The 53,063-nt window shown below is 38.5% G+C and overlaps 3 protein-coding genes across 6 annotated transcripts in view; 2 read left to right on the top strand and 1 right to left on the bottom strand.

Moving 5' to 3' along the window:
* mapk1 (mitogen-activated protein kinase 1) overlaps positions 1–688 on the top strand; it is a 25,571-nt gene extending 24,883 nt beyond the window's left edge. The window contains exon 9 of the mRNA XM_034871531.1: positions 1–688. This exon is cut by the window's left edge and continues 3,577 nt beyond it. The gene's annotated coding sequence lies outside the window, so the exon portion shown is untranslated.
* Positions 689–3,142: 2,454 nt separating this feature from the next.
* LOC117944587 (protein yippee-like 1) lies at positions 3,143–34,078 on the top strand. Of its 4 annotated transcripts, XM_034871547.1 has the most exons (6): positions 6,209–6,543; positions 10,675–10,767; positions 11,274–11,558; positions 27,004–27,047; positions 29,389–29,497; positions 30,718–34,078. In XM_034871547.1, the coding sequence occupies exons 3-6, from the start codon at positions 11,442–11,444 to the stop codon at positions 30,805–30,807; spliced, it is 360 nt and encodes a 119-aa protein (XP_034727438.1). In that variant the 5' UTR covers positions 6,209–6,543; positions 10,675–10,767; positions 11,274–11,441; the 3' UTR covers positions 30,808–34,078. The 4 variants fall into 4 exon arrangements, with proteins under 4 accessions (XP_034727436.1, XP_034727439.1, XP_034727438.1 ...); XM_034871545.1 differs by lacking the exons at positions 6,209–6,543; positions 10,675–10,767 and adding an exon at positions 3,143–3,621; XM_034871548.1 differs by lacking the exons at positions 6,209–6,543; positions 10,675–10,767 and adding an exon at positions 4,550–4,614.
* A 16,746-nt stretch (positions 34,079–50,824) lies between these two features.
* The window catches only part of ppil2 (peptidylprolyl isomerase (cyclophilin)-like 2), a 27,641-nt gene continuing 25,402 nt past the window's right edge, over positions 50,825–53,063 (bottom strand). Inside the window, exons 19-20 of the mRNA XM_034872859.1 lie at positions 52,546–52,688; positions 50,825–51,078 (exon numbers count right to left, since the gene is read on the bottom strand). Of these exons, the coding sequence (XP_034728750.1) occupies positions 50,976–51,078; positions 52,546–52,688 (246 nt within the window). The 3' untranslated portion in view covers positions 50,825–50,975. The remainder of the gene's footprint in view (positions 51,079–52,545; positions 52,689–53,063) is intronic.

The raw sequence follows: 53,063 nt of genomic DNA on the forward strand, positions 1-53,063 counted from the left end.
GGTTGAACATGAAGGGCGCTGGAAACCTTAATGGGATTAGTTGTATTAAAAAGCTTCTGCTGAGTTCTTTGTGCAACCTGTCTGTCTGTGCCTTTTTTGATAGTCTTGATATCCAAGATTTGATGTGCAGCTTTTGTTCAGTCGGGAATCCGTTTGTAATCGCAGTATACGCTCTTAAAAATGAACACAATCAAGTCTGAGGGAAGGAGGGAAGGGGGGAGGGGTTGTGGGTGGGTATCCTTTTCTTTCAGTTATGTAAATTTTAAAGAAATTTGTTGCCACAGCTGTGATTTGTGACTGTATTGAAAAGTTGAATAGCAAACATTTCTATTTCTTGCGTTACCCGTTTTTTTTTGTTTTTTTTGTTTTTGGGATGTTTTTGTGCAGATATTTTTATTGTAAAATGAATGTTATGTTTCTATCAGACACTAATCTTGTTTGAGTTGTCTCCAGTGGAACTTCTTCACTCTGTGTGTTTTGATCAGTATAAACCTTCAATTGTGTAGTTAACATTTCTGAAAGCGAGAATAAAATAAGACCCTTGGTTGTATTTTAAAGCTTCCTGTTTGACCTGCCATAGCCATCGTTGGAATTTATTGGTCAGTTTTATTTTGCTGTCGTGTGAAGGATTTGCCTTGAACAAAGCATTTCTTTGCTATTATTAAAGACTGACTGCCACTTTGAAAAAGCTGTTTTTTAATGTTTGGTTTTCTTCTTTTGTTTCATTTTGCCATGACATTTAAGTAGACATTCATTAAAAACACTGTATCTTTAACATCTCTGTGAAGTCTCTTTGTACGATTTCAACTGGCAATAGACAACTTCTTTAACTCCTGTCAGCATCTGTTATCACAGAGTTCCCAAAAAATATTTCTTGGAGCAACAAAGAATACAATTTAAATATGTTTAATGAGAAGAGTGACAATTCTTTATAAAAATGTTGTGTGCGACTCCGAACACATCAAGTGTGGCAGTAAATGTTATATTTTGTGTTATTTAACAGAACCTGCAAAGTTAAGTTACTAGAGTTACAAAAGAAAAGTAGTGGAGTACAATGTACCATATTTGCCTTATAAAATGTAAAAGTTTAAAGTAAATACAAGTTGTACAAATACAAATTACAAATTGTACTGGAGTACAGTACATGGGTACGGTAAATTCACTTAGTTATTTGACACAACAGAAGAAGTTTTAAATAAAACAATTAAGAAGATGCAAGATAACAAAACCTGCAATAATGTCTATCCAAAATAAGGAAGAACTCTTATCTCTGTGGCCGGGTTGGTTCAGTGGGTAGAGCAGGCGCACATGTACTGAAAGGTTGATGCCTCGACGCAGAGGTCCAGGGTTGGAACCCGATCTGCGACTATTTCCTGCATGTCTTTCCCCTCTCTCAACTAGCTGTCCTGTCAGATGTGGCAGTCATGTATACTGTGAAATAGATACGTCAGACCACAGTGTCCTCAAGGGGGCGCTGTCGTACTGGATAATAACATTTACTGCAGTATGTCAATTGTCCAGTCAGCAGTGTGATTCACAAATTGATGTTGTCTTTTTGTAGTTTACAAGCCCTAAGAAAGAGCAATTTAAAAAAAGAAAAAACAATTAGATCATGTTGATGGATCCTCGTTTTTCTTTTTCTAAACCTGCTAAATCGACAAAACAATACAAATGGAAAGTTATTTGCATTACAACTGCTGTATACAAAAGACATGTGATGAAAGTGGATGAAAAGGAAACGAAACAAGATTTTAAAGTAAAATTTTAAGTAAACTTGTAAAATTATTTTACAGATTATAATAATATAAAAACAAACAAAACATTTTAACCCTGACACAAGCATATAAAAACTACTGTAAACACCAATATTAAACATCAATGAATTGTATTGATTTTGGTGCGGGGTTTGTTTACTTGCTATTCTTAACCACGTGCTTGCAATGCGGCCACGCATGCGCGCTGTGGGGTATTGTTTTTGGCACGCGTCTGTGTCGGTGGCGCGCACAGCCAAAAACAACCCTCAGACACGCGAGCGCGCTATACAGCGTCTGGCCTTGGGTTGATTGGCTGTGAGTATATAGCCCCGCCCTCCCTCACAGTGGATTGGTCAGACGGAGATTCTTCTTCTGGCAGATTGGACGCTATTTGTAGAACAGGCTGTGTAGCTAGGCTACTTTTGCCTTTACGTACCTCTTAAAAGTATCGAATTTAAGAGAGTTTAAAGATGAAGATGAGCTGTGTTTTTATATTTGTCCGGAATAAGAAGCTGTACAGCATCAAACTGACTCAGTTTAAAACTTTTTGGATGCTATAAAAATTACGTGACAAGTATAAGCTGAACAGTGAAAGGATAAACACAAAAGTGGTGATTATTTACTTAGTTAGCAGCTGATGCCATGGCGTCCATGATTTCTGCCTTTTATCACCGGGGAATACAAATAAATGATTAAAATCCACGTAAATCACGTTGTGTACAAGTAGCTTATGTTAAAAGTTTACAAACTCACTTTAAAGCCTACACAACTAACCCTGCAAGTAATAGGCTACCTTAAACTGTAGGCTACATTAGCTGTTAGTTCTCTGTTGAACATGTCGTGACTACAACTAAACCATCTCAATGACAACTGAGCAACTCCATCCACTGAAGAAGACGACAACCAGATGATTCACAAACAAGTAAGTTGTAGCCTACCTTATTTTTGTTGTCGTTTTTGATAAAATGTTGTTGATTTTTAACTTATTGGCTGGGCCCATAAATGTGCAATGTTAGCAGTGTATTCATGTGATGTATGTGTTAACTGGCTGGCAGCTAACCAAATTTCCTTTGGGATAATAATAATGTTGGAGTTGTTCGGACATGTTCTAGGCTACGTTGATGTTTTTGTGTGCTCAACTCTGTTATTTCCTGCAGTACTTGAAGGCAGCACCCCTGGATGTAATAATACACCGCTTTTCTGCACTTTTTTTTTATTTTTTACTTTTGTTTTAGACCGACAGCAGTTAGCACAATTTTATCCAATGAGAATGTAAACACTTCCAACAAATCGGAAGGGCTTACTGAACACATCCAGTCGTGTGTGTGTGTGTGTGCGCGCGCGTGTCCGTGTGCGTATGTGTGTGTGCGCGTGTGTGTGTGCGTGCGTGTGCGTGAATTAGTCAAAGCACGCTGCGCATCACGAAGGTAATCCGAGGGCTATAAATAAGGCCGTAGACGGGACAGCTCGGCCTGTCGCTGATGTCGGAGAGCTCGAGGTAGAGAGGTTAAAACCCTTCAGAGAGCTGCGAGCTGCTCCAACATGCACACACTCTGACCCGCCTCGTGTTGGGATTCTACTCAACCGGACCCACGGAGATACCCCGCACACCCCACGCTTTAACGCAGAAAGTGCTCGGTTTATTAACGCAGAGAAGATCCAACGAGGAGATTGATGTGTTTTTTTAGACTTTTTATTGGCACTCGGCCCGACCTAGACGGACTGCTGCTGAATTTATGGGACGGTGAATGTGTCTTTATCTTTTTATGCTTTTTACTAATACCCCGACTGCAGCTCCAGCAGAGAAAGAGATTTCCTCACCGGGTTGTTTTGGTTTCCGAGGAGGGAAAGGCGAAGTGTTTTTGGGGTAAGTGCAGCGCCAGTGACCTGCTGGAGGACACGCGTGTGTTTGTCAGAATAATCCCCAACAACTATTCTTCTACTGTAATATTCAGTGTGCGTATGTGTAGTGAGTTTATTATACTTTTTGCTATTTTATGTTTGTTTCCTCTTGCTCCAACGTTTCTAAAGGCTATTCATATTTTACATCTTAAAATAGGAGGCTTCTTGTGTTTTGTGATGCATGCAGAGCTAAACCATATAGTTTATTATGAATTACAAATAGCTACTTCACTATTCCGGTAACAATCTAATGAGTTCATAATACTCTGTGATATTCCCCCAGAAACTTTCAGAGTGGTATTGATTATGATTTGTTCATTCCCTACTCCTCTAGGATGACAATTACATAGGACTTATATAGCCTAATTGTAGGCCTATAATAACCCATTTTATAATAATTATAAGGTTACAGTGTCTCCTTTCTTTAATGAGACAAGTTTTCGCAATTTGATCCTCTATTACATTCAAGAGCAAAACCCTTGATGTCCTGCTACTTTCAGCTGATAATGTCTCCGTTATCATTATCATCACCACCATCCTCATCATCATCATCATCATCATCATCATCATACGTGCGCCTTTGTGGCTGCAGATCTCGGTCAGTTTTGGGGGGGCTTATGATACCACGTGAACAGGCGACAACAACACAGTGAAAAAGACGGATTTCATAATGCTCACGCGCTCACAGCCTGCACCTCCGAGGGCAGCTGCAGTGTTGTGTTTACGTGCATCCATACGGTGAAGCAACACATTTGAGGGTTATTGCAACATAACGCACCATAACCCCGGCTGTGATGTCAGCATGTAATGTTTTAATGAAAGACAGTAAGAAATACAAACGGTCCGTGAGTTGTTGTTGTTGTTGTTGTTGTCGTCGTCGTCTTTTAGTCTTGAAGCACACGCGCGTCCTTACATCAGGACAGCAAGGATAGGACAAAGGCAGGCATTTGTTTTGGAAGTAGGAACCAGACTACTGTTTAATTCGAGGCCTTTTTATATTTAATGTCATCATTGATGGCATTATATGTCAGATGTGGATCTGTCCAATGTCAGGATGATGCAGTACTGACACATAAACAGTGCAGCAGGAGGAGGAGGAGGGGGTGGTGGTGGTGTGTGTGTGTGTGGGGGGGGGACCGAGGTGGGGGTGGCGTGGGCAATCATGGCTACTGTTTTGTTTTTTAATCTACAAAATATAACACGAATTTCCGCTTTGTCCATGTCAAATTCTAAATAAATACTCGAGGAATGTATTGATCCGTTTCTAACATGAACTAATAGGGGCAGGCCTGTTTTGGCTCAGAGAGCTGTGGATGTTTTTAGGGAATAATCATTATATAATATCCCTAAATTGTCAGTTATGACTTTCTGGTGTTTCGTGTCCCACATGGTGTAGGGATAAAATCAAATTGTGTGTTTTGTTGGTTTTGACATCCTATTATACATGTCATGATCTCTTTTCGTTTAAACCCGCAGTGCTACTTAATCATTGCACAAATATGTATCATGCAATTGGTCATTTGAGTGGAAATGTGCCAAAAACGTGTAGAAACCAAAAGTGAGTGCTTGTAACTAATACAGAGAACTACAGGTGGAAAAGCGACAATAACAAACAAAAACATATTATTTTTCATATCAGAGAAAGAAGAGTCCGATTCATATTCTCATCTTGTATTTATTTACACATCCGGGTATCTGCTCGCTCCCTCCTCCTCGATGTGGTGCGTTCAAGCCACATGGGAAATAAGCCCTATTGCAATAACAGAACAACAACTGAGCTTTGAGCGCTGAAACAAAAACATATGATTGCTTGTTTATGATAAATAATAAAAGTTTGAGTTTCCAAAGTCCACAACCTCAAGCCTGAATTATTACACATTTGACACAGATGATATTTAATTTCTAGAAAGCATACAATATTATGTTTTACGAGGCCAAATCTGAGCAAAAACATGAATCTAAACTAAAAAAGAAAGCTATTGACAACTTTTTTTTAAATTTAACATATGGTAAAGTTTATTGATCCCATGCGTCAAAACAGACGTGCCGATGTGTAGATAAGTAACCTCAGAAACTAAAATACAATATATTTACTTACTTTAAACCATACAAATTGTCAAAAACAAAAAGGTACCAAATGAATATTATATACACCATACATTAATAGTAACTACAAAGTTCATTTATTTGTTGTTTTACAATTCAGGGTTGCAGAATGAAATGTAAGCTGTAGCTCATTCACACTACCCACACACAGAACATATTTACAAATATTCAAATTAGATATAAATTAAAACAATATACAGTTGCCTATACAGATACTTCTATATGTAAACTAAATCTACACATGTGTGCGCAAGTAGAGATGAGAGATAGCAATAGAATAAACAAATTGCAAAAATTGTAGAAACATAAAAAAGTTGAATTAAACTAAAGTAACTTAAAAAAAAACATGAATTCAATGGACCGCTAAAAAGTAAAGGAAAAAAACATTTCATTTTCACCTGATCCTACGCTCAACCTGGTTTCCATCTTTCCCATGGGAGCCTGAAAGCAGCGCGGCCACTCATTGGCCAGCCTTGGCTTTCAATCACTGCTCCATCTCCCTCCCACGTGGTGACGTTTCCGTACCGAAGTAACCATGCCAGTCCATTACGCACACAAAAGACACAACAAAAGCCTGTGTTGGGAAAAAATGAGATCCGTCAGCACCCAAAGGACACAACAATAAGTTCCTATCTGGCAGCTTCACACATGGACCAGAGCCTGGGACGACGACAATCATTTATTTAACTTAAAAAAAACAACAAACTGAAAAACATCTCTGTCTTTCTTCAGCAAGCATATTTCCATCAATGCTGCGTGTTGCTCAGATCTGATCCAGGTGGTGAGTACAGCAGCAGGGCAATCTTTACCTCCGAAAACCTGTCGTGCTGGATTCACAGACTGCATCAGGCTCGGGAAAAAAACAAACAAACAAAAACCAACCAGACACAGCGACACTGTTGCACTTGAGCGGTCGGCGTTGCTCTTTGTGGGGGATGAACACCTTTTAGGAGAGGAGAGGGGGTTGCAAAAGCCTGTCATGTCAAGATTAACTTATTTAGAATATACAAATGATGGTAAAAACGCATGCTGTGTTAAATGGGTTATTTTCTCGGGTTAGATTCAGTGGCGAGTGGAGCGAGTCTTTTGTCTGGACACTTCTTCCTGTTAGTGGTTACCACAGACGCACATTGTGCTGCCTCTTTGTTTTCACTTTGCTCAGTTTGAGTATCAGCTGTTCCTGCTGTGTTACTGTATCTCCTGTCTTGTTTTCTAATTTTCTTTTGTCGTTTAAATCCAAATTTGAGCTATCACCATGTGACGAGGAAGGCTGAAACAAAAGAGACATACATTCTAGTGTCAGGAAATTATTTTGTAGAATTCAAGGTATATTTTTAAGGATTTCCCAGCTGTTTTAGTTAAAGAAATATACAGAGAATGCTAAAGTAAGACCATAAAAAGGGACCACAAATAAGACCATGGGCTGTTAAATGCCCTTAAGTGAACAACTAGGTTTTACAAGGGACCAAAACAAACAAAGAAACAGCCCCACGGACGTTTACATGTCCTTATTTGGCATTTATGAAGGAAAAGGGAAGGTGTGTGTGTGTGTTTCCCAATGCAAATAACTGTGTGTGTGTGTGTGTTTACCTTTCTCCCTGCACATGCAGCCAGAGTTAAACTGGGCTAATTCAGAAAGGGGATTTTGTCCTATTCATGCAGGGATTATGCCTCTGGCACCTGTGCAGAGTATGTAAATTTGGCCCGTCTGGGGGCCACCGGGTTATGGCTGCCAGTTTCCCCATTTTTTTTTGTAATGTTACCTTCCCAGTTGTGTACATATGTGTGTGTGTTTTGCCAAGCAGCCATGCTTCACATCAGGTCACGGCGGCTTCATGTTGAGTTGCGGAAGCTCCTTTGTTTTCTTGTCTGGCTGCTGGCTCCTGTCTCGGCGCTGCTGCTCTTCCTGTTGCACCACATTGAGTTCAGCTGGAAACTTCTGAAGCTGCTGAAGCACATTGTCATTGTGTTTTTACTAATGCTGTGTTGTTGTTTGCATGTTTAGAGTGACTGTTGAGCCCGTTGGCTGCAGTCGACAATGTATTTTTAAGACAAAGAGTTGGACATTAGACAGTATTTTTCTTAATTTCAAAACTTGGATTATGTTTGACAATGTCTGTCCTTTGTTATACATTATAAATGCTTTTTAAAAAGAAGTATCAGGTATAAAAATATGGCTGGCAGAAGAAAGTGTAGTTTTGTTGAGAATCATACAGTTGTTTAAATATAGTATAAACAATACCCTCAACACTACCATAAAAGTAGATCTTTTTTTTTACGCTCAACACAGTCACCAGTGTCTGGTTGGTCTTTAACAGGTTAAAGTTTACTTCAGTGTGTTTTCCAAGAAGTGAAAGACAGTGTGGTTGATCAGATAAATGGCACCGCCCAGTCGCATTTTAATTAACCACAAACTGCTGGCACTGTAGTACCCACATCCTCAATTTAAGTAAAAATGCTAATTCTAATGTATGTCCGACTAAATTAAAACAGGTTGCACCACACACAAACTAGTTCTTTCATAGATATAAGTTGTTACTAAAAACTTACACACACTAACTGCCAGGTGTGTGTATCTAACTGAAATCTTCACTAACACCCCTAGAGAGGGCCACCCATAGACAGTATAAGAAATGGACAGTGTGATGCTGTTGTTTTCAACGGAAACCATTGAAGTCTATTAGAAGCACTTTTCCGGTATTAGCTGAGCGATAATGCGCAGCCTCAAACTGAGCTCGACGACATAGATGTGACGTGAGCAACCTGTCTGAAAGTTGTAAGTCTTCTGGTAGCTGTGCCAAGAGAAATCTCAATCATTCCGAATCTTTCAGAGACGGAGAGCGTAGGTATATGTCAGGAGATAACATAGGCACAGGCAAATTATTGCTAACTAAAAGGCTAGTTAAGATTAATAATTAAGCCTCAACAGCTAATGTAAGTCAAAACTTTCTGCGAGGTGATCCTGTACTGTTCGGTAATTTGTCTATTATGCGACAGTAAGTTGCGTGGTTATGACACAATAGTTGGCCAATTTTTGCAAAAACGTCTGCTACGGAGCTAAAACAAGGTTTCAAGGTAATGGAGCTTTTCATACATTGTCGTGTTTCTTTAGAAATAAACAACGGAGAAATAGAGTTTTTAAATGCTTCAGATGTAGAGTTATTTGCTGTCGAAGTGGCGCCAAAATGAATGGGAGTCAATGGGATGCTAACGGCGGGTGATGGCCTGTTAGCATCAAAATGGCTCCATAGGAGGTAAAAATTGTGGACATTCCCTTCTAAGAGGGTAGTGCAAGGTGTTTAACAGATGACTGATTTGAGACTAATTCATACAGGAAATAAAAATGTAATAATTGAACAAATAAAACCTTTTAAAACATGTTCATGATGTTCATGTACATGATTGGAGCTGAATGTGTTTAAAACCACATCAGATCAAATCAAATTCAGCTTTATTTCAATGGTGCTATTTGAGCAAGACTGCAACAGAAAAATATATTTAAAAAAAACAAGATTCAACATGACAGTAACAAACTATAGAAAAAGAGAAGTAAGAGGAGTATTCTATGAACGAACCTATCTGACCTCCAACTCAGTGTCCACTTAAAGATACCACCTGTTTACTGACTGTTTACTGGAACAACACTTCATATTTCCTTTGACAGCTGAGCCCATGGACAAAAACACATAAGGATTAATAACATTAGTAATGATAATTCAATAGATAAGTTTAATAAAAGAAAGTGACATAAAAGGCAGCATGGACACAGCAGTGTGTAAAAAAAAAAAAAATAAGAGGGGGAGGAAAGTTAAGCTAAAAACTTGGTTATTTGTTATATTAGTAACACATGTCTTTAGATCTTTTTTGAGGAAATGAACTGTTGGAGTCTTCATGTTAAAACAAATTAAATATGCATATTTGTTATGTCTGTGCAAGCATGAATGTCATATTTGATCAGCTGGAATCCAATTATTGCCTCACCAAAGTCCAGAAAGCAATAGTGTAAAGTAAATGGAGCAGGGCTGCATTCTGGTGTGTATGTTGGCGTTTTACATCTGCAGAGATGTTTTTGTTAACCATTGTGTCTTTGCTGCATTGTCTCATCGGCTGTTCTAGTCTTTCTAGTCTGTCCTGCATATGAACTGATATGGTATGCATGTGCGTGTAGAGCAGAATCTCCTGCAGGCTTTCTGAAGTCACCTCAGTCAATAAAAAACATACTTTTTTTTCTTTTTTTTTCCCCAGTCAAACCAGTATCCTCCATTGTGAGCTGAATTATTTGTTTTTTTCTTGCCTTATTTTTTTTTGTCTTGCTTGTTGGAACTTTTATCCATATTTCAGTTTATTACAAGTTGAATTATATTTTAGGAGTTTTTGCTTTTTGATTGGTTATGAAACAATGGTAATGAAGGGTTTATGATCATTGTACTCAACAAAATAATTGTTGTGATCCAGCTGTGTTTTTCTACAATTACTGTACTACAATTTTGAGGTACTTTACTCAAGCATTTCTACTTCACAAAATTTCAGAGGGAAATATTGTATTTTTTGCTTCATATGTGTAATTGACTGCTTTAGTTGTTTCACAGATTCCGATTATTAATACAAAATACAAATCAACTAAAAAGTGATGGTGAGATTAAACTACACAGCAGTATATGAAGTAATTAAAATGAGCGCCACCTTTTAGCAGCTGCAACATTACCATGATGAACGCAATAATGCATCAGTTGTTATTATTCGATTTTATTCTGAAATGGGCCCTTCTGATTAGTGTGTAGATTCACTTTTGATACTTTTGAGTATATGTTGATTATTTAAGTAACAATTTAAATGCATGCATTTTATTTGTAACAGAGTATTCTTTCACTGTAGTATGACTACTTAAGTAAAAGATCTGAGTACTGTGCAGAGAATGGGAACAAGGTCACTAAAAAAAGGTCCTGCAGGGAAGAAACAAACACGAGCAGTCAGATGATCTGACAGAATGTACACAAACTTTGAAGTTAGACAAACATATTTGAATATGAAGGCAAACTCAAAAAGTTATAACTCAAATAACTTTGTTGCAATCATCAGTTAGACTGACTTACTGAACTAACTGTAGATGTGTGCACACAGCTTTCCAGAAATGGGGTTGTCAAAATATTTTAGATGCTCTCACATTCCAAACTATGTGTTTTGTGCTTACAGTTGGCAGAAATTTGCCTTCCAATAGATACAGTGATGTATAATAATACATAAACTAGGAATAATCAAATTGTTTGTGATCAAGTCAAACATGTTATGTGGCTTGACATTGACAAGGGTTTGTTTGACTTGTCATAATATGAAGTCACATCACCGCATATTGGTAGTCAACAATGTGATTGTAATCGCATAATAGATTATGATAGCTCAAGCAAATGAGCTGTGTTTTTATGGGAAATGCAATCAAGATCATGAGCTCTAAAAATAGGAAGTATGGGACTTGTGTCTCATCATGTCTCCTCTTTTTCCTCTGGCCTGCAGGTTTGATTTTCTCCTGTGGTGTCTGTGTGGAGCGTGCCACACACCCACTCCACAACAACGACGGCTTTTGCTTGCATCTTCCAGTGTTTCTTCTGTCAGCAAGTTCAGCAGAGCTGCAACTCTTCCAGTGCCAGTCCTGACACCAGCGAGGAGCCCTGCCCCATTGACATGGTGAAGATGACCAAGTCAAAGACCTTCCAGGCTTACTTGCCGAGCTGCCACCGCACCTACAGCTGCATCCACTGCCGGGCACACCTGGCCAACCACGACGAGCTCATCTCAAAGGTACAGCAGCTTCAGTCCTCCCTGTCCTTCACTTAAGCCACCCTGCAGCATTTCACATGGCATTTAATGGATCTTTTTATATATATATATAAAAATGAAAAGCTTTAGGACGCTTTGCAGTTGTGTCACAAATCTCCCAGCAGCAATATTTGGTGCCTTCATGAATGTCAATTGGAGAAAAATAATATGTTACTATTATAAAATACCTGAAATACACTCATAAACTGTGAGTGTAGACACATTAAATAATGATATGTAGTTTATCCTAATTCTGTCCTAACAAATTGAATATTTAGGACCAAGGACTCACTAGTGCGAGTGCCATAGTGATACGATTTAAAGTTTAGCAAGCTTGTTAATTTTTTTAAGCAAGACTTTGTAGAAGAATAGAATGCAGTGTTGCTCCCTTCTCAGAGCCAAGGAAGTCCAGCCTACATTTTGATAAAGGAGACACTGGTGGGTACTAAATCCATCACCAGATACAAATCTTAGGGCAGAGTGATAAACTGCCTCAAGTCACATAATCCAACTTCTAACACTTGATTGACAAGGTCTCTTTACATATGCAGCAGACATGGAGCAACATTCATTTGAAGTATTCTTTAAGCTCTGTTTTTGGTCTCCACCAGCTGCTAAATGTTCCACTACGTTCACCAGCAAGTTGCTAACTTTGTCTTTGTCATTTGGTGCTGTGTGGCTGGAGTACAGTGGTTTTATTGAAGCTTGTTTCTTAGAAATAGTTGACTGGTGCAGCTCGAAATGAGTTTGATGAGGCTGAACCTAAAAACATTAGCTAAAACAGGCCAAAAAGCTTATTAGAGCTACACAGTTTGCAGATAAGTCCCTATGGGTCAGCTTATCCTTTTACATATAGGCATTTGATTCAATGTTAATATATAAATATATTGATCAATGCAGATTTAAAATAAGCGGTACCTATCAGGAGCAGACTGAGAAACATAAGCAACATTTAGCGCTTGAGTTTACACGTTACTACAAGTTCTGCTGCTCTGATATTTTTTGGGATAACCGTATCAAGTTTTTCATTATTCATAGCAAAAACTGATAAGTCCGCAGACTTGTTTGGATATCTGCTTGGATAATGGCTATCTCGGTTTTCTTAATCATCTTTTGGATGACATTATGAGCCATGATGATAAAGGTTGACAGAGTCAGCAATGATTGAGTGTTGTCCACTGGTATTAGTTGTGGCATATGTCACTTTGGGTTTGACAGCAATGTCATTCTATGTGATGCTCACCTACCTTCATGGATCTCCAAAGCTTGTGTACCTGTCTCCTCTTGCATCTGTATTTTATTTCTGCCAATAAATTCTCCGAGGCTTTTAGGACAGCCGCTGCTGGTGTTTGGTTTTTGTGGCCAATCTTTTAAAGTGTTACGGCCTCGGCTATTTACGTTTCTGTTGCTGAAACTGAAAGCGCTGCTGCTGTGGCTGACTGACACCTCAGAGGTTGGTTTTAAAAATATGAGATAAAAAATCCTTTGCAACACTGCCCACATGTTTTCTGTTTACAAAATAGACTGAACTGTTTTTATTTCTGTTTAATTGTCTCCTTGCAGTCATAAAGCTCAAAGTGGCAATCAGGGCCACAACTGATTATTTTTATTGTCTATTAAACTATGGATTATATTGAATTGATTAATTTGATTTAATCTGAAAATGTCAGGAAATGAGGACACATGCCTATTGCAGCTTCTCAGAGCCCAATGTGTTGTCTTGAAATTGCTTAATTTGTTGGAACCAGAGTTGGAAAACCCCAAAGGATTTATATTATAATGATATAAGATAGAGAAAAAACTGCTTGTACTCACATACGAGAGGTTAAGTCTTAGTATTTTATCCTGTTTTATCCAATCTTATTCTATCCTATATCTTTGTATTTTATTTGGCAAATCACCTAAAAATATAAAACCTTTTATTAAACTTCTTGATTCATTTGATGTAAATTGACCACATATTCTAAGTAAGTAGTCTTTTACTTTAAAAGGTCAAAAAAACGATTGTATGCAAATTAGCTGACAGTTTTGAGTCAAAACCCTATTTGTATTTCAGCTTGTAATGATGCATATACCAGTCGTCACTAGATGTGTACGATCTTGTGCGGCCTAATCTTAACGGTTGGGAAAAGGATTTTCATCCACAACCTCTGCTGAACATTTAAATTTAAACTTTTAAAACAAGTTTGTGCTGTTCTGCTTTTATAGAAATAAGATGTGCCAGTTGTATAATGCAGAGTTCCTGTCAGACTGTTGTTAGAGAAACTCATCTCGGTGAGATTGTCACCTAAAGTGAATCCAAATGACAGTTTTATTATTATAAGTGTCAGTAAGATGTCTGGTAGTACAGGTCTGAATTTCAAGGAGTTCTTCTCAAACTAATATTCAAGGAAAATGGCTTAAAGACGCACCAGAGCAGATATATTCAACATAATTGTGAACAAACCTTTACATTGAGCTCCGAGTTAAAAGGTATTTTTAAAAATAATGCTCCATGTCCTATCATTAAGAAAATCTGAAGTGCAATGTGATTGCGTGAAGACTTGTTTCAGTGTTTGAGAACACTGAAGTGCATTGGTTGATGGAAACAGATTGTTTTATCAGACCTCAAGTCACAGTACTTCTGTTTCTTCTGCTGTGGACAAACTACGTTCTGCTGCCACTCCAAAAGAAAGAAAGTTCAATTGATTTGAAAGGAGCCTTTTTTATCATCAGATTTTCTCAGTCCAATTAAATCCTCTTGAAGCTTTTGTCCTAGTTTACTGGACAGTAACTGTGCAATACAAATTAGCACCCTGATCACCTGATCACCATTATTAAGATGGCACCTTATTAAAGTTAATACATCTTCAGATGTTCCACCAAGTAAAAGCTCATTAGATCTACAGTAGTTGGACGTCAGTTTTCATTATTCTTGTTCAATCTCATCATTGACATTTGTCTAAAAATCACTGTAACACCCAACGGTCCCGCAATATATGTAAAGGATCTTTTATCATCACACACCTCCTCCAGTATGATGCTGCTGTGGAGCTCTTATCAAACATCCACACCACCAGTTTTGGTCCTGGAAAAAAATCATTTTTAACTTCCAGTCAAATTCCTCCATCATTTAAGACTGTTGATAGGTTTGTGCCCGCCTGCACATAATTTCACCCACATCCTGTCTTCAATAGTAATCAATCCTAGCAGAGACAAAACAAACAACAACAAAAAACTCATTTTCCAGTCAGACCACAGTAGGATGTTTGAGATACAGCCCATTTCCCAAAATGAAATTGTCCTGTTGGTTCTGGTCATTTGTCTGCCCATGGAGAGCGACAAATCTAAACCTGAGGGAAATGCAAAAGGCTGAGATTTGCAGCCTCTGATTTCTTTTGCTTTTAGGCATACAAGGATAAATTTGTTGCAGGACTTCGAGTATTGGAAGTCCACATTGTCCAAACAGCTGTTGACATTTTGAGCCACAAACAGACTCAGTGCTGGTGAGCAAAAAGTGAGTTGAGTTTACAAATGATCAGATGAACCGGATTTGCAGCGACTGAAGCAATGACCTTTATGTGTTATAATAGGATGGTGACAGTGTGCTCCCCGTGCGTTGCAATCTCACCATGCACTAAGCTGATTATTCAAATGGCAAAGATGATCAATCTACACACTCACTGTCTCCTGCAGCTCGCAGCTTGTGACTGGAAGAGGAAGATGAGCTTGGTATACAGCTCTATCACCAGACTGTCTTTTGGCAGAATCGGAGGCCTCAATATAGTAATTTTGGAGTTTATCACACTGTAAATCACACTGAGCTTTAGGCTAAAGAGAGTGACTATCCTCATTTACCTGCCCCTCACTTAACCTGTCTAGAGCCATGTCAGACATGTGGATTAAGTGTTACACAGCAAAGATTGTGTGCCGAGGCAGAATCATGTGTTTTACGATGTATCACTGACACTTTATAGGCACCTGTGGGGGAAGTGCTGCTAAAAGAAAAAAACTGAAAATGGATAAGGTTTAGCAAAGGAGGGTAATGCACATATCCTTCAGTTTAAACACAAGAATAATTCAGAAGAAAGATGTGAGATACACAAGAATCAGGTGTAGGAAATATCTGGGCAGAAGAGACAAGGGGGCTGCACTACAACCCCCTGCAACAGTCCTCTATTCCATTTAATTACAGCTGTAAATTAGGCTGTGACCAGACACCAGATCAACACTTGTAATATATTGAAGACAATCAAGGCCTTCTTTGTGAAGACCAGACACAAGATAGCATTAACAAGGAACCTTGCTGGTGGAAAGTGGTCCTGTTGAATCGACTCCTTCCAACAAGAGGTCTGCAGACCGCCATTTCAATCCCATGTTTCACAACCAAATAAAGGAAATATTTTCATACTTTCAAGATGAGATTAAAAGGTTGAAAAGTGGCCAACGCTTTTAGACCAACACTTGTATGTCTGAACTCCTGTACAGCCACTCACTTCATCCCCGGACTCTCCCCCCTGGGCAATCAAACCCCCTCCTTCTAAAGGGACTCCTCTGTTTCCTAGTAAACAAACACAGCCCCTTTAAAGAAACACACACTTTCTGAAATACTATAGTGGATTACTTCATTAATCCTCTAAACTGTTTTAACGTCAACATCTGTATTCTTAAATACATAAAAACGTTCGCTCTCATTTGTTACCAAATTCTACGAGCTGTAGGCTAAAATCTCACTTGAGTGGAATACGTCATGTTTGGACTTGTTCTTATCTTCTGTGCACCAGAACTTAAGGGTGGACCAGGGAAAGCTGATACTTAAAGGTATGTAAGCTAACCAAAGGTCTAAGTTTCTGCCAGTCCAGCAGTGTTCTAGAGCAATTTGTGAAGGTCTCAGTCTCATATTGGAATCTGTTGCTTTTTAACTTGGTCTCGTCTCGGATAAAGAGGACTCAGGATTTTAGTTCAAGACCGGTCAAGCCCACAACTGCAGTGATTTTGCTACATGCCTGTGCTTTGTCTGATTTAGGCCTATGTGTTAAAATTACCAATAACTTGACTCATATCTAATTTGACTTTTGTTACTGTAAACCCCCCTCTCTCTGCCCTCTCTACACACACTCCCTAGAAAGTGAATGCTGGAGACAGGAGAAGAAGCTCTGGCTGTCTAACACAAGTCTGGTCTTGGTCTTGACTCAGTCTCGCCCTGCCTTGGTTTTGGTCTCGACTCGTTCTCAAACCCACAAAGTTTCGGTCTCGATACACTCTGTTTTTGGTGATGTCTTGGTCATGGTTTAGGTGGTGTCGACTTACATTGAGGAGAAACAAGAAAAAGAGAAGACAAGAAAACAAATACAAAGTAATATCAGTTGTAAAATACTACAGAATTAGAATATATGCATAGAAAAAAGGAACTATACAAAATTACACACTAGAGTATCTTCACACCATCTTCAACGCAACATGCAACACACGCTGGACAATTACAACAGCAACAATATATATTTTTTAAATCCTGGGACAACTGAATACAAATATTTCCGTCACTATTGACGGTAGCTTGGCAGTTTAAAAATGTTTTTTGTGCAGGCTGTCCTGGACTTTTCTCTGTGACCAATCAGTGGTCTGCAGTGTTTTTAACTCCACCTTCCAGTAACGGCTCTGCTTGATTTGGAACATTGACCGAGGTGGTACCAAAAAAAGTACCAGGTACTTTCAACAACTTTTGCTCATGTAAAACCAAAAAAGGGCGAGTTGAGTAGCGCTGTGCCGTGCAGTACCATGCAGTGGAGACGTGATATTAGATGCTCCAAATGTCTGGTTGAAGCGCAGAAAAGTCATGTGGTTTTGCATAGAAATGAATGAAAGAAGCTTGTCGTAACCTTTGTTGGCCATTTCCTTCGCGAGTTCCTGAGAATTTAAATTCAAAAAGTCTCTCGTCTCCTCGTCTGTCCACTTACACGTGTCTTTGTTGACGTCCGCCATGTGTGCAAGCAGGGCGGAAATACTGGGCGGAAATGAACTAAAACTTCTTCTTCTTCGTTTTGTGGCAAGTTGCAAACATAAAATGACCTAAAACTTAATCACAATTCATTATTTATTCGGCAAATAATGTTTCCATCAGCGTTTATCGCAAATGTTGTGAATTGATCAAGATAAAATCCGATGAGACGGAACGTGTTTCCTTTAAGTCAATATTCATGAAATTCTATAGAATTTTACTGTTTCCATAAGCGATTTTTTTAAAAATTCAATATCACTTAATTTGGATAAAAACGTGTGGATGGAAACATGGCTATTGTTGGTCGGCAGAAAACCTACAAACGCATTGGTTCCAGCTTCTCAAACGTGAAGATTTGCTGTTTTTGTCAGCTTCTATGATAGAAAACTGAAAATATTCATCTCTTGGACTGTTGGTTGGACAAAACAATCAATATCAATACATCAATACATATAAAAAGCTTTATTTGAGCATTTTTTTGTATTTCCCTATAATTTATACACCAAACAATCAACTGAGGAAATAATTCAAAATTTGATTTTTGGGCTATTCAACTGCTGTTCTCTTTACCGGAATGGACATAACTAGACTTTATTTATATAGTTTATGGTGATAAACCGTTGATTGTAGATTTATATAGTTAAGCACTTTTAAAAATATGTGTAATTTTGCAAATTTTTCTTCACAGGCATATAAAGTCATAACCTTCACAACATAAAAAGTCCACATAGCTTACCTCCCCCACTTAACTTTTGATTAACTTGAATTCTTCAACTGCACATTTGGCCTCTTCAGTGTGACTTATTATGAGCCCTGACTGCTGCTTTCTAAGTGGCAAATAATTAGATAAGAGCAAGATATTTATGTGCTCAGGCGTCAGTGCTGCTGAGGTTACTGTGGGAGCGGCTGCCAATGGTTAAATGTTAAGTTTGTGTGTTTGTTTTCACTCCACATTGTCATCACAGATGACACTTGAGCAGGAATGCTGGAGAACCAGTAGCACCAAAGAGTTTTAACTGGATGCAAATAAATTAGATTTATTACAGCCCAGTAGTCATCATGTCTCGGGGAGTTGCCCCAAGTGCTGAAATAGCTACATTTAGTTTGTGGTTTCTATTTACATAAGAGGGAAGTGGTTCATTTTTAAGGCATTGTTATTAAAACTAGTTTTTACACCCCCGCTGTTTGTCTAGATTGGAGTTGCCTCAGCGCTACGTAGTACGGGGTCTGGCTAGTTCACACAACATTTCGGGATGGGAGAGAAACATGCTCTGCTTTATTGGCATGTCTTTAAACCAATCACAAATATCATGGGCGGCAATAACGGAAGTGGAACAAAGTGGATATAGTCCAAGATTGGTGAGGCACTGCCTTCGGTATTTTCATTAAGATGACACTCAGCTGCAAATAATGTAAAAAGAAGATGCCTAACTTTAAATATTTTTTAAAAACCCCAACACAAACCAGTCCTTAGCTAGAACCTTTTGTTTTACTAATAATTTATTTTTATTAAAGAAATTGTGCAAAATAAGAGCAAACGTAAGTGCAACAAATGACTTTCACAGTGATGGCGTTAAAACGAAGTGTCCATATTATGTAATCACTTGGTATTTGTCTTTAATACTATTTGAGATCCAGCCTTCAGTGTCACGCTATTATATAAATCCACAGCCAGTTTGGGAATGCCTGCTGTAGTGAAACCGTCTCTGCATGTTTTTAACTCATGTTTTGTTTGTAATCTGCTCTGTTGGCCTTCAAGGAAGTTTTGGCAAATGTCTCACCTCGGTGCAATGTTGGCTTTCCCCCTTAGTGCCTCAGTCATGCAGGTGTTTGACCTGTAAAAGGCTGAGTTTTTTTTTTTTAAATTGAGTTTACCAGACAGAAGCACATCAGTTTGGACAGATTTTTCACATACTGTTCATGTTTTGGAAACATGCATCAATCCACTTTGTTGGTTGGACTTTTTAGTTGAACACGCTTGTGCAGCGTGAGGTCAGAAAGTACATTTCTAGTCAAGTCAATTTCAGTTATAAAGCCCAATATCACAGATCCCAATTTTGCCTCGGGGCTTTACAATCTGCACAGCATACAACACCCACTGTCTTTTTGGACCCTTGATTCAGATAAAGAAAAACTCCCCAAGCAAAACCCTTTAACAGGAAAAAAAATATAAAGTCTATGGCAAAAGAACAGAGTAACCTAAGGCAGAACAACACAGGAGGGATCTCTCTCTCTCTCTCTCTCTCTCTCTCTCTCTCTCTCTCTCTCTCTCTCTCTCTCTCTCTCTCTCTCTCTCTCTCTCTCTCTCTCTCTCTCTCTCTCTCTCTCAGGCGGGTCTGATGCACAATGGATTTTGTGTGTACAGAATAGACAAACTTAATAAAATCACCAAGTACTAAGATTAACTTTTTTCTCCAGGAAAAATCAGTTTCCCAGGAGTCATGGGATTCTTAACAAGAGTGGTAATAACATTACAGGAAAACACTATCTGCTTCAGAATATGTGCAAAAGTGGATGGAATTCTGTCTTTATTCATATGCATGGTTTATTCTACAATTTTACTGTTTCCATAAGCGATTTTTTTTTTTTAATTCAAAATCACTTAATTTGGATAAAAACGTGTGGATGGTAACATAGCTAGTTTTAATAAGGCATTTTTTTATTCAATATCACTTAATTCAGATTAAAACATAGCTATTGTTGCCAAACAGAAAACCTACAAACGCATTGGTTCCAGCTTCTGAAACGGGAAGATTTGCTGCTTTTTGTCGGCTTCTATGATAAAAAACTGAAAGTATTCATCGCTTGGACAAAACAATCAATATCAATAAATATAAATTGCTTTATTTGAGCATTTTTCTGTATTTCCCTACAATTTATACATCAAACAATCAACTGAGGAAATAAATTGCCGATTCATTGATAATGAAATAATTCTTCAGTGACATACAATGCCTAGTTTTAAAAATTCAAACACCACTGCAGTGAAGAGTGAACTGGGTTCTTTCCTCGTTTATTGGGACAATGTGACTCTTGATAAATGACCTAATTAGTCCAATCAATCCACTTTAATAAGTGGATTTAATTAAGGGATCTTCCTAAGACTTCTTTTCTCCCGGAGGTTTTACACGGGGAACGTGTTGCTTTGATGGCGGTACAGTAACACATCATGCGTCTATATGTGTCTCACAACATCTGACAAAGTTGTTAGTTTAACGGACATTTGGACAAATATAACCCAACACTTTGAATCAGTACTTTCTAAATCTCTAAAAGACATGGCAGATAACATGATCTGTCCGTCACCTTTATGTTTAGTTTATTTTAGTGCTGTCAAACGATTTTTATATTTAATCACGATAAATCGCATTATTGTCATAGTTAACTCGCAATTAATCACACATTATTCACGGTCTTGCTAGATCCGGTGTGGTGGTGTTGTTTTTCTAACGTTAATAGTTGTTGCAACCGCATGTAAAAAGGTTTTACGAAGTTTGCTAGGCCAAAAAGAACATCAATCTTGCAAAAAAAGTTAAGGTCGGTAAAATGGTTTTAGTTAACCTGGTAATAATGCACTGACAGCCCTAGTCTATTTATTTTTTATTCTGGGGGGCATTTTTAGGCCTTTATTTGACAGGACAGCATGAAAAGAGGTAAAGACATGCATCAAAGTGCGCGGGTCGGAGTCGAACCCCGGGCCCGTTGCATCAAGGAATAAACCTCTAAATATGGGCGCCCGCACTACCAACTGGTGCTCCTTCATGTTGTGTTTTGAACTCAGACATTATGTTTTGATGCAAGTAAACATACAATTCTCAGTTGTAGTTCCCAATGTTCCCAACACTAAAAATGATACAAAAGGTGATCAAAAAATCAAAATAGGTCATGCAGGTTAGTAGATACAGCACAATCTTTAAATACATAAAGGTTCACCCAGTTTAGGGTGTGATGCTCATATTTATACCCACAGAAAGAGCAGTAATCAACTTCATTTTGTATTTTTATTTCTCTGAGAATGTGAAAAAAGCTTTAGACCTTTTAAAACTGTTGAAAGATATATGACTTAAAATAGACATTTCAGAAATCTGTAACTTCCTAAAACTTCTACATAATTCTTTCATGCAAATTAACAATTGCAAATGATTTGTAATTCAAGATAATTGTAATTAATAATTGTAATTCATACCTTCAGTTTATTCATGCTTTTTTACCTGTCGGATGAGTTTGATCTGTAATGCATAATAGTGGAACACAATCCACAATCGAATATCAATTTGATTAGGACTGCAACTGTTGTGTGTGTGTGTGTGTGTTCTCTTCAGTCTTTACAAAATCAAAACAATAAGATATGCTTATTACAAGTTCCCATGTCTCAATTATGACTCCTTCACATTGTTTGTTTTGTCATACCGACAGTACAGAACAAAAAGATATTACATTTCCTAAAATTTGATGTAAAACAGAAAAGCAGCACGTCCTCCCATTTAAAGAGCTGTAACTAGAGAATAAACATGTTAATTAGTTAATTACTCAAATATGTTTTGATTGAGTAATTGTTTAAGCATTTTTTTCACATATTCTCCACATCACGATATAACATCTTGATATCGATTGAGACCATACTGCTCACAGGGTTATTAATAAGCTCTCTATTCTCTGCCACAGCTCGTTAGCATTTGTGTGTTTAGTAGTCCAAGGAGGCATCACCAGTCCTAAGCATCGGCCCTTCTAAGCCGATTATGTTACTTAGGAGAAGATGACACCGTAGTCTGGTGTTTTCCACTTCACACTGCCAAGGGCCACGCGCCCTGCCCATGTTTGATTTTTATCTCATGTGAAATATGTAAAGCACAGCTCCAGTACCGCGTTTCTTATTAACTTTTTTTCCCTGTGCACGGAGTAGAAAAAGGGCAAACTAGTTACCCGGCCATGCTAGCAACAAAGGGGAAGTGCCGGAGGAGCTCTGCGGGTTCTGGCAGAGTCCCCCCTTCTCTTGCAGTTTGATTGCTGGAAATTTCCTGAGCCAGGTATAAAAACTGTTTCTCCTCCCCGAGCATATGCGCAGAGTCTTCGAGGCATGCCAGCCGGTGAGGAAAAGATTGCAGATGGAGCAGCCCAAAAGAGAGGATTAACCTGAGCATATGGGCCAGAAGGAAGGATGGCAGGCACAATATCCCCTCCTGCCCTCAACCACTGAACTAAATATGGGAAGAATTGTTCGGTTCACTCCTGCTTCTACTAGCTGAGGAACAGTGCTTTACTCAGCTTCATTGTGTACCTAGCTGAGTTGGAAATAATTATTCACGCGTTTTCATTTCCCCTCGGTCTTGACTACTGCAGTTCTCTTTTCACCTGCCTTAGCAAGTCTTCCAAAATGCTGCTGCTGCCACGCTTTTAACCAAGTCCTCCATAAGGTCTCATGTTACTTCCATCAGGATTTCTTTACACTGGCTTCTTAACAAATTTAGAATCCATTTTAAGGTCCTTGTGATCACTTTTAGAGCCGTAGAGTGGTCAGGCACATACCTGCACTAAAGAGCTTCTGTAGCCCTACATCAGCAGCAGGTCCCAGGGTTTGGAGTCCATATAGCGATTTTGATAAAATTGCAACTAATAGTGCAGCCTACTGTCACTTCATATTTTTTATCAGATAAGGGTTACATCCTTCAGCCCATAGGAGATCCTGAAGCCAGATAACAGTGTGAGCGGCAGTTTGAGAGCAGAGGCCTGCAGTGTCAACGTGGTCCTCCAGCGGGATGACGCAGCCTGAACACTGAGGAGGAGGCTAAGTGTTATATTCAGCGTGTTGGCTTCATCCCACTTATCAGGCTGATGGAAGCCACTCTAATGGATTGATCACACTTTTATTTTCTCGCCATTAACACAACCACTATGTTTTTTTATTTAATTTTTTCACTCTTTCAACTGGACGTTTCCCAAGACTCGTTTACTGACAGAACCTGTGACACAACAGTATATTTCTTGCTGTTCCCCCTCTCTCTTTTTTAAAATCATAATTAAAGCAAGTGTATTGAAGGTCAGCAAGGTTTTATTACATCATAAGCCATATTAGCAGACAGTCTCCAGGGATATTGGTCAGTTCACTGCTTTAGTCCAAAGTAAAATATCTAGTATATATAGTATTTGATACCAGCAGGTCAAAATGAAACTTGACACAATCTTCGGGTATATGTCCAAATTACCTTATCTATACATTGCGCTAATTAGCTAATGTTAGCATGCAAAAATTCTATACTAAATTTAAGATGGTAAACAGGGACTGTCAATCACACAGAATATTTGTTGTTGTTGTTGCCCTAACCCAGTCAGAAGCAAATGCGTATCAGTCCTGCTTACATCATTTCAGTCTACACGCAGAAGTTTGGGTGGTGGTAGTAAGGAGCAAATGACTATTCTCACGACCAGGTATTTTTAAAGTCAACTTACAATAACCTGAACAGCTGTGTTGATCTCATATCAGAATCAGTTTTATTTGCCAGGTATGTGGACACATACGAGGAATTTTTCTTTGGAGCATCGTTACTTACACTGTGCTTACACATACAAAACAACCAAAACAAAGATATACCCACTAATATATACACAATATATACATACTCCAAACAGAAACAATATAGAGGCATGAGTGCAATGAAGAGATCAATAAAATTAAAAAAATTGATTATTTATTTATTTTATATGCTTCTGGACAGTATTTTAGATAGTGTATTGCAGAACAAAATGTAAAACTCTAAATATGACTAGATGTTATAGAGCTTTTTGGGTGTAACAGGATGCATTAGGTTGGAGTTCAACCCTCACCTACTACAGTCGAGCATCTGTTGAGACAGATGGTAAAAGTTGACCTCAGCAGGTTCGTTAATAGCTTTGAGTTAATCTTTATTTCACTCAAGGGCCGAAATAGAAATGCCACTTTGTGAATTTTGGTGGCATCAGTGCAGTTCAAGCACTTTGCCTCTCAGGGTTGGATTTGTATTTAGTGTGTTTGGCTGAAGGAGCGGATTTCTCTGTGCGAGGTATTGTTCCCTTTAGTCCCGCGTGGTCAAGAGGATTCAGGGATTTTGAGATTTGCTTCGTAGAGTTTATGTCTTTGGAACAAGCGCGTTTAAAACAAATGCAATTGCAGCAGCTTAAGGAAAATGAGCTCAGTAACCGCACACTCCCATAGACTCATGTTTTATTAAACGGCAAGAAAAAAAACAACCTGTGGGAGTACTTCCACCCTGCATCTGATTCTGTCTGCACATTTTCAAAACAATCCTCGCAGGATCCTGTTGGGCCCGTCTAATAGGATTGTAGGGAGCCTGGAGGGGTTTAGTGCAGCCCCAAAAGCTGTCTGGCTGCTGTCTGCTTTCAAAAAACATGATCCAAATGTTTTTCTTTTTCTACATATCTTGTTGGATTTTGCTGTTAGATTCTTAACAGGCTATGTGACAAGCATCCTCCTGCTCCTGATGTTTTTTGTAGTCCAGTGATCTACAGTACAGTGAAGCTCGCGGCAGCTCGGCTAGAGAGACAAAAAAAACAAAAACGCTGCCAAAGTAAAAATAGACTGTTGGATGCAGATAAGGGCAGCAAGAGTCTGAGCCATCCCGTTTTGCCAGTGGTTAAGTTGATTGCCGAAGCACAGGTATGACACCCAGCTCTTGTCACATGGAGTAACCTCCTCCCTCCCCTCACTGGACTATAAACACTGTGGAGAGGACTTGTTGTTGACTTCACAGGGGCCGACCTAGTTCCCTCTTGCAGCTAAAGGTTGCATGTCTTTGTGACTACACTGTATGTGTGTGTGCAGACTTCATCTCAAACACAAACAATGAGCTGAAGGATGTAACAGTGAGACATCAACACCTACAGCAAAGGGGGGCAAATAATAAAATATACAACATATGTTGTTCTTGAATCAGTTCCAAGACAAACTCCTGTAATCTGCAAACAAATGGTTTCAGTTTTGACAAATGCATCAACACTCTGGCAGCTGAAAATCGTCCCTTGGGCCTGGTAGTGGTGGTGGTGGTGGCTGTGGTTAGCGGAGTATGAGGCAGCTGGAGCTCCTATTAGGAGGTATTAGCTCAGCGCCCTCAACCACAAACTTATCTGCCGCGCTCATTTGCAATGGAAAAAGAAAAGCTGATTGCGGCCTGCCTGCCGGCCGAGGATGACGGGGCCAGAGGAGAGAAGCCCTGCAGGCTCTGTCATCACCCACTGTGACGGCTTTACTGCTCTGTGTTTACATGAATATACAGTACTGGTTTTTAACACACCTATTTGTTTATCATTTCATGCTTTTCTAAACTAAACCTAAAGAATCACTAAAACAGGGTTCAGTTTAAGGTCTTGAGAACAAACAAGAGTATTTGTTTAAAAGAAAACCCCACATGGGACCTTTTAACATAACTTACTCCTCAATGCAATTGAGCTAACAGGTTTTCAGCTTATATTCATTTTGGGAATTTTTAAATAATAAGTCAGGGCTCGGTATTGTAATTAGCTGTACGTGTGTGTACAGTTTACCTAATCTCCAATTAAACTGTATCTTGGCTGTGTTTTTATTTACATATCATGCATAAAGCTCAAATTCTCATCACTATTGAGGCATTAAAGTCTCTTCTTCTTCTATCAGCTGTTAGGCGCTTTTGTCATTCTGCAAATATACTGAATATCTGTAACAATGTCAACAATGAAGCGTGATGTCTTGCAGAAAGGGAAAAAGTCAGACTTTTAGTAGATCTTTATCTAGATTTATATATTCTCATTGATTGTAGCAAGTGACTTTATTTACAGTAAAAAATTGGGCACATTGGGTAGCTCACCGGGTAGAGCGCTCGCCCATATACAGAGGCTTAGTCCTCGACGCAGCAGCTGCGGGTTTGGCTCTGATTTGCGGCCCTTTGCTGCATGTCATTCCCCCTCTCTCTCCTCTTTCATGTCTAAGCTGTCCTGTCAAAAATAAAGGCCTACAATGCCAAAAAAAATCTTTAAAACCCATAAATCTCTTATTCCATCAACTTCCTGCTTGTATTTTGATCCTCTAAACATGCAAAGCACCAACGGCTTTTTACATGATTTTCTTGTAAATATTTAGCAGACAATGAAGTAAAAAAACGTTCACGATTTCTGCACTATAACCATTAATAACAGGGAAATGAGAGGACTCCTACTTCACGTCTCAAGAAACAACATCTCTCTCTCTCATCATTAAAGTTGACGTGGTGATAATAGACTCGCTCAGACTTTTATTTCTTACCTCCAGCCAAACTTGTGTGTGGGAACTTTGACAAGGTGGAAGAAAAAGTACGCAAAGCATTAACTGGGAGAAAAGCACCCCCTGGGCATCAGTTGCTGACATTCTTGCACTCAGCGGTTTGGTGCAGCTATGTATCGTCTACTTACTTGATTTTTTTTCTCTCTCTGACTTTCTCATTTCAGTCATTTCAAGGCAGTCAAGGAAGAGCCTATCTGTTTAATTCTGTGTAAGTATGAGACACACACCTCCAATTCACCTCTTTTTTTTTTTTTTCTCCCAGAGTGGAAAACTTGCTCTTTTTGTACATTTGATTTATTCATTGTGTTATTTACAAGTAAACTGGGGCTTGTAAATAAAAGTTACATGGACTCACAAGTAGCTCATTATTTGTTCCGTGTTCTCACTGGGTGACTTTTGTTTGAGATTAAAACAGAGTTCAATTGTCCCTTCTTCACCTAAACGTACTGCTTTGCTTTCACACTTGTCTACTCTTGTTTTCTGTGCAGCTGTATTCCGTTGCTGCCACGATGACTGCACACGTATGTCCAAATAATGTTTTAACGCACATGCACAAAATTTAGTACAATGTACTGTACAGGCAGGTAGAGCCACAAGCAAAAAGCCCAAAACCTAAAAATAAGTTCAAAACAATGGGTGTACAGGTGAATTCACTACTGTAGAATTTACTACTTTATTCCCAGTCATGTTATATCATTCGTTTCAACAAACGCATTACACCATGTCAAATTAACTCTACAGATGCTTTAGTCCAAAACTCTCCCTACAACAAACAAAAACCCACATTTGAGGTTTGGTGTCTTGCTCAAGGACACGTGGAGAAAATTGGGGAATAAACTACATGAAATACAATTAGAAGTTAAAGCTCCCCTTTTTTAATACCCTCATTGGAAAGAAACATTGCATGCCATCAATGTGCGTCTTTGTCCATTGTCCACAGACATTTTAGCAGTGCGCTACTGCCACCAATGTGGTTAGGTCTGTGTGCACATACATTTTGGGAATAAGGATTGGTGTCTGATTTTACACAAACTGCACCACAGTGTGCTTAAAACCTATACTGGACCAACTCAATAGGTTAGGTGGAGTTGGGAGGGATATCTTGGGTTCAGAAAGTAAAGTTCATATTATCAAAATCTTTGGCAATTAAGTACACGCATAAAAAGTGTTTTGCCAGAGTGAAAGCAGACGAAACTGCATTGATTTTTAGCATCGCAGGGACTAAAACCAGTCTGATTCCAGTGTCTGCCAACTACACCCAGGAAGCACTGATTGATGCTTATTTGCAGGAAAAAAACAGTTCAAATATTTAGGTTAAACCTGGGCTGAAGTCCATGTAAATGTTTCAACCACAGTCAAATGACTAAATTTGAATTTGAATCAGGTCCTAACGACATGTTTTGACGTAGTCATTGATATGCCGTTGAAAGAATGATTATCTACGTAACCTCACCGTTAAAACATGTTGTCTGTCCTGGCTGCAGGAGCTGCTGGTTAACATCCATCTCTTTAAACCCATGAGACACTTTTAGTGGTTTATTTCTTGCTTAGTTGGTTTTTGGGCCTTGGCTCTCAGTCTTCATGAACCACACAGAAGTCCCCCCCCCACCCCCGAAACACTTTCAGCTGTTACGTTGCAACTGCTTTGTGCCAAATTAATGAAATCACAGTCTTAATAAATCATTCACATCAGACCCAATGTAAAAGCGCCTGAAATCCAGTGAAAGATGTGTATGGTGCTTTGCAGGTAACAAGACATTTAGCCCCAAGTCAGATACAGTACATTTGGTGGGAAAATGAAAGTTTTGCAGACCTGTATCTTGGTTACATATTCTGATTATTTTGTCTCGGCATTTCCTTTAATTAAAGGCTAATCAGCAGCACAGTATTTACTGGGAGGGAGTGGTGGAACGTCTAGTAAGAAAGAAATAAATGGAAAAAACAGTAGATTTTCCCTTCCACATAAGCATTTATGTAAGGTCCCTACTGAAGTGCAGTTTTAAAGTATTGGCACTGTAGTATTTCCATTTTGGGTGGCTTTATACTTTCCTCCATTACACTTATCTATAGATATGGTAGATAAGCTCAGAAAATGTCACTGTTGTCAGGTTAAAAAATAATCTCCAAATGTCAACTTTTTGGGGACTAAGCAATGTAGCTTTTTTTGGCAATGTATTGTTGACATTTTGAAATAAATTTCACGGCAGTCAACTAAATCGTTTTAAGTGCAAGAAAATACCCCAAATTAAGGAAATCTCAAGTATAAAAAAAAAAGATAATGTCTCATATATGGAGAAATAGTTTATATAGAATTAGAACAGAATATTTTCACCCACTTGTATTTCAAGTTTAGATCATTTTATTTCATTTTAGTCTTAAATGTGTAATAATGAATACGTTGTACCAGGTACACTTTGACAAGGAGTGTTCTTGTCAATGAGTACTATCATTTTGAATACTTGAGGACTGTTTTTTACTTTAAGTAAAAAACAAAACAAAATTGAGCTCTTCTTCTGCTATCCTGACCTTGCTTGCTGTCTTCCCTGCAGGGTGAATGTCGGCTGCGGGCCAGCTGAGGAGCGGGTACTCCTCACAGGTTTACATGCTGTGGCTGACATCTACTGTGAAAACTGTAAAACCACCCTGGGTTGGAAATATGTAAGTCACCTTAAACTCTCACCTGAGGTCTTTACTTTTCCCGTCTGAGTGTTCCTTCATGTACCACTTACGCTTGCTGCTGTGTTGTTGTGCAACCTCTGTGGTTTCTTGGCTTGCAACGGGACAAATGATGCTATTACAGGTCAAAAGAACGAGGTTGCTCTCATTAAAGCATTGCTTGTTAAAGCCATGGTGACACTTAGAGATCAGAGATTGAGTGCTTTGTGGTCTCCTAGCATGTAAGATAATTACGGTGCCGAAAGGTTGGCTGCAGACAGCCAGACTGGTACCTCTGAGAGTCTACAGTGATTAAATGTCAGGGCATTTTGAAGAGGCTTGTCCCGGTAATTGTCTGAAAAGACTGTAAGAAGGGTGTAAAATAACTAAACTAAGTATAAGGCAGGGACTAACTTAAAGCCTCTCCTTCAGTGACAAAAACAATTAGAGATTCTCAGAAAGGCACCGCAAAGCAAAGCCGAGCGGAGCGGAGCTGGTTTACAAGGCAAAGCAGGCTGCGCCGATAATGAAAGACACAGACCCACATCGGCATCCTGATTCTCATGAAGCTCCGCAGGACTGAGACGTATGCCGGAAATCATCCAGCACTTTAGGAGATGTGTTGTCAGACGGGAAGTTAATTTAAAAGAGGTGGTTGAGTCACCGGACAAAAGTCTCTATAAAGTCTCTATCATATTAATCTCCCGAGTTGAACCCGCGGCCACTGCATCAAGGATTAAACCTCTATATATGGGCGCCCGCTCTGCCAACTGAGCTATCTCGGTGCCGGACAAAAACAATCCAACTCAAGGTTCACTTACTGGCTTTTGTCCTTTAGTTTTACCCACATCTTTCTCATTGGATTGAGTCTGCTTAGTTGTCATGAATATGCTTGTATTTGCATATTACATCATTACTCATGCTTTATTTCAAACATAGTTGTAGTTGTTGAGTTGGAGCTCCATTTTAACTATATTTAAGTAACCATTATAGAATCAGACTGCAACTAATGATTATTTTTATTATGGATTAATGCTCTGATTATTTTCTCCATTAATCGATTACAATGTTTAAGTACAAGTAAAGTATAAGTGCCTCAAATTTGTACTTGTGTAAAAAATAAATGTACTCAGTTTTGTGTGTGTGTGTGTGTGTGTGTGTGTGTGTGTGTGTGTGTGTGTGTGTGTGTGTATACACATATGTAATTTTTTTTTTTTTTACAGGAACACGCATTTGAGAGCAGTCAAAAGTACAAAGAGGGAAAGTTCATCATCGAGCTGGCTCACATGATCAAGGACAACGGATGGGAGTGATGCTCCTCTTTCCTTTTTCTGACCATGGAATGCTCTTTACTAAACTGCGTGGAGCGACGACCATCGACCACCCTGCCCCCCCTCCCAAACCCCTTAAAAAAAACAACAACTTCTTCCTCCCGCCTCCTTCACGTGCACACCCACCCACCTGGTCATCGTGAAACAGAACAGAACAAATGACATACAAAAAAAAAAGAAAGACGACGAGGAAGCGGAGCAACTGTTGAAAAATCACGTCACAGGAGTCCTGTCGTTACTTTAAAGATTGTGAGTTCTCCTTCACATCGCCGGAGCTTTTTGGGCTTGACCCCCGCCCTCTCACTCTCACCTCACTCCCCACCACCAAACCACGCTTAACAAGTGATGTGGTTATATGGCGACCACTATGCGAAAGGAGAGAGACTTCACTGAGGCGACAAGGCTTTGGTTTTCTTTATTTTGCCCACCAAGCGAGACATACAATGATTATTTTTTAAGGTTATTTGCTATAGTTTTAGTAAGGTAAGGTTTTGGTTTGATGGCATATGGATGTTACTGGTTAGCATTTTATTTCCCTGTCAAGTATGTCATGTTTTTTTATTTAAATCTTTTTTGGGCTTGTTGTATCTCTGCCTATAGCTGAGCATGCTTTTCTTTGCTAATGTCCAAATGAGCAATCAGGGACTGGTGAGGAGCGGAGGGGAAAGGGAGTTTATTGTAGTTAAAAATATGTAGCAGCATCTTGCTTTTAAAAAAAAAAAGTTGCAAAGGATGGGATTGTAGTAGTGTGGGATTTTACTCCTGATATTTCTTTTTTTTTAAATCTTTTTTTCTTTCTTGTGACTTTTCTTCATTACCCCCAACCCCCCTTCCCTCCCTGGTACTTTTCAGGACCCAAAAAGCATTGAAAGCAGCACCTACAATTTGTTTGACATAAATGGATATATATACATTTATATAAATATTTAGATATATAAATATGTTTAGTGTTTGGCTAAGTGCGATAGTGGCTGGTCCCATTTTGCAGCGAGTGAAAACAACTTGAAAAGGAGCAGAAATAGTTTCTAGTTTGGGGAACCTGACATCAGGGGCCACATGTCATAAAGCATTAGGGCAGACTGTAATATTCCATTGTCTAGTGATGGCACACTAAGAGACACAACCACATAATAATATATGTACACACATACTATGATTACAAATCCATAAATACTATGAAATTGTTCGTAGTACGTAAATATTGAAAAATGGATTCTAAATATATATTAACTGTCATGCACATGTATATATGCATATGACTGTGTGTGTATATATACATTGTGTGTGTGTTCACGCATTACTCCGTGACATAACTTGAACAATGTTACTTTGTTTGCACTTTGCAGAGGCCTTTGGTTCATTTCAGTTTAGAGGCAAAAAGTTTCAATTTCATCTGTTTAAAAAAAAAAACTAAAATAAACATGGCCTTCTTACAGATGAATGACAGAATGTTGGAGACGGACATTTTTTTTGTTGACCTGGACGGTTAAGGGGTTTGTTCATCGTCTCTATTAGAATCTTCTAGATGATCTGGTTTTATTCAAATTATTTAGCAAAACTCTGCTTTTCCTCTCAATTCTTTGCTTGAGAAAAGTGTAGTTTCCGATTCTTTGCTGCTATTGTCTTGCCATATCCTTCCCGCTCTTGTAGGTCTTTTGCACTTTACATGCTTATCCGTCTCTCTCTCTCAAAGCGTATGAATTGTCTCTTTGTAATTTGCCTCTAAGCCACATGAATCTTGTGCCTCTTCAAAACATAAACAGCCTCCCCTCATATTTTGTGTTGTGCAGCGCATAACTCCAAAAACCTTTTGTGTGAACTGATGCCTGTCTTCCCCTTCTTCTGGTTCAAAATGGCCCTCAAAATTAACTTTCTCTACCAAAATCCTCATAGAGCTCTTCCCTTTTTTCTTTTCTTTTTTTTCGGACAACAGAGATTTGGTATACATACAAACTTATATTTTCTACGTTAAGATTTAGAGGTGCAAAAATGGATAGACATTCAGTATATTTCTCACCGTTAAGCATAGAGGAGGAGGTTTAGAACATGTGGGATAGAGATTTAAAAATAAACAGTGATTGATTACTTTGCCGGCAAGGTCAGTCAGATCACACAACTTTTTATCCTAAAAACGATGACAATGCAAACCCTTAATAGTTAGCAGTGGTAACTACTTGAAAATATAAAGACATAAACAGCTGAGATGTTGGCCCGTGTTACAGTTTTTGTACATAAAGTTACATATTTAAGGTTTTTATACGTATTTCTACTGGGTTAGTTATTTTACTTCCCCAACTTGAAGCACTTTTGTTCACTGTGTGTTTGTGGGTGTGGGCGTGGGCGTGGGCGCATTAGCCAACCTGCATGCCTGCACTCAAAAGTGAATGTGTAGTTTCTTTTCCTCTTTATTTCTCTTTTGTTTTTCCTCTTTCTTTTGGTTTGGAAGTGTTATTATTTGTCCTGTTGTTGTTTTTTCCGTTCGCAGCTGTTTGGTTTCTCTCCCGGTGATCTGTGAGGTCAACAGCCAGGTTAGTTTGTTTGAAAGTGATTTACCCCTGTTTTGTTGGTTTTCTGTTAGCTTGTTCATTTAGCTTGTGCGGTGGGAGCCCGTTAGAGGGCTGATGTTTCGGTATCTGCTGAGCCATGTAGACAACGAGGGCGAGCTGGAATCTCCCACCATGTCGCAGGGAGAGCCTTTATCAAGACCCTTTCGCCACCACAGTCAGCGTACAGAGGGATGGAACGCACCCTCTGGCAGCCATATTGGAGGTCCTTCTCCTTTGGCAACGCTGGCTGTGAATATCTGATTGTATTTCTTGAGACCGTATTCATTGTTGTGCTGGTTTTAACTAAAAATGGAACAGTTTCTTCCCTGATCTGTTTGATTTATTTTTTGACAATGCTACCTAAGCTTGGCCACTACATCCCAGTTCTGGGGCTGCACCCTTTGAAGTTTGCATTTTAAATCTCTTAACAGGTCAAACAAGGTCTGGTCTATTTTAAACACTCCTTCAAATGCAGCATTCTGTGTCCCACAAAATCCAGCACAAACGTTGTTTAGGAGCACCTCCTTTGACTGACACCCAGAGATTCAACTGCACAACTGGCTGCAGTGAGGCAGGCGTGTACTCCAGGGGTGTGTCAGTACACCGAGACATCAGTGTTGGGTGTGGTTACATGTGAAACAGAGCGTATTTTGGACTACAACCATTGGTGCTGGGTGTGAAACTTTCCACCAGAGAGGGCATTGAAACCAAACTTTTGATCCTGGTGTTATCTTACTCTTTATTGGTGAATTCAAGTGATCTTCTTCAATTTGTAAAGTCGGGAAATACAGCGTGACCTCATTGATATTTGTGTTCCTGTGGTCATCAGTGCTGAACTGAGTTTACTACTACTATACACCACTTTGTGTGTTGTGAAAAACAGCAGAAATAATCTCAACACAAATGTTTTTCCGAGAACTCGACTGTGTCATCCTTTATGCGCTCAGAGCAATGGAAATGTGAACATCTATCTATCATAACTGGGCCGCTCCATCTGCTGAACAGCTACCAAATATACCTTGTGGTGTGAACATTTTGTCCATTTTCAATCGACTTTAGGAGTTGACAAGGAGCACCTGAATGCACCATTGTTTCTATGTACATTACGCTGCTCTAGCCTTCAGGAGGCCAGTACCTCAGGAGGACACTTTCAAGTAGTGATGGCCATATGAAGCTGGGTGAAACGGTGTCTTTGCTTTCTGAACCCTACTAGATGGCTCTCATGGTTTTAAGAGAAAGGCTTAAGGCATTGCAATTCAATGTATACTCAACACTTTGTTGGACAGAGAGCGCCATCTAGTGGGCTCTGAAACACAAACACTAGTTCACGAAGCTTCATTTGGCCATCACTACTTTCAAGGGGTGCATCCATCCTAATTTGTGATGCAGCAGCTGTTATCTGGTCTGCCAGCATTCACTGGTTGATATGATGTTCACATCTGGCTAAAAATGTCAAAATCCAGCCATGTGTTTAGTTTTGACTTTTTCCAAACTCATAGAGCAAACAGAATGGTACTGGTGACTACATTTGGAAGCAAAACGAAAATACACCTTAGCAGACCTTCATGTCTGTTTATCTTTTTACTGAATGGAACAACATTAGTCCAACTTGTTAGCTGTTACATGCACAAAGCCAGTTCCTCCAAAAGACCTCCAAGTTGGTGCCAGCAGTGGTTGCTTGCAGAGCCTCCATACTCCCCCTTGGATTAGTCAGTCTAAGTTGAAGCAACAGTTGCCAGTGTCACCGGCGGTGTATACCAAATAAGAACCAGGTTCTACTGAATGATCAGTGTCATGTATCAGTGGGCAGGTAGGCAGCCGGTGTCTCGCAGATTCAACTGCCATACCAAAATTAAAGAGGATAAATCCTATCATGGATGACATTCTGTAGAAAGTTTAGATTTTCTGAATTTAACAGCATCAAAGCAGCCTAAATAAAAAATAAATAAACATATACTGCTGGAAACTGTTTACTTTTAATTATTTTTGTTTCACTGAGATACAGGCTACCTACTTTTTGAGCTCTGTAACTTTCTAAAAACATAACAGAAAGGATGTTGATCAAAGGCAAGATGGGTATTGAGGGGAAAAGAATATACAAGTTCTTTTCTTAGGACTGTTTAAACTACAGTTTACAGTCTAAAGCATGTTGTATTTATAATGGCTATATGTCGTGCCTGTTTTATTTTTTCCTAAATTTAAAAATAAATATATGCTTTTTATTTGACTACATTGCTTTGCATTCTGTCTTAGTAAAGCCATGTCACACATCTGTTTTCACTCTAATTGTAAACTATCAGATATCACAATAAATTTTCAATGGCATCAAGTTGTGGATCGTTTGAAGTTGTCATTCATTTATAGGATAAAACATACAATAGGAATTATTTTGTTGAGGCACTGCTTTGAAAAGAAAGGTGAACATCTTTATACCTTTTAGAAATACTTCATGTTCAGAAGGAAATTTATCTTTGAAATACATACATGACACTTTTTGCATGTGATGCATATAAAGAGAAATAGAATTCAATTAAATTTTATTTATAGTATCAAATCATAAGAGTTATCTCAAGACACTTTACAGATAGAGTAGGCTTAACCACACCAATAATTTACAAAGACCCAACCATTCCAGTTATTCTCCAAAGAGGGGGGAGGGCGTAGCAGGGCATACAGGGCGTAGCAGGACATAGAAGGCACTGCAGGGTGTGGCAGGACCACTGCTACAGCTGCAACCAGGATTTAGGAATAGAGTCTGAAGGTAAGTGGACACATAACAAGTGATCAGTTTCATTACATCTTCACAATTAACAGCAAAATGTTGTGTATGTGTATACATATATATTTATATATGTATATATATATATCACAAACTACAATTTTTTACGTAAGTAACTGTATATTATGCAACCATTCTTCACACTTCAAAAATGTTCATACATGTTGTAATTCCAATCACCTTAATTGTCCAGTATGTCTTTAAATATCTGTTACACATTTCGATTTTTTTCGTATCCAGAGGATTTTGCTGTCTACAAGCAAAATATGAAAGCCTTGAAAAAACAAAAACATTTGCCTTGGGATAAACTTAATTTGCATGAATAAACAAAAAAAAACTCCAGAAAAGTAGGCACAAGTTATACATTTTTTTAATTATGAGAGCTACAAAACATGCGGAAAGCCACAAGATCATCACACATAATGAAAATAAAGCAGCATGTTGTAGCAACACAGAGCTGAATAAAAGGAAGTTGTCTGTGCGCCTGTGATGTGCGTGAAAAGATGATGAAATTAACTTTGCCAGTTTGGCAGAGAGGCTGAACTCATGATTAAATATTACAGGCATGGAAGAAAATATGTCAGAAAATGCCCTTTACATGTAAAACATTTAGTGGAGCATGAAATTCACTGGTCGCACTACTGATGTGTGAGTCTCAGACAGTCAGGCTGGTAGACTGTCAAATAATTAGATTAAAACAGAGACCTGCAGAGTTTTCCACTGATGGTGCCTCTTTCTTTCTTTTTCACTGACCTAGAAGTCTACCGTAGTCTGAAGCCAAACTTCCTCTTCACAAGATTTGACAGCCCAAAAAATCACTTTAGTAAGCATCTGCATATAACCTAGACAAAGTTGTTGAAAAAAGGGAACTCATTAGCTTTCATTGTGTGTTTTCCACTGTGTTTCTGCATTCCTCTGGTATACTTCAATTTTCCCTAAACCATGTATTTGCCAGTAAGCTATTTGCAGGATTATTATTAAACTCTGAGAAGATACCCTTGCTACTTTTTGAAATGTATACTCATCTTTGCTCTCTGCATAAGAAGAGAGAACAATAATTTCATGAGATTTGTCCTTAAAGCTCACAAGGCTGTAGGTCATTTGCTTGTTTACAATTAAAAACTGGTGGAACTATATTCATGTACTCAAGTACTGTACTTAAGTACAACTTTACTTATTTAATTATTTCCATTCTTCCATTCACTACATTTGGGAATCCAGTACTGTACTTTCTACTCCACTCCATAACATTAGTTACTTTGCAGATTCATATTATTACAAACATTTATTAACAACAATATACAATTTATGAAGTATTGATATGGATTAGGAATTGAAATGATATCCACCTTTACAAGTTGCAATAGTCACCATCCGTACACAGACTGTAAATGGAAACACCACTAACCATTTGCCTTGGTATTTTTTAGATTTATCAGCTGGTGTTATTTTTTTTAGGATCTATAATTGTTTTTATTAATCGTCGTTTGCTTGTGTCCTTTGTATAAATGTTTTTCTCTTGGTTGGTTAATGACACCCACTCAAAATCAAACAGAGCACTTTGTCCTTGATGAACTGATCTTAAGAGGCTTCGTACGTCCCCCACTGTCCCTAACATGTTGAGTTATGACATGTTGATCTGCAGTGTGAAAGTTTATAAACCATGTTTCTTTAAAAAAAGTGAAAAGACTCTAAAGTGCATGAAGGTAGTTAAGTCTGAAGAAACTAATTTGATGGCATTATAATTTCTGTAATCCAGACATACGAGGACTGGAGCAAGATACTTAACACAAGGTTGATCCAACCTCAGAAAATTGTTAAACTTTACATTTTTATCTTAGTTGAAAGAGTGTGAAGGCCTGAGGCGATGACTGACCCCCCCCCCCCCCGATTTCCTGGGAGCTTCTTAGTTGATTCTCACTCTGTTCAATCTGCAGTTGTTGCAAATGAGCTGAGTCATGAGACATTAGTAAAATAAACTAACTGGTTTTATTCCATTAGATAAATGTTTCATTAGCTTTTGCAAGATGGAATTTCAAAAGACTCCTTGCCAATCAAAAACCATAACCCTCTCTAATCAGCCACGTTTATTTTGTTACGCTTTTGGAGTTTTTCTCTTAAATCTTCTTGTCCGTGTTTACCTGTTGGTTTTATTGTTACCTTAAGCTTGTTATCTCTACATCCTCTGTCTGCTTTAGTTCTTGCTTCCTTTAATAGTAGACCTGCCCACTCCACCAGCCTAAAGTCACTGGGAGAAACAGAAAAATAAATGTGTTACATCAGCAGAAACAACTGTCTTCAGGGAGGACTAGTCTAGATTCACGACAGCGGGAGTGCTCTGGTAACGCTGGAAATTCCACTGGATTTCACTCTTTTTGGTTACCCTCCGTTTTCACTGTGTGGATTTCTGAGGACTATGGTTAACTGCTCCTCAGATCTCTGCAGGGTAAATCCAGACAGCTAGCTAGACTATCTGTCCATTCAGAGTTTTCTCTCACACGATTAAAACAACCTTTGAATGTACACGTTCCACCAAAACAAATTCCTTCCTTAGGCTATTTTGCAGCGGCACTGTAGCTCTGCCCGGTGCTTGGCGTCGCCAATGACGATTGTGATTGGTTAAAAGTAGGAGGAGGAAGGTATGGCAAAGCGAGGAAGCAAGGAAGGACTGAGCCTTTAAAAGGTGTCAGTGTAGCTATGCTCTGCAGCTGTTTTCATTTCATTCTCTAATTTATGTTCCCGTGGCTGCAACCTTGTTAAACCGCTCTGGACCTAAATGTGATGATGAGGAAACATTCATAACTGTTAATTAATTTTGAAGCTCTGTGATCATCAGAAGAAGTCATTTTGCTGAAAGATTTTGAGACCTGCTACAGCACAGTTAATTACACATGGATCATTTGATACAGTGTAGACAACGACTGAAGTTGCTATGGCAGTACATACTCTGCACAGTTTTTCCTATCCGTCTCCTTACTTGTGATTCTGATGCCCACACAGCCTCGTGTTTTGATGTCCTTGAGGTGCCTGGCTTGTCTTCAAGCACAAGGCAGCCTGTCTGTCTCTAACACATCTCACACTCCCTGCCTTGTTCTTAAAGCTGCAACATGCAACATTTTCAAATGAATACAATGCATCAAATACAGAATATGTTTCTTATCTGTCTGAATATGACCACTGTGTGCGTACTGTACATGTAAACCGTGGTATGTCTAAAATAGGCAAAGCAGTAAGGAAGAAAGAACAGTAAAGTTTAAGAGATTAGATCATTTCAACAACATTATTTTCTTTCGTTTGCGTAACAAACTAGCATTAGATACTTAAGCGTTATGTTAAAATGATCATTAAAGCTATAGTGCATAGTTTTATGCCCCCACAAGGAATTCTAAGTGATGACAACAACACTGTCGGTGCATCCACATGACGCACTGACCATGCATCACCCCCACCTCTCCTCCACAGAGTCATCAGTAGCGTTTGACCCATTAAATCAAGGACACAAAGGACTTAAAAAAAACAATAGAGTCTTCAGAAGAGGTAATTATCTTGCAACTTTTATGTCCTTTTTTTCTCCGAACCTGAATGCTGCTGTTCTTTCTCAGCGGTGACGTAAAACGCATCACTTCATCTGCGGCAAGCAAAAGTCTCCATTTTGTAAACGTAGCCATGCTGAGAAACACAGAGAGGTTGTGGAGCTGATAGTCTTAGTAAGCTTTCAATCAACTCATGTGTCAATGGCCCGAATGTAACGAACATTAATGTAAATCAGTCGCGTAATAGCTTAAACACAGGGACCTCTTTCGGATTAACGTAAAATCATTGTTATTGAAAAGGAATTGGTTCATAGAACATTTTTGTTTTGTTTTACATACTTCAAACATATCTAGAAAATCTCCCGTCACTGGCAAAAAAACATATTTACACTTTAATTTACCTCTTTGACAGATAAATAAAAATCCTACTGTAAAAAATCATTGGCTGGTTTGTTTCTTCTCAAAAACTTAAAACAAAATATATTTGTATGAATTCAAGAGTTTAACATAATTTAAAGTTGCAAACTAGTTTTCATACATAAATGTAAATCTGCTCCAATCATTGTTTGTATAATTAAAATAGATGAAATTACCATTTCTAATGTAAAAGGTGTTGCTCAGAGACACTCCACTCTCTCATTAGCCAGAGCAGTTTTGGGTCTTTCAGCTCATTGTTTTGTGTTTACAGTTCACTTCGTTACTGTTTTGGTTCACTCTCTCATCATCAGTGTTATTTTCTCACCGTAGCAGGCCGCTTTTTTCCAGCAATAACATTTTTTTACCTTTATTTATTCAGGTAAGTCAATTCACAAGAAATTTGCAACAACCGCCTGTCACCTTCACACACACAAGCTCTCTTCTTTAACCTTCAGGCCACCACTGCCTTTATTCACAGTAATAACATTCAAATTTTCACAAGAAGGCAGCATGAAGATATTGAAGGCTTTTTTTCAGTAAAAAACAAAAGGTGTCCTGAGGCGGTCAGACAGGCAAAAAGGAAGCATCCAACACAAAATCTTAAAACCACTTAGAAAACTGAAGACTTGAAAAAACAAAACCACAAAGAGATAACAACAGGAAATGACAAGGGACAGGTGTCAGCAGGGCTGAAGAACAGGTGGACGACATCAGGGCAGGGCAGACAATCACAAAGGCGGGAAAATGCATAAGGCAGGAAGTAAGACACGACCTGACAAAGGAGAAACAACATCACAAAATAAAACAGGAAACTAAGGCATCAAAAACATACACAAGGATAAACCCGGGAAACCACAACAAAACACAGAAGAACCGTGAACAAGGAATGAGAAAACAGCAAACACAGGAAAGAGTGAACAAACAGGGAATGTGCAGAAATTGGTCTGTTGTTTGAGTTGTTGTGATGGCCGCAGATAGACAGGATGTAGTGGTGTTGGCTCTTTATGTCGGAGTGTGTTGTTCTCATGCTCACAGTCTTCATGTCTCCTGAACCACTTCACTGAGAAGCATGGTCAACGCAGTTCAGTAGTGCAAGTAGTTCAAGGGGGGGTGGGGGGGGAATAAATAGGTGACAGGAAGGATAAACAGTAAGTGTTTGGGTGTTAGGGGAAACCAGAAGAGTGAGAGTGACATTTTGAAAGCCACTATTGTACTTTTTGTTCCACAACATTTATTTGAAATTAAGATTATTGACAAAAAATATAATTGACTAATAAATTATGATGCATGATTAAAGCATAAGATACATACAAAATAAGATGCACCTTCACCAGCTGCAGCATTAGTAATGCTTACACGTTAATGCATAACAATTATAATCCAGTGATATACATTTTTCTGAAATGGCCCATTCTGCATACTGAGAACGTTTGGTAGCATTAACAATGGAAATACTCAAGTAACTAAATTTGTAATTAAGTAAAGTAAGTAATTAAATGTACTTTCCATCCCTGCTACACAGTGGCCTAAGGGTTTCCAGCAGCTTCCATAAACCTTTGGTTCCTATTACGATATCAGCTACAGCTACTACATTTGAATGAAATTCTACCTTTTAGAGAAATAACTTTTGATACTGTTTCTACAATACTTTGAATTACAATTTTAAATGCAAGACTTCGACTTTTAAAATGTTTTTTTATGGTGTATTACTTGTACTTCTACTTAAGTAAAAGGTCTGAATACTTCTTCCTACACTTACTGTAGATACCATAGTAACGTAGTTTCTGATGCGGTCATAACCACTACAGTGCTCAATTACCTATTTTTGAGGAGGATACTAACTACAATTTGTTGCCGTGAAGGCATGGAGCACACCCACTACACCCCCCTGGCGGTCGGGGATTGTTGTAGGCTGCGGGAGGCGAGGAAGGCGGGGACAAAGGCTGCCTGCCCGGCTAAGGACTCAACCACAGATCAACACTGCCAAGCCTCCATCACACACAAAAATGGATGAGCTACAAAGACACTCGGAACGGCTGCGTTATGATTTTTTACAAAAGCCTGGCTTAAAATAGCAGCTAACAGCTAGAAGCTAACAGCTAACTAGCACTTGCAGCTAACCAGGCAAGCAAGCTAACTCCCAGCAAGAACAAGACAGGGTAGGTGAATTAAATCAATGTCTGACTTGAAAACGCATCTTGATGTTACGTAAGGGCCCTTTTCATGTTGTACGGACATATTTATTGTATTGTGTGTCTGTTAACAGGCACAAAGGCACTCTAAAACTTGCCCCGTTTTAGCTCAGTGGAAGCTTTTACACGTAGCTGCAGCTGCTCAGTGTTACCTGCATTGATTCAATTCAGGGGGTTTTCAGTCAAAAGTACTCGCATACTTAAAGCGATCAAGATTAACACAAACGTTGGCCGGAATTCTCCTTTAAGGAATCATGAGAGACAGAGAAAATCCACCAGTGAAAAAGCATAGTGGGATATTAGCTCTCAAAGGATGTCAAGCCAATGAGCCCCTTTGACTTGTTGCTTCCTCCACTTCATTATCTCCTCTGTCATTTTGTTTTTTCTACCTCGTCCGTCCCTCCTGTGCTCGCTCCCCCCCTTCAGCTGTAAATGGTCGCCCTGGGTTGCAAGCCTCGCAGCAGGCTCTCATGACTGGAAGCTTTAATGCTGCTGCTATTTCAATCCCTCTGATGTCATCTGAAGGAGGGGCTGGGCCCTCATCCCCTAGGCGGTGAGTCAGAGCCAGAGGGAGGGAGGGAGAAGGAGAGGCGATTCAGTGAGGAAGAAGTATACAGCATCCAAACATCAATGAAGGTACAGTGTTGTTAACTGGGAAGTTGCAAGAGTGTACAAGGTGAGGAAAACAGCAACACAAGTGACAACCATGGTGCAACTGGGCTGATAATGGCCTTTTATGATGAGTCAGTTTTTTTGACCAAGGTTCCTCCTACAGCTACATAAAACAGTAAAGCTGCATTGAAGTGTTACTTTCTTTCACATTTTATTTGTTAATCTATGTTTAGTAATAGTTTGTCAAATTTTTAACAAGGCTATTATCTGAATTAAAGAAAAATGGTTTCCAATTTGTTGTAAAACTATTCAATTTTTTGTTTTGTTTGTCTGATATTTTAATCGGTTTCTGGTATTGTTTTTATTTATTATTTATTTTGTATTGGTTATTTTTGATTGTATATGTGTAAAATTTAGTTTTCCTTTCTGGCATTTTTGTATTTCATGGTAAATCCTATATTTAATCAAATAAAGCTTCTTCACCCTATCAAAGCAGCAGGTAGAAAGCAAAACAATGGCAAGATTTGAAGTGGAGTGAGACCTCTTCCTGTAGCCCTCCTATCTTTGTCACATGGTCAACGCATGCATAGAACAGCCAATAGGGACGTTCTCTCTCTGAATCGACCTGTGATTGACCAAAGTCTCCATCCCAGCTAGATTATCTAAAGCCTGAAAACAGAGCCAAGAGGAGGTGCAGAAGTCTAGTTTTTTCAAAGACCATTTAAATTACAATATGCATAAAGAATAAGATTGAAATTGTGATTCCAAAAATAAAGTGTGTACCACAGCTTTAATTTATTATTTTTACTATGCTTTTATTTTTATCCCAACATTTTAAAATCACTTTTGCAATATTTGGGATGCATTTTTGTTTTTAATCTAGCATTTGTTTAATATTTTGTTGTGTATAATTCTATAATAAAGCCTTTGCAGGAATATAATTTTGGCAAGAACTTGTGAGATTTTGGGCAACATTTTTCAAATATCAGCAAGAAAACTGGCATACATTTTATTTTTTTTGTTGGCTACAGAACACAAAAACCTGTACTGGCTCTTTTAAGCCATCACTGGTAAAGCTTTTTACATACATCATAAAGACATAAACTGTATATTTCTGTTTTGCAGGGAATCAAATTTAATTCCCAAGCATTTCTGCCCAACGGAACAAACATCTTTGTCTCCAAAATGTGGTGTTATCGTCCATGGCAGAAAAACAGACCGAGGAACTGACTGAGACGTTGTTTTTCTCCTGTCTCCCTCAGTGATGTCATCCCATTCAGACTCTGCCTACAAAAAAATGTGGCACACTCTCAGCATCCACTATCGTCATGGCTACAGCACTGCATCTGCCACACTTCCCGCAGCTGAACCAACAGGCGCCACAAAGGCAGCCGTTGGTCAGTGTGTCAGACTGACTGGCGCTCTGTCCAATGAGAGAGCGGGCGAGTGATGTCATTAAAAGGATGGGACTGAAGCAGAGATGTGTATCTAAACGCAGAGTGTCAGAGAGGTTTTGCTGACGCACCAACGTCAACACAAGGAAGGCTGTCACATTCGATATCTCTTTGATAGAAACAGGTTAGGGCGGATGTCAGATGTTTTACTGTTATCTGGAGCTGCTGCCAGTCGTTTAGTACCAATATAACCAATTAACTCTAGACTCATCCTGATAGGGAGCATTTCAGGGTTGGGCCAAAAACTGGCTAAAGACATTACAGGACTGGGCTGGCAAAGCTTTTCTGAGGCTCTGAGCAGCTTGCACAGCACTATACTTGATGACAAAGTCACTAAAAGGAAATAAAAAGGTACCTGGTGAAACTTAATCATACTGTATAGGGGTGAGGTGTTTTGTTCACGAATAGTGCAAAATTAAAACATAACCCTTGCAAAATGGATATAAACTAAAAGCTGTGAAAAAAGGGGAAGTGAAAAGTGTCTCCAGGCATTTTAGTGTCTTTAAGCTAATCATTTGGGGATTTACGGCCCAGAACTTTATTGTATGGTACACTTGGACATAGTCTAGCGGCAGATGGCCGACAGACAGTTAGCAACTAGTTGTAGAATATAGTGGAGCACATAGCAGCTAAGACAGACAGATATTTTTTGCAGTTGGTGGGGACCAAACCAGAGCTAAAAGGAGATTTTTTTTTTTTTACATATTTAAGAAACAGTGACAAACAATACACTGTGACAAAGAATGCGTCCAAGGGCCAAAAAAAACAACAACTAAAAAAGGAGAGTTAACACTGGACTTACATTCAGTCAGATGGACACAAACACAAATCTAAATAAATGAGGATGCATTTCTTAATTTTGTTAAAGTGCCCTATAATCCCCTAATGTAATATAATATAATATAATGAACTATAATTTGGTTCTCTAAAAAGCGTTTTATATTTTTTTGTCATAATTTGAATCACTGAAATGAGAATTAGGCGTGTGGATAGGGATTATATAGTGGCGGAGCAAGGTCTCAGCAGTCAGACCCTATCTGGTGTAGGCCTTAGTGGGGAAAAGGTGTTTTGTGCTTAAAGTGAACATAACCTTTTAAAAAAAAAAAAAAAAGTTGCTGTTTTCTTATACCACATCTCTTTATTTTCTTCCTTTTTTTCCGATTTTTGTTACTGCAGCTGCCCAATTTCCCCTCAGTAATCATGATCATTTTATTTGATCATGATTATTTGATCAGCTTTCCTGATGTGTGGAAAGCTCTAGTGAATTATGTTAGAAGCATTCAGAAGCCATTTTGACGACTCTCTGAAGCCACACAAAGAAAAGCCAGTAAAATAACATATTTGGAAAAGCAGCACTGTTGATTTCAAACCCTTTCACGTTTTCCCCAGAAAGCCATCAAATTTCTTGGATTGTCCCTGTCACGCACAAAATCAGCAGCTGGTTCTGTTGCTCAGCAACACACACCAAGCATCAACATTTTTTGCTTTGTAGTATAAGTGAAGTGGAATTTACAAGAAAGCATGCTGGAACAAACGAGTGAACATAAACACGAATTTAAACTGCAGTTAGAGATCATTTAGGAGACGAGTCCCCAAGTGAGGCTGATTAAGATCCAGTGCCATCCCTAAAACAGCTTGGTCCATCGCGGAAACGTGATGTGAAATGGGAAGACATGCTATTTGCCTTTAAAAAAAATATAGAATTTGACCTAAAACTTTTATTTTTCAAATGTAACTGCTTTTGACAATATACTTTTATCTCTTTCCTGAAATGCACATTCAAACAGTTTTATCACTTGATATAAAACAACATATTAGTAGAATTAATACAGCTGTCACATGTTGTTATGTATCACTAAATGATGTTCAGTTATAAGCTTTGTATTGCTTTTAACTGCTTGTGAATGTGAGATTTGACACCAACACATAATCCACAAAAGTGTCTGTATAGGAGCTTTTCTGACAGGGAAGAGTTTCTGTGACTCACGTTAACATCTCTCTCTGGACTGTGTAACATCATAAATGGTTTAGATCAAAACGCTACAGCTGGTATTGTAGCTCAAATGAACCCTTTGCCCTCTGCTGTGGTGCAGATAGGAAGGGAGTGTAGAGAGCCACGGATTACCTCTTTTTGCAGGATGGGTGATTCATTTCCCTTTTTTTGAAAAGTTACAAGTGATCTATATGCTTTCAGAACAGTTTCAATGAAATGGTTGCCGCATGTAAAATGGAGAGCTGCCCTCCAAAATGAAAGCAGACAGACAGGTCACGGTTATAATTTTGAAAAGGAGAGATATAAAAAGGCATCTACTGGTGTTGACAGCAGGTCCCTCAGGGGCTGGTTAAAGACCTGAAGGTTGGATGTTTGTTTAGGCTTTGGAGGGAAAATCACTATGAAGGCCAGGCATTTTTTGGGCAAAAACACAGCTGAGAGAAATTATGTGAGTTCTTGTTAAAGCCACTGTTTTAAACTGGCAGTAAAATCCAAATGAAAATAGTGAATAGGTAGGGTCTAATCAAAGGATGTCCAACACAATTTAACATATGCAGCATTGTTAGGGCAATGTATTAAAATGGTACACTGAAAGGTGTACAGTCTTCAGGGATGTCACTAAATTGCCCAATGTTGTCTGATTTATGTGTTAACATCATTACTGTGATTGGATGTAAAACCTAGGTGTAAAAGGTGTAGGTGTGTAAAATGTAGGTGACAGGAGAATAAGCTCTGGCTGTTTGGGTGATTCTCCAAATTCTCTGTAATATTTTATTTATTACATTTATTATATTTTATTAAAGAGTTTACTTGCAAAGCAACATCTAAACAAAAACAAGCAGTAGTATGCAATTTCCAGATGATAATCAGGTTGGTGTGACAGGGCCTTAAAACATAAAGGTGGATTTGGTTAAATTTGTATTTTTTTGCATCACATTTGTACAACTCAGTCTCTGTGTGGGTCTTCCTTCAAACCTACATAGATTCATTTGCTGAGTACCATTTTGCTGTCAAATGATGCATTATCATCAATCTTAAGCCATTGTGCACTGCATAGGTTAGATGTTGGACTTAGATTTTTCCTACAATACATTTTGGAAGTTTATTATCTAGTGTAATAAGTAGTTAAAAGTTAAATAACATTTCATTTTTGAGCACTGCAAATGAGGGCTCAGTAACGCAAGGCTTTAGTCTGCAGATAAACAAAAACTCAGGTTCACCATGTTGTACACTCCTGATAGTGTCAGATGAGATAAAAAATGCTGAATCATATCACCTCTGGCACCAGCTAGACAGTTAGTTTCAGTTTCAGTTTAGTCTCAGTTAGCAGTGATCAAATTTAAACCTCACAAATATCTAAATAACCATTACAAGATCACACTTAACAAATCTCACTTTGGTCTTCAAGGGGAGACACTACAGGTGAGTACACATTTTAACTAATCCCCACGAAACTTCCCCAGTCCATTGTTTACATTAAGAAAATTTATTTTTTGTTTTACAAGTTTTCTAAAATATTATGTTTAAATATACAAATTAGGCAATAAGTTATTAAATATGGGCTAGTTTGCATACATTGCCGGAACAGAAACCTGAACAATGAATGAAGCAAAGTGTAACATTTTTGTTGTCATTTTAGAGTCCATGGCTTTTTTCAGAGGGGATTTTGGATATCTCTTTTTATAACTCCATAAATGAGAAAATACAGCCAATTTACAGCCATAAAAGAACATACATTTTGGCCCAAATTATCAGGAATAAAGGGTCATGTAAATCAGGCTATGAAGATATACTGTATGCACAAAAGTATTTTGTAAAAACATTCAGAATATGGATAGGAACAAAACTGGAAAGTTTAGTGGAGATTTCTGATTGTTATTATTTTTATTAATTTATTGTTTTGAGTTTATGAAATGTTTTCTTTCCTCGTTTATGTTCCTCTTTTTCGTAAAAAGTTAATTTGAAAATGATTTTGGGTATGAGGGAGGAAGTTCAAAGTCATAATTGGTCAGCTGGTAGATTTCACAATCACATACGCGATGGGATAAAAACAATCTTTGTACTTATACCCAGTCCGTTTTGCATATGTAAATAGATTGTCAAGTGTTTATTATTATTAATTTATCGTCTTATTGGTTGTCATTGATTTGTTTTTTTTATTTCCTGTCCGCTGTTCTGTTCTTTACATATTGAAAATAAAATCAATCAAAAGAACTAATTTTGAAAAACGGCCTTTAAAGATACAGTATATAATTATTGTATTACATATAAAAATTCCGTAAATAAATAAAGTAAATTTCGGAGAAATGGGTAAAGAAAAAGAAGTAAATGTGTATGTTGGAAATATGTCTTCTTACCAGTCTAAAAGAACGAAGGTTATGGAAGGGAAATAGCCCAAATTCTTTAAATTGACAAGTGCATGAAAAAACTTAGTGTCTCGCCTTGAGATGAACAAAAATGTAGCAGTGTGGCTTCTTTCTAGTGTCCAAACAATGCAGGAAAGAGGAAATCAAAGCATTACACAGATAGTTTAGAAAACTCGAAAAAGAAGGTTTCTGAAAAAGTTACATGACCACGAGCTAAGAACTATAAGGTTGGTTCTTAAACTTGGCTCTAAACAACAAATCCCTGTAATTAATCTCCGCCTTTGACCCACTGTCATGATGGAGGACGCTTAACAAGAAAAGGGGGGTAAAGAAAATGAATAAATATATAATAAATATAATACAGTCCAACACAAGATTTAAAATTACCCCAAAACTTTACCAAAACCATTTAAAACAAACTACAGGTATACCTGATGAACTGGTAACTGTATTAGCATCCATGTGAGTCCATTACGTAAGCAAATTACTGTCTGAAGTTACTGATTGCTTGTCACTCCCCAGTCTCAAGTCACCCACCTAATGCATGCAAGAACCACAGACCTCAATTATTCATTAAATCATTGACTTACAGCCTGCTGGAATTCATATTATGCTGCTGTGATGACTGGACAGTTGAGAAACCACTGAGAATGACGTCCCCATCACACCAAGGCTCAGTTTTAGAACTCCATGTGTGAAAAGGATTTTGTCGCTCTGGAACTTGAGTTTTGGAGGGTATTGACTTTATTTTCCACCTCCTGTATACACAAAGCTTTGGCTCGCTCAGGCAGCAGAAACACACTAAAGGACACTCAAGGGTGTATTCATTCAGGTAAAAGCCCAAAGCTTGGCAACTGCTGCCAAGACCACGGCTAAATAATGAGGCCTGAGTGGAGCAGCATTAGGGCGATAACCAAGCATCCAATAAATTATGTGTTATGTGACACAAGGGTGCTATCACCAATACAACCGTTTCTCCTACGCAACACGGACCCTAAAAGGAATAATCCCACACACCTTCATGCAATTACGGGCCTGTCTGAGACCATGAAAGCTTTAACATTTGCTGCTCAGGAAACCTGGGCAAACATTTCAGTAATAGATAGAAAAGAGATGTGTTTTTTGAAAATGTACTTTATGGTCATGGTGGCCATTTTATATTTTGTATGGTACTCTGGGCTTGTTTAACTCAACATGGCATCACATATACAGTAGTTCAATGTGTTTTTTGATGATTTCTCTCTTCCAGTTTGTAGATAGATAGATGGATAGATAAAGAAAACAAATCAAAACAATCCAATGCAATATTCAGTGAAGAACCAGAGAATAACCAGACCACCAGCGTCGACATAAAGTGACCAAGCTCAAGATTCTTTTTTTATTGTGTGGGCCACTTTCAATTTGTCACAATAACTAACCTTTTCTGTGGAAAACTGTGCTCAATGATTATGGATACGTGACAAGCAAACCCATTAAAGTCACTTGGGAGTCGAGCCAAAGCAAAAAATTGGCTCAGTGCTGAAACGGCTGCATGTTGTCATTCTTCACCAGAAAATAAACACAGTCTAGTGTTGGGTGTTCATCATGTTCACATCTTCTGATTATACCATCCTGGACCAAACATTGATCAACATATTTTTGTCCTGGACAGTTTCATCAGAAGGTTTGAGCCACCACATTGATTAGACTATTTTAGATGATCAAGATGATATTAAATACATTTTACACAGTTTAAGATATCTTTATACTGCTGCGTCCTTGCACCAAAACTGTTACTACATTGTACTTAAAGCCATGTTGAGTTTAGTTTGACCATTATCACAGGTTTATGAAGACAATTGTCATTAAAAAAACTATTTTGCTGTTACAATATGATTCCAATACTAAATAGACCACATTTAAAGTAGACAAAATGTTTGTTGTAGCAATAACGCATCAACACTAAGCAGACCACACACACTTTAAAAGAGACTAAGAGTTACAAAATAAACCCAAGTTTAAAATTGCAATTATGTAAGCTTTCATTCAAAGCTGGAAACTAACACTAACATATGAAAAACCCACTGGGTCTTTGAAGGAAGACTTATAAAATGAGATTACAACGCTCTCTTTGTAAAAAGTAACTTTAATCGTTTCAAGAGATGCAACACTGCTGAGCGACGATAGACACATGTATGTATGAATGGAATTAAATTTTGCTCACGCTCAACCAGAACAGTAAAAGAATTTGAGACTGGTAAATGCTGAACGTGTCGGTGCTACCAGGAGCTGAAGTCTCCGAAGCTGGCCTTGCCTTTGGACTTCTTGGGCACTGCTCCGCTGGTGGACGGCCCGCTTTCATCTTTAGCAGCCGGACGTTTTCTGTGGGAGAAGAACATAATATCACAGCCAGCTGTTGAACCTTCTCATAACTCTATTCTTTGGAAATCATGTAGATTATGCCTTTGTTTAATACAGTACACAAGTCCGTCAGATACCCTCTTCAGGGAAAAAATGCTATTTCTGATGCTATTTTTTCTTTGATCAGACATAAAACAGGATTATAGTTTAAACTGCATATTATTAAGTGTATAATTTCCATCCTGTATTTCTCTATTGATCCGAATCATCTGGGAAATGCCACATCTCATACACATCTATAATTTGTACTGCTAACCTGTTTACATTTTTGGCACACACTTTTATTTGGTATTTGCACCCTAACTGTGAGAGTCTTACTCTACTGCAATATTGCTGCAGAAAAATTTCCCAAGGGCTAAATAAAGATCTATGTTATCTTAAATGCACAAATGAACAAGCATTTTCCCACGGACAAAACCGTAAAAAGACCATTAATGACTGGAGAAAATAGATGGACTGTTATCTGGGAGCATTAATCCTGACACGCTCTGTGAACGTAATGTGATGACAGGAGAAGTATACAATTGGATACAAAGTTAACACAACGTTATACAAAGTTACGTTCTGAAGATAAAACGCAAAGAGAGAAAAACCACTAGCACAATTACATCCTAATGCACACTTAGGCCAAAGTGCAACATTTTATGTTCAGTTAATGCACCTCCCTTTTGCATGACCGTAATTTCAATATTCCCACAAATGTTGTAAAGTTAGACATTGTGTAAAGTGTGTAAGATGAAACTTATTTCACCTTTGTGAACACTAACTAAAACAAACAAACAAAATAAAAGCCCTAGGACCCTAAGGAATTTAATATTGCAAAGAGACAAGAAGCTAATTTCTTTCTCATCATATTTTACATTTGACAGAGATTCTTTTGAACAGTTAACTAAAAGTACAAGTGCAATTTGTTCCAAATACTGTGGCAACACCACCCAAAACAAGTGTTGTCAGACATGAACGTAAAAAAGAAAAAAGAAAAACTAAAATGAAATATGTTGTAATATCACATAAAAACAACACTATATACCTGAACTCAGCAATATATGGTCTCAATAATAAACCCGAATTACCCCCGTGGGGAAAATGGGTAATCTTCTACATAATTAGCAATTCTGCACACTATGTTTCTGCTTGTCTTGTGTCGCTTTATAATCATGTTTCATCATCCACTCATTACTGTCCAGTTCTTCAAGACACTTACACAGACACTATGAGAAAATAAAAATAGAATGGTTGTGTGGACTCCTGATTAACTTTTTAGTCCAAAATCTGCCTGGTAAGTGGAACATACATCCTTCTAGTGTTTTGTGTGTGTGTGTGTGTGTGTGTGTGTGTGTGTGTGTGTGTGTGTGTGTGTCTACTACAGCTGAAGCAGAGTGTGGTTTGTTGAATAGTAAATCAGTATGCGTGTGTGTGTGTCCTTACGTTGTAGCAGGGTTGATGTATTTCCCCACGCCTGCTTTGAAGGTCTGAGGCGCCTGCTCCTCCTTAGCTTTTTTCCGGACGATGCTGGTCTGCTGCCTCTCCTCCTCCTCCCTATGCAGCTCCTTTTCTCGCTCTGCTGCAATCTGAAAAACACAAAATCATATAAATCCCAACAACTAAAGCCCAGATCAGAAAAGACACAGGCTAACGCTCACACCCCAGGACTACATGATCAGTAATTGTTTCTTCAAAGCTGACACTTGCACTGTTCAATGAGGATCATATTTACAAGAGAAAAAAACCTTTAACACCGACAGTAGACCTGACGTTGTTCCAGAGTTTAATGTATAATGGTTTTACCTACATAAAATACAGCCACATTTTTGTTGTGTTTGCTCTTTACGGTCAGCTGAGATGTTTCTATACAACTTCTAACCAGGTAGCTATATACAGTGGGTACGGAAAGTATTCAGACCCCTTTAAATTTTTCACTCTTTGTTTCATTGCAGCCTTTTTCC

This window comes from Etheostoma cragini, chromosome 5 (assembly GCF_013103735.1).
Source record: "Etheostoma cragini isolate CJK2018 chromosome 5, CSU_Ecrag_1.0, whole genome shotgun sequence".
Taxonomy (NCBI): Eukaryota; Metazoa; Chordata; class Actinopteri; order Perciformes; family Percidae; genus Etheostoma; species Etheostoma cragini.

Bases quoted from the DNA above. Each gene is read 5' to 3' on its own strand.
- LOC117944587 (XM_034871545.1), top strand. From the start codon at position 11,442: ATGGTGAAGATGACCAAGTCAAAGACCTTCCAGGCTTACTTGCCGAGC. The intron at 11,559-27,003 runs GTACAGCAGCTT...TTCTCATTTCAG, and splicing joins ACGACGAGCTCATCTCAAAG to TCATTTCAAGGCAGTCAAGG. The intron at 29,498-30,717 runs GTAAGTCACCTT...TTTTTTTTACAG, and splicing joins CCACCCTGGGTTGGAAATAT to GAACACGCATTTGAGAGCAG.